At 41.3% G+C, this 72,089-nt stretch overlaps 1 pseudogene; it reads left to right on the forward strand.

The window, feature by feature from the left end:
• The first annotated feature begins 334 nt into the window (after positions 1-334).
• Positions 335-29,578, forward strand: LOC136330209 (DNA damage-induced apoptosis suppressor protein-like; annotated as a pseudogene).
• Positions 29,579-72,089: the final 42,511 nt, after the last annotated feature.

Genomic DNA, 72,089 nt, shown 5'->3' on the forward strand with positions numbered 1-72,089 from the left:
CATCCGGCCACTGAGACTATTTCAATGTACACATGTACAGGCCAGAGCAGCCAATGAAGGAATTAGGAGCCACATGGTTAGTTCCCTATAATGATCCTTCACCTCTAGTGATTTGCACTGACAACTGGGCTGTCTATCATGGACTGACCCTTTGAATTGCTATTTGGCACATTAACCAGTGGGTGGTAATGTACCGTCTGCTATGGGGTCAGGTCATGTGGCAGGACTTATGGGAAATAGGACACCAGAAGCAGGTGACAGTATATCATATCACAGGGCACGCCCCTCTAACCCATCCTGGGAATGATGAGGTGGACACCTTCACAAGGGTGTGATGTTTGGAGACTGCCTGCAGGTGACATGGCACAGTGACTCCACTGGCATCTGCTCTGTACGGGTCAGAAAACTATGTGGGCTACAGTTAAGGCATGGAACTTGCCTGCATCCTATGGAGATCCTTGCAGCTTGCAATCAATGTGCAGTGTGTTCTAAGAAGCACCCTCGGAGACAACTGGCATCACCTGGACAGATCCAGAGAGATCGTGTTCCACTAACATGGTTGCAGATAGACATCATTGGACCCTTACCAAAGTCGGACTGGTACCAGGATGTAGTCACTTGTGTAGATACTGCCACCGGTCTGCATGCTGTTTACCCCACCCATATCCCAGACCAGAAGGCAGTCATACAGCCTCTGAACTGCCCGAGTGCTGCGTACAAGCAGCTGCTGGTCCTTGAAAGTGACAATAGTACCCATTTCACAGGTTCTATGGTAAAACAATGAGCTCAAGACCTGGGGGTGGACTGGAAGTACCATGTCCCCTACCACCCACAGGCTGCTGATATCATTGAGTGGTATAATCGACTCTTAAAGCAGGGACTGTGACAACAGCGGGGGTGGGGCACCAGCTCCCTTGCTGGATGGACATGCCGCTTGTGGGTGGTAGTCCAGGTTTTAAATAAGACCTTGTAGGGGGGTGCAGCTCTGGTGGAGGCCCTCCTGCACCAAACAGCTGCTCCCATTCAGTTGCAGAGATGCACCAAGGACACTTTCCTCAAGCCAGGCTTTGGACAGCAGGGCAACACGCTCCTGCCTGCCCCAACAGCCCTCCTTAAAGGCCCATGGCTTCAGTGGACATGGCCCTGGACTGTACAGTCCCCCACCTATGCTGGGTGGCCTTGTTGGCACCGTGTGGTAGGGGCGATAGAGGTGGACCTCCACTTAACTCCCTGGGCAACCAGCACCTGGCTGCCCAAGACAGAAGGCTATTATCCCCTGAGTGCTCTGGGAGACAGCATCATGAAGGGCACCTTTATAATCTCCTTATGTCCCATAATGAGTTCTCCCGTTTTGTTATACATTGAACCAGCAGGTCCTGGTGTGCAGGCCGATAGGGTTTGGTGTGCCCATTCGGGGCGGCCTCTGGTATCAGGTGCTGTGATGATGCCTGCGGACAAAATGCTGGCCTGAATTCTGCCAGAAGGGAATGATTTGCCTCTCTTGGCGCCACTTAAAATTCTCTCATTTCCCCCATAGCTTGTGGTTTTGTAACTCTTTTTGCTGTAGTTTGTACTGTTTCTGTTTATATAATGTACCTCACTCCTTGCACAGGGACCATTGTGAGAGATACCTGTTGCATAGATTGTGAGGTGAGCAACCTTAAAGTGGTGGAATGTGGGGGAAACAGCTGTGTTAGGCTTGCTTGCTGGTTTCCCAGCTGCAAGCATTTTGCGTGATTAGTGCATAAGCCCATGGCAGAAAGCCACATGTGTACTCTTCTATGAAAAGCTTTGAGTGTTTCAATCAGTGGCAATTTTCCCAGATCTCTCTCCCGCCACTGTGAGGGGCAGCTTTCCTGATCCCTTGCCATGCACTGCAAACATGGTTTTCCTTTGTTTATTCACTCACCTTTCTCTGTGAGCCTCCAATAAACAAGTATGGCCTGATGCTTTCTGGCTGTGCAGTTTGTCTACCAACTGCCTGAATTCAATGTGAACCTGCCTGGTCTCAACCATCAGCATTACATATCCAAAAGAAAATATGGGACTAAACTGTGTCCCTTTTCTGTGATGATAATTTTCCATAGTAAATTACTGAATTTTTACTATTGTTTAGTTTCCCATATGTCTTCACTAGAAAGAGAAACAGCAAGCGTTTCATACTATTCTCTGTTAAATTTAAAATACTTTGGTGTGTCCACCTAGACCCCACGTAAATAAAAGTCTACCAGAGTCTTCCTTCTTGAGCATTGACTGGGCCATCTCTGGGTCTTCAGAACAATAGCTACTGAGGCCCTAATTAGTCCCCATCAACCTACCCTAAGGTTTCCACTCCTGCATCCCGTCTCCCATCTTAGCCTCTTTGTCTCCACTTGTATGTGTGAGAGGTTGGGGGGACCCAAGGGGTTTTTTGTATGTTATTGCTAATTTATTTACCTAGTATTTTTACTATATATATTTTACTTCTCTAATAATAAAATTCATTTAGGAAACATTTTAAATATATAAGAGAAATAAAAATTACCTTTAATATGACCACTCTGAGAGAAAATATTTTTTTTAAGTGACATTTTTCTATCTTTCTCTATGTCTCTCATCCTCCCAAGCTGGGACTATAGATCAGTCCTTCTGTTAAACTTCTCATGGTATTATGTTCATTTCCTTTATAGAATTCACCATGATTTTGGTTAAATTTTTTACACCAAACAAAGGATAGAAGAAACTTGCCTCCAGTCTTTCCCAGGAACATGGAGGGTAGTGTAAATAATCCAACACCACAGTTTAACAGTGTTTTGCAACCTAATCAGGCAAGTAAGGTGGGAGGTTGGGCAGACTGTCAGCTTACAGCCACACCTTTGTCCCCCAAAATCTAAACTCCAAAAACCCTGTTGGTTTTTTGTCCCCAAAAGGCACATATTTCTCTGGAATACCATAGGGTGCACCTGGAAATCTTCTAGGGCACACCAGTGCACCCTGGTGCACACTTTGAGAATCACTGTCCTAGAGGAAGAGGGGGTAGGGAAGGAAGAGTGGATGGAGAGAGCTCCATTCTCATCCCTGTGTTAGTGTTCAAAGACTTCATATGAAAAGTTTTCATGATGTATATAAAGATGTAGACACACAGACATGCAAATACAAAAAACATAATATAGAAAGTTTTTGATTATTCATAACTGTGTATATACTTATATCAATATATGTGAACATGGTAATTTTTTTTCATATGAAGGACCAAATTTACTTAATTTTTATGTGTGTACTCTTCCAAAAATTATGAGTAAGGGAGTGGACTTATTTATCCAGAGAAGCTATCTACGCAGCCCAAACAGAACTTGTTCTACTAGGTTACTTAATGGGACATAGTTTCCTTAGTGTAGAAATCTGTCTCTGATACTAAGAACTTTTTTTCCTGTCTTAGAATGTGAAGCAGAGCTCAGAGACTACCTATCTTTCTTCTGTCCTATCCCTTCCCCCCCTTTCTGATCACTCAAAAAGTTTGTCTCATTTACTTAAGCCAAATTGAACCTCATACACACACACATTGATCATAGTTTTCTCCTTTTGGGGGGAGGTGACATGTAAAGCCTTAAAGATTTCTTAAATTTTATTTTTAATTACAGTTTATACTCAGTATTATTTTGTATTTGTTTCAAAGTTTCAGGTGTACAGCACAGTGGTTAGATAATCTTATATATTGTGTCCGTAAAGTCATGGTACACTTTTGACCAGTCACAGGAAAGCAACAAAAGACGATAAAAATGTGAAATCTGCACCAAATAAAAAGAAAACCCTCCCAGTTGCTGTAGGATGATGTGGCAGCATGTGCACATGCGCAGATGATGACGTAACACCGTATGTACAGCGTAGCAGCCCACGGCCATGCCAGTTGAGATGTGGACGGTACAGAGGAAAGTTCAGTGTGTTCTGTGGCTCGCTAAATTCAAATCCATGACCAAAGTGCAACGTGAATGTCGGCGTGTTTATAACGAAGCACCACCACATAGGAATAACATTACTCGGTGGGATAAGCAGCTGAAGGAAACCGGCAGTTTGGTGGAGAAACCCTGTTCTGGTAGGCCATCAATCAGTGAAGAGTCTGTAGAGGCTATACAGGATAGCTACCTAAGGAACCCTAAAAAATCTGTGCATGAGCCCACATCAAACTGCACTGAATAAATATGAAACTGGGAGAGTATTCCTTTTATTGAATATTTGGTGCAGATTTCACATTTCTATCATCTTTTATTGCTTTCCTGTGACCATTCAAAAGTGCACCATGACTTTATGGACACACTGTACTTCATAAAGCGTCCCTGATACTTCCGTGCCCATCCAGCACTGCACAGTTGTTACAGTACCATTGACTATGTGCCCTGTGCTGCACTTTACAGCCCTGTGACTATTTGTAACTACCAATCTTTGCTTCTTCTTGTGAGAATGAGATGGCACTCCAACATCTGATGTGCAGGCTTTATTAGAGGAGAAAGACCTGCCAGGCACTTCTCTGGGAAAAACGCACCAGTACAAGCTGGGGAACTAATTTATAGGGTAAAAGGAGAGTCTTGAGCAAGTGGGTGTTGAATCAAAAGTCCTGGTATGTCCGGAATGCTTCTCCTAGGGACAGCTTGCCAGCTTCTTGGAATTCCTTTGTCTCAGGGGTGATAGTCCAGTAAGGGTGAGGTCTGACAGATAAGTAGAACATCAAGAGGGCAGTTTGGAATTCACGTATCTATTATTTCTAAACTCTGTGGTTACATATAAAAGAAAGGCAGCTATTAATTTTATAATATATGGTGAGGGGTGATGAAGAGAAAGGAGAAAAAATTGGAAAATTATTGCTTCTTCTGGAGAGAACTCAAGAAGAGAACCTTGCCAAGCCCAGTCCCTCATCCAGCTAAGGAGGTCATCAATTTCCATGCTGTGAGGTCTGAACCAGGAGATGTCTTTGAAAACCTGAGTGAGGAAGTAAAAAAAATCTTGCGAGGTAATAATTGTTAGTTGCTTGTTGTGAGTGTCAATTGAACAGGGTGACATGGTGACACATGGTCTCCTGGATGAGCCTCATGAGACGTGCTGGTCTGGTTCCTCTTGGATAGGAGGACATGTAGAGATTTTTAGAGACAGGGAACCTGTTGGTATAAGTTTTTAGAAGGACTGAGTATGTGTGGTTTAAAAGGAAGGGGGTTTGGAGAACATTCAGGAGGGAACTTCTCGGGCTGAGGGGCGGCTTCTTCCTGCTGTCATCCCTACCTATTTGATATTTCCCTCATGAAGTTCTCCTTGGGGTACTGGGGAATAGGAGTGTAGGAGCATTTGATTGTAGGTAATCCTAGAGATTTCTCTCATCCAGGCCTGTAGGAACTTGATAAAGAAGGAGGCAAATATTTGGAGATCAGTAATGCAGAGCTAAGGAGGGTTGTATAGTGGGGATGAAAGTTCTTCCATGGTAAAGTTAGAGGTATTCTTTCCTGGCAGCCCTGGAGAGAGCAGTTAGCTTGAGCTAAAATAAATGTTTCATGTCTGTTTGTAGGCTCTTCTTCAGCCAAGAAAACCCAACAATCTTGTCCCCTTACTATGTGAAGGGTAAAAAGACTGAGAAGTATTAAGAGGTGGATGCTATTCATTTTCCTAGTTCTCCAGGGATACGGGAGAGCTTTAGGGTTAGGGGACCTGTAGGGGTTGAAAGATAGTATTTAGGAAGTTTGCTGATACAAATATTGATCAACTTACAACCTATGCAACTTACGACCATTCGACTTTACAACCACAATCGCTAGCCATGACTGCTCCATATCTGGCAGTGCAAGCATTGCCCAGCTGGGCATATGACAGTGTGAACCAGCTTCCGGCAGCACTACCATCTATGTGTGCACCATTTTAACTGTTATCCCAGACTCAGGACAGCAATTTGTGTTTTGTGTCTTGGATATTTTTCATCAAACCCCTCCCAGGATGTCTACCAAGAGGAAATTGTCTTTGCAAATATTAAACCAGTTGTACTGGTAATGCAGTGTTTTACTGAAACCTGAAAAATGTAAAAATAAGAAACAAAGTGGTGTAGAGATGATACAAATGACATAAAATGAACAAAGAAAATTATGATATATAACAATAATACAAGAAAATTATGATAAAATATGACATAAAGATTTTTACAACATCATTTCACAGTACTGTACATATAGCCTACTCAACTTATGACCAGTCTGTCAAAACTAATCATGGTCATAAATTGAGCACTAGGAGTGACGTCACAGAAATGGCACCGTGAGCAGCGCGTCCGACAGATCTCCCCAAAATCTCAACAAATTTATCAACTAGAAACAGAAAAATTTATCCTCGGAGCATTCCGGAGTTCCACACACACACTGAAAGCAAAAGGACTGTTGCCGAGGAGGGAGTACACCTGTGCCAAAACAGGCTACCAAGTGTGGAAAGCCTGGGTTGAGTGGTCCAACTGAATGATAGGCGCTGAACAGTCACCTTGACAACAATTGACTCCCAGCCCCACCTGATTACGCTGGAGGCTCTGACTGCCAGATCCTTACCCAGAGCCTTGTGCTGAGTGAGGATAGAGTGGGGATTTCCCAGCTCTTTGAGCCTCTTACTCCCCAGACAGAAGCAGTGGCAGCCTCATAGCTGGATCACCAGGCTGCTAATTCAGGAAGGGGAGACTAGGAAAGAGACTCCAGGAAAGCAAACTCTCTCATTGTTGGACTCTGCAAACGCCAACAAGCCTTGACTACCAGCAAGACTAAAGCCAATTATATGACATTGCCATAGAATCCCATCAACTGCAAATTCCTACCTAAGAGTGACACAGGGGCAGAACCTGGGGTACAGAGTCACCGACCAGGAAGAGGGAGAGAAAAGAAAAAAGGAAGAAGTTAACCTCTCAAAATCAAGAAAATCCACAGACTTTATAACTTGTTCCACTAATTCTTTGTTGTTGTTGTTTCTTTCTTCTATCTTATTGCCTTTATTATTATTTCTATTTCTTCCACCTCAGTCCTTTTACTCTCTGCCCATCTTATGCTACCCTTTTCTTGAACTACACTACCCATGAGTGTTACATTTTATTTCTTTTCTTCATCCTAACTCTCCTTTAGGGTTACACTCCAAAACCCTTAACTCTCACTCTCTCCCCTTTTGTTTTTTTTTTCCTTTCCTTTTTTTCTTCCTTCGTTTCTCTCTTACTCTTATTTTTTCCTTTCTATTCATTTCTTCTTTTCTCCTTTTACTTTTCCTGCCATTTAAGCCTCAATCACGAACAAATTATTTAATTTGGGACTCAAGTTTTTGTGGGGGTTTTTTTTTTGTTGTTCTTTTTTTTCTTCTTCTGCTTTTGTTCTTGGTTTTCCTTTATTTGTTTGTTTTTGTGGCATTTTGGGCACTTTTTACATTGCTTTTTAACTCACTAGCATTCCTCCCAACCCAAAGTCTCCATTGTATTTAGTCTTCGCTCCACTTAATACAACAGATTTTTTCTTATTATTTTTATTTTTATTTTTTTCTTCTTTAATTATTGTTTTTTCTCTCCTTTTTTCTGTTTCCCTCTCATCCCTCTCATTATATCTCTTAGTCAACCATCACTTACAAGCAAATCATTTTATGCTTGTCTAAGATTTTCTCCCTTTTTTTTTTTGTATTTAGGAGGTCCCTACTCCCTTTTTTGCCCCTTGAACTCTTCACCCCAAATCAGGCCCTCCATTATAGGCAGTTTTTGTTCCATTTAGCATAATATAATTCACAGGTCATCACGATATTTCCCTAAGGAGGTGAGAGGAGGGGAAGAGAAGAAAGAAAAAAGGGGGAAATAATAAATTATTACTTTTTTTGTGTGGAGTGTTTTCCTTTTTTCTTTTTTTTTCTTTTCCTTTTTATTTTTTATTAATTCTAATTAACACTATCATCAAGACCACCTTCAGATGCCAATAAGAAAAAGGAAATCGAACATTATGAATACAAAAGACAGAGAGGTAACACAAATAGATGTGGAAAAATCTATGGAGAAAAGATTTAACATATTGGAAGCCTTGGAGCCAAATTACAGAGAATTTAAAATAGAAATCTTAAAAATACTCAGAGATATACAAGAAAACACAGAAAGGCAATTTAGGGAAATCAGAAAACAACTCAATGATCACAAAGAATATATTACCAAGGAAATTGAAACTATAAAAACAAATCAAACAGAAATGAAAAACTCAATTCAAGAGCTGAAAAATGAGGTAACAAGCTTAGCTAATAGGACAGCCCAGATAGAAGACAGGATCAGTGAAATAGAAGACAAGCAACTTGAGGCACAACAGAGAGAAGAAGAAAGAGACTCAAAAATAATAAAAAACGAGAAAGCCCTACAGGAATTGTCTGACTCCATCAGAAAGAATAACATAAGAATAATAGGTATATCAGAGGGAGAAGAGAAAGAAAGTGGAATGGAGAATATACTCAAACAAATAATAGATGAGAACTTCCCAAGCCTGTGGAAAGAATTAAAGCCTCAAATTCAAGAAGCAAACAGAACACCGAGTTTTCTTAACCACAACAAACCCACTCCAAGGCACATCATAATGAAGATGACACAAACCAATGACAAAGAAAAAATTCTCAAGGCAGCCAGGGAAAAGAAGAATATAACATATAAAGGAAGGCCTATTAGATTATCATCAGATTTCTCAGCAGAAACTCTACAAGCTAGAAGAGAGTGGACCCCAATATTTAAAGCCCTGAAAGAGAGGAACTTTCAGCCAAGAATACTATACCCATCAAAGCTATCCTTCAAGTATGAAGGAGATATAAAAATATTCACAAATACAGAAAAGATGAGAGAATTTATCATCAGAAAGCCCCCACTCCAGGAAATACTAAAGGGGGTTTTCCAACCAGATTCAAAGAACAAAAGAAAACATAACCACAAGTAACAGCTCCACCAAGAAAACAATAAAACCAAACTTAAACTGTGACAACAAAAGAAAAAAAAAAGGGGAGAAAGGATGAAGATTAACAGTAGCAAAGGACGATGAAGCGCAGAAATACTCACAAGAAAGGGTACTACAATGAATATGGTAGGTACCCTTTTCATTACTTAATGGTAACCACCCTTGAAAAAACCACCACAAAAACACTTGACTTAAAAAAGGTAGCAACAGAGGAAAGAAGTATGGAATACAAACAAACAAAAACAAACAATAGAAAAACAAAAGAGAAGAATCAAACAAGATACAAAACTAACAGAAAGCAATTTATAAAATGGCAATAGGGAACCCACAAGTGTCAATAATGACACTAAATGTAAATGGATTAAACTTACCAATAAAAAGACACAGAGTAGCAGAATGGATTAAAAAAGAAAATCCAACTATATGCTGCCTACAAGAAACACATCTAAGCAACAAGGATAAAAACAAATTCAAAGTGAAAGGCTGGAAAACAATACTCCAAGCAAACAACACCCAAAAAAAAGCACGTGTAGCAATACTCATATCTAATAATGCTGACTACAAGACAGAAAAAGTACTCAGAGACAAAAATGGTCATTTCATAATGATTAAGGGGAAGTTGAATCAAGAAGACATAACAATCCTTAATATATATGCACCAAACCAAGGAGCACCAAAATATATAAGACAGCTACTTCTTGACCTTAAAACAAAAACTGACAAAAATACAATCATACTTGGAGACCTCAATACACCGCTGAAGGCTCTAGATCGGTCATCCAAACAGAGAATCAATAAAGATATAGTGGCCTTAAATGAAATACTAGAACAACTGGATATGATAGATATCTACAGGACACTTCATCCCAAAGCAACAGAGTATACATTTTTCTCTAGTGTACATGGAACATTCTCAAGAATTGACCATATGTTGGGCCACAAAGACAGTATCAGCAAATTTAAAAAAATTGAAATTGTGCCAAGCATATTCTCTGATCATAAGCCTTGAAACTAGAATTCAACTGTAAAAAAGAGGGAAAAAAACCCAAAAAATTGTGGAAACTAAACAACATACTTCTAAAAAATGAATGGGTCAAAGAAGAAATAAGCGCAGAGATCAAAAGATATATACAGACAAATGAAAATGAAAATACAACATATCAGAATCTCTGGGATGCAGCAAAAGCAGTAATAAGAGGAAAGTTCATATCACTTCAGGCCTATATGAACAAACAAGAGAGAGCCGAAGTAAACCACTTAACTTCACACCTTAAGGAACTAGAAAAAGAAGAACAAAGACAACCCAAAACCAGCCGAAGAAAGGAGATAATAAAAATCAGAGCAGAAATAAACGAAATAGAGAACAGAAAAGCTATAGAAAAAATCAATAAAACAAGGAGCTGGTTGTTTGAAAAGATCAACAAAATCGACAAACCCTTGGCAAGACTCACCAAGAAAAAAAGACACAGGACTCAAATAAATAAAATCCAAAATGAAAGAGGAGAGATCACCACAGACATCATAGATATACAAAGAATTATTGTAGAATACTATGAAAAACTATATGCCTCCAAATACAACAATCTAGAAGAAATGGATAAATTCCTAGAACAATACAACATTCCTAAACTGAGTCATGAAGAAGCAGAAAGCCTAAACAGACCAATCAGCAGGGAGGAAATAGAAAAAACTATTAAAAACCTCCCCAAAAATAAAAGTCCAGGTCCAGATGGTTATACTAGTGAATTCTATCAAACATTCAAAGAAGACTTGGTTCCTATTCTACTCAAAGTCTTCCAAAAAATTGAAGAAGAAGCAATACTTCCAAACACATTTTATGAGGCCAACATAACCCTCATACCAAAACCTGGCAAGGAAGGCACAAAAAAAGAAAACTACAGACCAATATCTCTAATGAATACAGATACTAAAATACTAAACAAAATACTGGCAAATCGAATACAATGACATATTAAAAAAATAATACATCATGATCAAGTGGGATTCATCCCAGAATCTCAAGGATGGTTCAACATACGTAAAACAGTTAACGTAATACACCATATCAACAAAACAAAGAACAAAAACCACATGATCTTATCAATAGATGCAGAAAAGGCTTTCGATAAAATACAACACAATTTTATGTTTAAGACTCTCAACAAAATGGGTATAGAAGGAAAATATCTCAACATGATAAAGGCCATATATGATAAACCATCAGCCAACATCATATTAAACGGCATAAAACTGAGGACTTTCCACCTTAAATCAGGAACACGACAGGGGTGTCCACTCTCTCCACTCTTATTTAACGTGGTGCTAGAAGTTCTGGCCAGAGCAATCAGACAAGACAAAGAAATAAAAGGCATCCATATCGGAAAAGAAGAAGTAAAGGTATCACTTTTTGCTGATGATATGATCCTATACATCGAAAACCCAAAGGACTCCACAAAAAGATTACTAGAAACAATAAACCAATACAGAAAGGTCGCAGGATACAAAATTAACATACAGAAGTCCATAGCCTTTCTATATGCCAACAATAAAATATTAGAAAATGAACTCAAAAAAATAATCCCCTTCACGATTGCAACAAAAAAAATAAAATACCTAGGAATAAACATAACAAAGAATGTAAAGGACCTATATAAAGAAAACTAAAAGGCATTGCTAAGAGAAATAGAAAAAGACACAATGAGATGGAAAAATATTCCTTGTTCTTGGATAGGAAGAATAAATATAATTAAAATGGCCATATTACCCAAAGTAATATATAAATTTAATGCAATTCCCATCAAAATTCCTATGACATTTTTTAAAGAAATGGAACAAAAAATCAGATTTATATGGAACTATAAAAAACCCTGAATAGCCAAAGCAATCCTAAGGAAAAAGAATGAAGCTGGGGGCATTACAATACCTGACTTTAAACTATATTATAGGGCCACAATAATCAAAACTGCATGGTATTGGCAGAAAAATAGACACTCAGACCAATGGAACAGAATAGAAAGCCCAGAAATAAAACCACATATATATGGTCAAATAATCTTTGATAAAGGGGCCAACAACACAAAATGGAGAAAAGAAAGCCTCTTTAACAAATGGTGTTGGGAAAACTGGAAAGCCACATGCAAAAGAATGAAACTCGACTACAGCCTGTCCCCGTGTACTAAAATTAATTCAAAATGGATCAAAGACCTAAATATAAGATCTGAAACAATAAAGTCCATAGAAGAAGACATAGGTACTAAACTCATGGATCTGGGTTTTAAAGAACATTTTATGAACTTGACTCCAATGGCAAGAGAAGTGAAGGCAAAGATAAATGAATGGGACTACATCAGAATTAAAAGTTTTTACTCAGCAAGAGAAACTGATATCAAAATAAACAGACAGCCAACTAAATGGGAACTGATATTTTCAAACGACAGCTCAGATAAGGGCCTAATATCCAAAATTTACAAAGAACTCATAAAACTCAACAACAAACAAACAAACAATCCAATAAAAAAAATGGGAAGAGGACATGAACAGACACTTCTCCCAGGAAGAAATACAAATGGCCAACAGATATATGAAAAGATGCTCAGCTTCATTAGTTATTAGAGAAATGCAAATCAAAACTACAATGAGATACCACCTCACCCCTGTTAGATTAGCTATTATCAACAAGACGGGTAATAACAAATGTTGGAGAGGCTGTGGAGAAAAAGGAACCCTCATACACTGTTGGTGGGAATGTAAAGTAGTACAACCACTATGGAGGAAAGTATGGTGGTTCCTCAAAAAACTGAAAATAGAACTACCTTATGACCCAGCAATCCCTCTACTGGGTATATACCCCAAAACCTCAGAATCATTGATACGTAAAGACACATGTAGCCCCATGTTCATAGCAGCACTGTTCACAGTGGCCAAGACATGGAAACAACCAAAAAGCCCTTCAATAGAAGATTGGATAAAGAAGATGTGGCACATATACACTATGGAATACTACTCAGCCATAAGAAATGATGACAGTAGATCATTTATAGCAAAATGGTGGGATCTTGATAACATTATACGGAGTGAAATAAGTAAATTAGAAAAAAACAAGAACTACATGATTCCATACATTGGTGGAACATAAAAACAAGACTAAGAGACATGGACAAGAGTGTGGTGGTTACCAGGGGTGGGGGGAGGGAGGATGCAGGAGGGAGGGAGGGAGAGATTTAGGGGGAGGAGGAGGGGCACAGAGAAAACTAGATAGAGGGTGACGGAGGACAATCTGACTCTGGGCAAGGGGTATGCAACATAATTTAATGACAAGATAACCTAGACATGTTTTCTTTGAATATATGTACCCTGAATTATTAATGTCATCCCATTAACATTAATAAAAATTAAAAAAAAAAAAGAATATGTAAAAAAAAATTGAGCACTAGCTGTATAGGGGTTCAGATTTTTTTGTTTCACGAGGACAGGTTTCAGGGTAGGTGTGTAGGGTTAGGTAGATTTTTCCAATTTTCTGACTGGCAAAGGTCTGCATGCGGTTCTGTAAGAAACTAGTGAACAAACATAAGAGTTAGAGTCCAAAAGTTAGAAAAATGAATAGGAGAGTGAAAGACTAATGAAAGGCAATAGTCAAGACACCCAGTTTGTGAAAAATCACTGATTCCATGTTTACGAATTCGCTGGGCTTCAGAGAGAGAGAGAGAGAGAGTAGGAATAAGATAGGGCAGTGGTCAGTCCCCCTGCCCCTAGACCTATTTTTGTAGAGATTCCTAAAGCAACAAGAAGAGGGATTACCTGTACAGCTCATTTGGTCCTTAGATTGACAGGTAGTTTACTAGGAACTGGAAGAGGTTCATGGGGTGGAATTAGGTTGATATTTGGGGTGAGGTAGATTAGGGTACAGGTTTCTGTCCAATTAGTAGGGAGACACATAGGTGTTGGTCCCACACAAGTAGAAAGCCCCTGATTGGATGAGGCAGGCTGAGAGGTAAATAGAGAACAAAAGGACAAGGAGTTGGTTTTGTTTCTCTGTTTCTGAGCTCTTAGATGGTCAGGGTGGAGGAAAGAGCCACCCAGAGCAGCAGTGGGAGCTGTCAGGATCACAGTCTGTGGACCTGTCCACGTGAAAGTCAGTCCTTGGGTGATGTAATGCTGGAAGCGCCTCTTGGACGGTCTTTGAACAGTTTTCTAAGTCACCTGTAAATCCTGCAAGTGCTTAGGGAAAGGGTGGTTACATTTCTACACTTTGCAGTTAGAGTTTAAATCCTAGTGACCACTGATTCTAGCTGGAATTAGCAGCAGGTCCCAGCCTACAATAGGCATGGGGCATTGAGAAAAGAGGAATAAAGGAGATGCTATACATTAAATAAAGTAACAAACTCAGACTGTCAATACCTACAGTAGAGATTTTTGAGAGATAAATAAAACTCAAATATTCAAGCAAGGTATAGTAGATGGTTCTTGTGTTTACAAGAAATGAGATTAGCTTATCTGCTACTTGGAAGAAATACCTTAGGCTCATGAACAATGTCCTTGGGCCTTCAGTGGCAATGCCCAGCATGCTGGGCAAGGTCAGGTCATAGGTAGCTGGAGCAGGGCTAGAAGAAACTGAACCCTCCCTCCATGGAGCAAGGGGGTAGCTTACATTCTTGTGTTCCTCTTTCCACAACACAGGTGTGTCAACCGGTGGGGCCGGGAAGCCTCACAGGCTTCAGTTCAATGACCTTTCTTTCCACTCTGGAGCAGGGCCCTGATGGAATCCTATGAAGCCCTTTAGGGTACTGGAGCCCTTAAGAGCTGTAAAGCCAGTAGCCAGGGCCACTATCACAGCAGCCGGGCCCAAGCAGGTTTGCACTGGATTCAGACAGTCGGTAAAGAAACGAAGGAGCCAAAAACTGACAGGCCATCATATTTAATCCTAGCTTGCACCCGGCGGGCAAGTAAAAACACACACTGGGCTCCAAAACCCACTCACATTCAGTGCTTACAAAGCTATTGACTTATCCGAGTTTTCTAGAATCAAAGGTTTCCCATCTCCTTCCTTCTCCCTGCACAAACTCTGCACAAACTGACTTCTCACTCAACACTCCGCCATCTTGGCTGCTTCTCCTGGCCTCCTCCACACGGCCTTTCTCTGCTCTCCTCTCTGCTCTACTCTCTAATGCTAATTTCAGGAACCAAGAGAGCAAGGTCTCATTCTGCCTCACTTTATAGTGCAGAAATCAAAACCTTTAAGCCAATATACAAAATAGGGAAGTCTCTAATACAAAGTCACTTATCTGGGGCATGATAGGATTGTACCACCCCACATCAAAAAGGGTGGGAAAGGCTTAGTCCTAAAACCAAGCCCCAGGCTACAAGGATCCTGCCTGCCCACAGCCCACCCCCAACACACATTAATATCACCTGGGCAATGGGCCTCCACGTGGGCAGCGCCATCTTTAACAAAGTGAGTATAATATATTTTATCTGCCCAACAAGAGCATATGCCAAAAGCTGTTATTTCTTTACTTCTTTTGGGCCTTATTTGCCTTTTCTGTTACTTCCCTGGCCATTATAGACCTTAAAAGCCATGCTCAGAAAATCTCACTGAGGGGCTTGACTAAGAGAGCAAAATTGAGAATTAACTGTTTAAAGAAGCCTATTAGAAAGAGGAGAGAAAGGATTTGATCTGTAGTGGTAGGTGGTTGGAGACTGTGGAGGGTCTGAGTTAGATTTAGGGTGTGACTTCAGGTGGTGGGGGTTAAGGCAATGCCTAGATAGACTACGGACTGAGAATAAAGTAGAGCCTTAGCAGAAAAAACATGATATCCCTTTACAGCGAAGAAGTTAAGAAGGGTGGTGGGGTGTCTCCTTGAGGCAGGCAGGGAGGGGCTACAGAGGAGCAGGTTATCTACATATTGTAAGAGAGTACTAGTTTTGAGATTGCATGCTGCTAAATCCTGAGCTAGTGCCTGCCCAAACAGGTGTGGGCTGTTTTTGATCCCCTAGGGTAAGACAGTCCACGTAAAGGTAAACAGAAAGTCAGAGTCAGAGTGTAGAAGAATTGTAAAGAAGGCATTTTTGAGGTCTAGAACCTGTAGAGATTAGGGACTATTAAATGGAGGGGAACTATCACCTCATTGATAAGATGTAAGGCTTGTACAAGGCAATAAGCCCCTGAAGTTTTTTGAACAGAAAAGATGGCGGTATTGCAGGGAGAGTCCATGGGGATGAGTAAACCTTGATTTAAGAGGTGGGTAATTATTGGTTTAAGGCCTTAGAAACAGACACAGTTACACATTAAACAAAGATTCTACAAATTATGAATTAAGGAATTTAAATGAGCATGCTGTACTTCTTTCAATTCAAATTATACTAGAGATATTTTATGACAAAGAGACAAGACGTATTACTTACTCACATAGCTTAATATGCAATTATGTTTTTTTAAGTTTTTTGAGATGGTAGAGAGTTGCCAGCATAGAGGGGAGGAAGAGAGAAAGCAGATGGATGGACAGCGTGAATAGCTGGATGGAAAGAAGGAGGGTCAGAATCTGCAAGAGGAGGGGGAGGAGGGTATAGCTGTAGTTGAAGCTGGTGGGAGGGGTCAAAGAAGAGAGACAGGCACTGCAGCTGGAGCCACAGCTTTTTTTTTTTTCATTTTAGAGAGGCGAGAGAGAGAGAAAGAGAGAGAGAGAGAGAGAGAGAGAAAGGGGGGTGGAGCAGGAAGCATAAACTCCCATATGTGCCTTGACCAGACAAGTGCAGGTTTCGAACCGGCAACCTCAGCATTCCAGGTCGACGCTTTATCCACTGTGCCACCACAGGTCAGGCTGGAGCCACAGCTTTTAAGGAGGGAGGAGGAATTCAAAAACACAGTGGGAGAAGGGAGGGGCCCCTGGCCAGCAGGGGAGGAGAAAGAGAAACTGGTATTTGCAGGTGAATGAGAAACAGGATCCTGTGAAGAGAGGGGGCTTTCTGGAGGGAAGAGACTCAAGCAAAAGAGATTTGCAAAGAAACCAAAGAGGGGTCTGAGAGAGAGGTGCCCCGGGGGTCAGGCAGGAAGGGAAGAGAGTTGGGAGTCCACGGAGAAGGAAAGATTAGGAGCGAAGTTTTTAGGCAAGGTTTCTTTGGCCAAAAACAGCCTGCGTGAAGAACAAGCAGCACAGAAATTAAGGACAGGAGTGAAAGTAAAAGGAAGCCCACTTGTAAGGAATTTCAGAAGCCTTTGCCATCCGGTAGCAAAGATTGTCAAGATTTCTTAGAATATTGTAATCGAATGTCCCATTTTCAGGCCAATGGGAGTCGTCTGATTTGTATTGGGGCCATGCCGTGTTACAGAAGAAAATGGAGTTTTTTTTGGCTTTAGATCAGAGAGGCCCAACTTAGTGAGGTTTTTTTGTTGTTGTTGTTGTTGTTGTTATTTTTTAATTTTTTTTTATGAGACATCCTAGAGGGGTCTGGTCGGAAGGCATAGACTCTGAAGAGTCCATAGTGGAGACAGGTGATCAAGAAGGGGTGTCCCCGCCTTTTGTCACTGTCCCAAGAGGAGAGAATCTCCATGTGAGGGAGTTATCCCTGATAGAGATCGTCACCACCTGTCAGAAAGCTCCGAGGATGAGAAGTCCAAGAGAGTGGAGAGGTTTGGCTAGGTGCCTAGTCTTCCGTGCAGTCCACTGAGACTGAAAGTCAAACTCCTCAAAACGTGAGGCATGTCAGAAAAAAACATCCGACCAGAGAAAATTTTGTGGAAAAAAGAAGCCGACCGGGGAGGGGGAAGGGAGAAACTCCTTACCTTTCTGACCTGGCAGGGGTTCAGGACAGGGTTAGACTGCCAGCCAGTCAACCTACAATTGTTTGTTCAGGCTTCGTTTGGACAGCAAAGAGGGATCGTCCAGGCAGTTAGTCCCCTGTCCCGGGTTTCGGCACCAGATGTAAGAATGAGACAGCACTTGAACATCCGATGTGCAGGCTTTATTAGAGGAGAAAGACCTGCCAGGGCACTTCTCCAGGAAGAAGGGCACCAGTAAAGGTGGGGGACTAATTTATAGGGTAAAAGGAGAGTCTCGTGCAAGTGGGTGTTGAATCAAAAATCCTGGTATGTCCAGAATGCTTCTCCTAGGGACGGCTTGCCAGCTTTTTGGAATTTCTCTGTCTCAAGGGTGATAGTTCAGTAAGGGTGAGGTCTGACAGATAAGCAGAACATCAAAGGGCAGTTTGAATTCACGTATCTATCACTTGTGTGTGTGTGTGTGTGTGTGTGTGTGTGTGTGTGTGTTTCTGAAGTGAGAAGTGAGGAGGCAGAGGGACAGACTCCTGCATTTGCCCGATCGGGATCCACCTGGCATGCCCACTATAGGGCGATGCTCTGCCCACCTGGGGTATTGCTCCATTGCCACTGGAGCCATTCTAGCACCTAAGGTGGAGGCCATGAAGCCATCCTCAGTGCCTGGGCCAACTTTGTGCCAATAGAGCCTTAGCTGCAGGAGGAGAAGAGAGAGACAGAGACAAAGGAGAGGGGGAAGGGTGGCTCTTCTCCTGAGAGCCCTGGCCGGGAATTGAACCCGAGACTTCCACATGCTGGGCTGACACTCTACTGCTGAGCTAGCCAGCCAGGGCCTACCAATCTTTGCTTCTTAATCCTTTCACCTTTTTCACCCAGTCTCCCAATCCTTCTCCCCTCTGGCTACCATCAGTCTGTTCACTGTATCTATTTTGTTTGTTCATTTCTATTGTTCTTCAGATTCCACGTGTAAGTGTAATCACATGGTATTTGTCTTTCTCTATCTTCTTTCACTTAGTATAATGCCATCTAGGTCCATTCATGCTGTCACAAATGGTAAGAGTTCATTCTTTTTTATGGTCAAGTGGTATTCCATACAGGGTGGGCAAAAGTAGGTTTCTAGTTGTGAGTACACAAAAAAGTTTATTCTTGTACTATTATTTGTTAATTATTATATTATTTATTTGTATTACAACTGGAAACCTACTATTTCACACCCCATATATATGCATCACAGCTTTTTATCCACTTGTCTATTGATGGACTCTAGGGTTACATCCATTAAATATGCATTTATTAAAGTATCTTTTTTATTACATTATATAAATTCAATTTAATATGGGACTATACATTTGAAAGGACATTATGTAATCATCTATTTTAGCCTGGGATTTATGGATAGGCTATAGCTGTATATGAGTCTTCCAGTGCCTGGAATATATAAAGCATTGAGTGTTCTGTTCTGTGTGCATTTTTTCCGGGAGAGACTCTGTTGCTCTCATCAGATTTTCAAAGAGTTTCCGCGGACGCTAAAAATCATCACTTCTTTCAGTTCAGTTTTGGAATATATATATTCCAAAAAAATAAAAAAATGAAATTTGCTGTTTTAACTGGAATAAGAAAGGTAGCAAATTTCAGGTACTATTTTAGACAGATTTTTCAGAGGCTTTTTGAGATCAAACTATTTTTATAATCCTAAGACGTTACTTTCCTTTTCACTCTCATCTCTTACAAGTGCATAGTGAAGTTTTTGAGAGACTATGTGATATGTGATAGAATAACAGTGAGCAGAAAAGGAGATAGGAGACTTCAACTGTCTATTACACCAAACATTAGAGAGATTTGCAAGATGTAAGACATTGCCACTCTTCTCACTCATCTTTTTTAATACAGTTATTTTTCATAAAGCTATGCCTTTTTTGTCAACCATGCAATGGGTTATTTTTAATGAATTAATAAATACTTTTAGATTTATTAATTTTAATTTCTCTTTTACTTAATTTCTCATAATCAGTTACAATATAAATACATATTACTCACATAAAGCTCTTTGGTTTCCTCAATAATTTTTAAGCATATAAAGTCTGAAAACTGCTGTTCCATAACAAATGACATTTTAGAAATAGGAGTATTTGTAGAAGTTAATCAGGGGATTATAATTTGAACGTGTTGTCTCTACCCTGGCTCCCAGAGCGTGGTCAGGCACACAGCTGCAGGGGAACTCCTGTGAGCTTGTGAAAAATGCCGGATCTTGGGCCTTGACCCAGACTTACTGCATCAGAATCTTCATTTTAATAAGATCCCCAGGTGGTTGTGTGCATATTAAAGTTTAAGCTCTGATATATGTTACTCCATTTTAACAGTCATTGATTTCAACCCATTCCCACAGGAATGAAGAAAATCAAGTACACAAGTATCTTCATTATGCATATATTACATGAAACTATAATTTAGTGTTTATATGTGTTCATATTAGTAAACCTAGTTTTTGTTAGGCTATCATGGATTATCTATTTGTAAGATAGTTCATTATTAATCATATTGTTCTCATATTTATTATAAGACATTACACAAGACAAAGCTCCTGACTAGAAATCCAAGGCCTTGGATTTGGGTCATGAAATTCACTAACTTTATCACCTTAAACAAAAATTCACTTCAATTGCCCTGGCCTGATAACTAGGTTGGTTAGAGTGTTGTCCCAAAGCACAGAGGTTGCAGGTTTGATTCCCGGTTAGGGCACATACAGGAAAAGATGTTTCTGTCTCTCTCTTGCTCTCCCCCTTCCTCTCTCTAAAGTCAATAAAATAAACATTTAAAAAAGAATTCACACCATTTGCCCCATATGTAAATGAAACTAACTGGCCTTGTTTATCTATCAAAATGAAATAAGGTATGTCACAAACATTTATAAACCATAAAATGTTTATACCTATTAACTTTTCTAAGGCTTGGTAAGAAATTTTACATGAGACTTGAATGCATTATTAATATACAACTTTTAAAGACGCTATATTCATGGCCAAACTACAGCACAAATTCCAGCATATTTAGGTAAGATTATATAAATACATTGGCACTGATTCATCATCAGTGTAGCAAAAGATAATAATAGTAATTATCACAGCTCTAATGATGAATCAATAACTTCTTAGATGACGGGTTAACCTTTGTTCAAAATAGTCACGTTTGTAGCTCTGGAGTTTAGGCTCCCCCTAGTGGCTAACTGGCAGCAATCAGATTTTCAATTCTTTTCTATTTGCATTTTGCCACTCTTTTTAAAGCTAGATCAGCAATTTTCAATCGGTGTGACATAAGAACTTTTAAAATATGTTAATACCTGACTATTTAGTCAAGGGTACTGACCTCTTTTTCCTTAGCCTTTTAAGTAAAAAAAAAAAAAAGTGACCACAGACCACACAATAGCAGTTCCATGTGAATGAATCAAAATTATACTTATTTTTTGTCAGATCAGCAAAAAAAATATATACTTTTTGGTGTGCTGCAGAATTTTGGTAAATAGTTTATGGATGCCAGGAGATGAAAACGGTTACGTATTGCTGAGCTAGATTGTGAGCATCACAAAGGAAAAACAAAGTTCTAAGGTTGATTATTACCGTAAGGTGTTGTATTTAGTCAGTTTACTAATCTAAGAAGGTAAGTTATAAGACATTATTGCAAAACAACTAGAAAGGAGAAACAGTAGATAATAATTATTATAAAATTTAATATAATTATAAGAGAGAAGCAGACTAACACTTATTAATTGGCAAGATCTGCAAAGATTTTTTCTTTTACTTTGTCCCCTTTTATCCTCAAACCCTGAATTTTACTGATGAAGAAATCAAGGTATAAGAGATTTAGTAACTATCCCAAGACTACATTTAGTACAGTAGAGTTACACTTGATACATAGTTTTTGACCAGAAAGACATTAGCTGTAATTACACACTGCCTTCAAAACAAGTTAAATAAGATGTTTTGTACCTAAATTTTTATAATCTGATAAATTCTTAGCATATTCCAATTAATTAAAGAAAGTAAAGTTACAATGGTGAGAAAAGTATGACTGGGTTACTCTCTATACAATACTTATTAACTGTTTCAAGATTATTCATTATTTTAAATTTTTTTCCATTGATTTTATAGAGGGAGAGGAAGTGAGGGAGAGAGAGAGAGAAAGAGAGAAGCATCAACTTGTTCAACTTAGTTGTTCTATGTAGTTGTGCACTCAGTGCTTCTCATATGTGCCCTGACCAGGGGTCAAACCCACAACCTCTGGTGCTCTGGCTAGAGGCTTTATCCATTGAGCAACCAGGCCAAGGCCTCTTTACTTTTTTAATAGAAGATAGACATTAGTTTTTAGGTCTTCTGTTGGTGTGGTGTTTACTTCATTCTATTTAGTTTGCACCCTCACCCAAACCCACACTAACTAACGATGTGCCTCATGTTGTGCGCAATGATTTAGCTACCCGACAAGAACATAAGAACATCTCGCTCCCTCCATCATATCCCCCGCCCCCACACACAGCCTTTCCTTCCCTGTTCTGTCAGTTTGGTGCTACTCAATTTAAACCAGTAAAGCAGCTGTTATAAACATAGAACTTCAAAAAAGATTGATCTGAAATAGTTTAAGAAGATGTAAGTTTTATGGAAACATTTGTACACAAAATATTATTTTTAATTTTTACTTTCCCAGATTTGTTTTTCATCATATGGAAAAAAAATTATTGAACATTTCTATATTTTTTTCTTCCACTTTTCCAGGTCTCATTGGCCAAAATGTGGTTCTACTGGTGAAGCTGAAAATGCCAGTTACAAATACAAACTTTCCATAAAAGTTGCAGAATCAAACAAATTATTTGGCATGACTGTTTTTGGACCCTGCTTAGATGCTTTCTTTGGTCTTATAGTAACCGATTTGCACAGGTAAGATTATTTAAAGAATTCTTTTTCCGGCCCTGGCCGGTTGGCTCAGCGGTAGAGCATTGGCCTGGCGTGCGGGGGACCCGGGTTCGATTTCCGGCCACGGCACATAGGAGAGGCGCCCATTTGCTTCTCTACCCCCGCTCCCCCCCTCCTTCCTCTCTGTCTGTCTCTTACCCTCCTGCAGCCAAGGCTCCATTGGAGCAAAGATGGCCTGGGCGCTGGGGATGGCTCCTTGGCCTCTGCCCCAGGCGCTAGAGTGGCTCTGGTAGCGGCAGAGCGATGCCCCGGAGGGGCAGAGCATCGCCCCCTGGTGGGCAGAGCATCGCCCCTGGTGGGCGTGCCGGGCGGATCCCAGTCGGGCCCATGCAGGAGTCTGTCTCTCCCCGTTTCCAGCTTCAGAAAAATACAAAAAAAACAAAAGAATTCTTTTTCCTAGCTACTTTTTTGGTATAGTAATAGAGTTTGAAGAAGAGGCATTTAGTGAAAAGACCACTCAAACCCCGATCATCAGTTCTTTTAACAGATAATCAAGAAATAGATGTTTATTTCCTGAATACATAGTGTGATAATATTAAACCAGAATCTTTTTATTGAAACCAACTAAACTGTAATTAGAATGTTAATTTGCCAAAACCCTAATCCAAGTTAGAGAACATAAAATAAGAAAATAAAATTGTTTTATATTGAAGGATTATCCAAATTGCGGTTATCACTCAAGGGTCAATGGTGGGATTCAAATAATTTAACAACTGGTTCTCTACTGTAATGACCATTTTAAGTATAAAAAAATTACATTCCAAAAGGTAGTTTATTATTTCATGCATTTAATACTTAAATAAAAACAATAAAAGAAGTACACAAAACTAAATTACCATGTGTTATAAGAAAGTTTTAAAATATTAATGAAAAAAATATTAAATAATACCTGACAAAAAAACAATGAAACTGTTATTAAAGAAATTTTTATATTGCTTCTTGATTGGCATCCTCACTTGCATTTTTTTTCACCTATGGATGAAATGAACATTTCTATAGGCACTTAGAATACACTGTTGGGCAGGTGAATGTTAAAAAAGAGTAAGAAATGTAAATTTGTGATTTCCACATTGGGCAGCTGCCCAGGCGCCCACCTTAGGGAGAAACCTGGTTACAAGTGCCATTCTAACAACCAGTTCACCAAACTCAACAAAAAATTAGGTATTGGTTCTGCCGAACAGGTGAAAACTGGCTGAATCCCACCACTGGCTAAAGTCCCTTAAGGCAGAAGAAGCCATTTGTAGGAATATCTGCCTATCAGAAGTTGAAAGTTTGTCATTTCTCTCACCTGCATTACAACTTCACCTGCATAGTCTGACCTATTATGACATTGTCCTGAGAATGCAAGGACATATATAAATAATTGAAGCTTATTCTCCCCCTCAGTCTTCTACCCTCCTCTCCTAGTCCCTTCACAGAAGAAATGTCTGTCTCCTTACTGTTGAGAGCAAACCCATTTGAAGAAAGAACCAGCAGAGGGCCCAGCGCCAGCACTGCCAGGGGAGAGGAAAGCCTGCCCCTGCTCGGAGGGGCAGGGCTAGACACCCCACCACTACTTCCCCTGCTGCTCTTAGAGAAATTGCTGGGCCTGATGACTAGGCAGGCATCTACTTTATTCACAATCGATCAATTGTTTTTGTCTTTCTGGTTGTGGGGAACTAGAGGGAACAAAATGCCTAGCTCTTAAAGTCACTTTTTATATATGGAACACAAAAGATTCATACTGCATTTTCAAACTGTTGTATCTTCTGACTTTATGGCAAGTTAACAGTTTCAAAGGTTATCTTCTTACATTTTTAATTTTCTTTCCAATCAAGATACATTCAGGATTCTAATGAAATTCCAGCAACACTGGATAGTGATACCACTCTGAACCCTATTAACTAAAGCAGTGGAAACTTGCTTTGTTGGACAGAGCTTCATTTTTGGAGTGATGGTAATTGAGACTAACTTTCTTTTTCTGTACTCTGTTAGCATTCCCATTGTAATGGAATGATTTGAATTCTCTAGTGTTTAGGAGTCATAAATGTGAGAACCTGTAGAACCACTTCAGACTGTACAAAAATAGGCTATAGGTGATTTGTTAAAACACCATGTGTGACAGCTTCCTCTTTCAGAAGTCAGAAGAGCCTAGTTTAAATGCCTACAGAGCTTTAAAACTCTAACTTTATATAAATTTGGAAGTGTTAGTTATTTGTTTTTCTGTGTATTGCTAATTCTAAGCATAGGTTAAAAAGGACGGCCTTAAATAATTTAAAAAGTGACTTATATAAAATTACAAAGAATATACTGACTCCGAGGGAGTAATCATTTTCTGTCTCCATCTATGCTGAAGGGAACACATGGACATTTTATTCACATTGGAGTCAGATTTTTTTTAATTGATTTTAATTTATTGTGTTTACATAGATTCTAGTGTTGCCCCGAATGGATCCCTCCCTCTCCCGTATTCCCCTCAACATCTCCCTTGCCCCCTTCCCATAGCGCCCTCCCCCCTTCCCTTCAGGTTTATCCCATCCTATCATCCCCTTTCCCTCTGGTCCCCTTTCCCTCTGGTCCCTTTAATCCCTCTTCTGTCTCAATTCCATTCCTCAGTTCACACTGTTTATTGAATTCCTCAAATGAGTGAGGTGATATAATATTTTTCTTTTTCTGCCTGGCTTATTTCACTTAACATAAGGGGCTAATAACCAAAATTTATAAAGAACTTGTAAAACTCAACACCAGGAAGATAAAAAATCCAATCTAAAAATGGGCAAAAGAAATGAATAGACACTTCTCCAAAGAGGACATACAGATGGCCAATAGGCATATGAAAAAATGCTCAACATCACTAATCATTAGAGAAATGCAAATTAAAAACACAATGAGCCCTGGCCGGTTGGCTCAGTGGTAGAGCGTCAGCCTGGCATGCGGAAGTCCCGGGTTCGATTCCCGGCCAGGGCACACAGGAGAGGCCCCCATCTGCTTCTCCACCCCTCCCCGTCTCCTTCCTCTCTGTCTCTCTCTTCCCCTCCCACAGCTGAGGCTCCATTGGAGCAAAGATGGCCTGGGCACTGGGGATGGCTCCTTGGCCTCTGCCCCCAGGCGCTAGAGTGGCTCTGGCCATGACAGAGCGATGCCCCGGATGGGCAGAGCATCGCCCCCTGGTGGGCAGAGCGTCGCCCCCTGGTGGGCATGCCGGGTGGATCCTGGTCGGGCACATGCGGGAGTCTGTCTGACTGCCTCCCCATTTCCAGCTTCAGAAAAATACAAAAAAAAAAAAAAAAAAGCACAATGAGATACCACCTTACACCAGCCAGAATGGCGCTCATCAACAAAACAACACAGAATAAGTGCTGGTGAGGATGTGGAGAAAAGAGAACCCTAGTGCACTGCTGGTGGGAATGCAGACTGGTGCAGCCACTGTGGAAAACAGTATGGAGATTCCTCAAAAATGAAAAATGGAACTGCCTTTTGACCCAGCTATCCCACTGTTAGGAATATACCCCAAGAACACCATATTACCGTTTCAAAAGAAGAAATGCACCCCCATGTTTATGACAGCATTGTTTACAATAGCCAAGATCTGGAAACAGCCCAAGTGTCCATCAGTGGGTGAGTGGATTAAAAAGCGGTGGTACATATACACAATGGAATACTATGGGGCCATGAAAAAGAAAGAAATCTTACCTTTTGCAACAACATGGATGGAATCAGGGTTTTAAAAACTGGATGAGAGCACTCCATAACTGAACAGTGAGAAAGGCCCAAAGAGAAGGTGAAGTCAGAAGCTATAGAGATTTTCTTTGTTAAAACCTTAGCGAATTCTTTATCTTTTTTTTCTTATTTTTCTTAAGTAAGAGGAGGGGAGATAGAAAGACAGACTCCCACATGTGCCTGGACCAGGATCCACCTGGCAACCTCCATCTAGCACTGATGCTTGAATCAACCTACCTGTTCTCGGTCCCTGAGGCTGGCGCTTGGACCAAGTGAGAGAAGAGGAGAGGGAAACACGGGGGAGGGGGAGGAAGCAGATGGTCACTTCTGTGTGCCCTGACCAGGAATTTAACCTGGGACATTTTCACACTGGGCTAAAGCTCTATCCACTGAGCAAACTGGCCAGGGTATCTTTTATTTATTTATTTAAACAGGTGAGAGCATTTCCCATAAGCATTCAAAGTTTATGGAATCTAATGAGAAATAAAATAGCTGCCATTTATTGAGAAACTACTATTTGTTAAACACCGCAGGTTTCCATATGTTATTTATTGCAAATACAATAATTTTGCATTTTAAATCTTTATTTTATAAATGAGAAAACTAAGGCTCAGAAAGAAATTGTCCAAAATTATAACATTAGTAAATGTTAGAACCAGGGTTTGAATATAAGTCTCTTTACTTTAAGGTTTAGTTCTCTTATTTATACTTCTGTGCCTATGATACTAGAGGAACTGAAATAATTTTAAGTATCTGTTTCACATTCTAGTCAAAGGAAGACAATTTATTCTCATTTAAATTTACTTACTCCTTTTACAGAATTTTGAAAACCACTGTGGTCAAGTTTTGGGTCTCTGTAACTACATACTTAGAACAGTGCCCTGGAGGCAGGGGACGGGTTAAAGCACTGGTGGCATGCCAGATGTTGCCTGCTTCTCTGTCATTGACTATTTCTGGCAGCTTTGTGGCTTTGTAATTTCAGGAAATGCTGGGGCTGCTCCCAGACACCTAATAGCCACTTAGCTTTAGAGCACTCAGGTGGTGATCTCAGCAGCATAGGCGGCCTTAACAGCAGTTCTTTCTCTGAGTCCCACGGCAGGGATGATGTTTTAATATTCTGGCAGCCATCACTTGAACTTACTTCCATTGTGTCACAACTGACAGGTGATGATCATTTCCCAGCTTCAGAACAAAGCCAGGCCACCAATGCTCTTCCACCAAACAGAAAGCACATTTCCATGGTGGAGGCCACTGGTTTCAGCAGTTGCCGTGGGGCCAGTCAGTGTCCATGGAGCCTTGTTTCATGTATGGACCGAGAGAGGACAGCACAGAGGTTGGGTAAAGAACTTGCCTTACAAGCTAAGCAGCCAAGTGCAGTCCACAGCAGTCCTCATGATCCTGGAGTTACTGGTTCCAATGTACTCCCTTTGAAAGTGTGAGAGCACCATGAGCCAAGTAATACAGAATCCTTCCACAGTGCAGTGGCAATTCAAATAGGTATTCCAACATGAGCTAGCATGTCACCAGCATCGTGATGTCAGTACCCTCCCACCCCCCTGAGTTTTCAGGAAATAACTATGTATTGTCACCTTGGTCACTCAGACTTGAAGAGATAGCTGGTGGTTCCCAGGATTATGACCCCAAGATATGGGATGATATACCATTCTCCGAAAGCTTAAACAAGTTTCTAGAAGTTATACAAAATGAGGTTGCTATAACCCAGAGAGATGCCAGCAGTGGGAAGTGTCATCTAGATAATGGCATCAATAAATTGCACGCAGGCCATGGCAGTTTCTCTGTGACTCCCCAGGAAACCACTGGAGCCCTGTGCACAACACCCATAGCTTTAAGATCATCACGAGCAGCAGTCAAAGCAAACTCTTGCAAAGATAACTCCCTTTCCAAACTGTGAAGCAAATCCAAATCCTAGTATTCAAAAAGAGTCGTAACCACATAATGCAGCAGAGGCTGTCTCTATAAGTAGAAATGAAAGAGATAGTTCTGAACATTGTCTGCTGAACAATTATCCGTCAGCTCTGTTTCCATCTTCAGAAGGTTTAGGAACAATTTCTACTCTTGGGAAGTCTACCAGAATTTCACCACATAGGACTGCAATTTCACTTAAGCACAGTATTTTGGAGAGTGACAATTCCTGTCTCAGTATCAAATATTTTAATGAATGTGGAGAAAAATCACTTTTGTAAATGAGTGAAAACTTGACAGCTTTGTGTTCCAAAGTGATAATGATGTTTCTGATCTTTGCAACTTAGAAAATAAACCATATAATTGGTGACTAAAGAACCAAGGTGACAGTCTTACAATTTGCAGGAAACTCACATATCCCTTAGAAGCTCTGTGCAGTAGTCCAAAGAGAAATACAAATACATTGAAAAGAATGCCTTATGGACATATTGATAATTATTTAACACAACGATTTCACTGGTCCTGAACATAGCTAAAATGCTTCTGCTGATCTCTTTGATGATAGTTCTAAAGAAATGGACATTGCAACAGAAATGACCAAAAATATCACAGGATGTTTTGTTACAGTGGGGAAAGTCTTTGGAAGAAAGTCATTGTACAGAATCTGATTTCTCACTGAGATCAGCTTCTGAAAACTCCAGCCAGTCTTCACAAAAATTATCTTTGCAAAACATGTCTGCTTCCATGTATCCAAAAACACACTGTTCACCACATTTTCCATCAGATTCAGAAGGTGAGTTTAAAGATAGCCAAGATTTTGTTCCATGTTCACAGTCAATTTCTGTTGCAGAATTCCACCAAATAAGAATTCATGGAGTGAAAGAAGCTTTCAAGAAATTACCTGCCTTTTATTCAGATCTTTATGCTAACTATAGAATACAAGGATTTCCTCTGAAAATGAGGCACAGCAAGCCACTCCCAGAGGCCCAAAAACTATAAAAACACCCAGCCAGAAATCCAGAAGCCGTGTTATATCTGGTATTACACAACCAGAGGTTTTCAACAATGGTCCTACTGCTGAGTGCCTTGACGCTGACATTGATGAATGGGTCCCTCCTACCACCAAACAAGCATTTCTTTCAGATATGCTTGGCTTCCAAGCCACGAGTCTAGGGAAATGCCCCACTGCCTGTAATTCTCCTGATCAAAACGTGTTACTGACAAAGAAACTGAAATATGTCAAACAAAGAAAAAGAACCAATGAACATTTGTATGGCCAGTAGCCGCAGCCACCACCACAGCACCTGGCCAGTGCATGTTCACATTTAATCCAGACAGATCATAAAGAAACAGTGGAGCCAAAAACTGGTGAGTCATTTTCCTTTATTCTAGACTTGTACTGGCCAATGAGTGAAAAACAAACACAGGGAGCGCCAAAACCCACTCACATGTTCCTCTGTTTCCACAACCAGAAAAATCCTTTTAGTTTTCCTAGAATCAAAGGCCCACCAGCCTTATTCACCTCTGTTCCCCATCTCCTTCTCCTCCATGAACTGGCTTCTCCTTCAGCATTCCGCCATTTTGGCTGCCTCCTCCACATGGCCTCCCTGCCCTGCTCCAACATGGGCTCTTCTCCCTACCACAGCGTGACCTGCTCTGCGAAATGTCCTCCTAGCTCCTCCTTTTAAAACTTTTCAGCACAAAAGCCGTCCCCAACACATTAGCATAACCAAGCCCCTTTCCAAGCATGAAAGGCAGTTAGCTGTATCACATGAGAGCATCACCACCTGACAGCAGTGGCCATCTTTAACAATAAGAGTGAGAAAAAACAGAAAATACAGATTTTACCACTCATTCGCCCAACAACATTTAACTAAGAACGACTTAAGTTTAAAGAATACACTTACAGCAGTAGTTACAAACCAGGAAACTCCTCATTATATCAGTCAGTGCACAATCATGCTGGATTTCAAAAGAGTCAGTTTGGGAACTCAGTTCTTGTTCAGAGTCACATGTTGCCTTTCATTTTCAGAAGATTGGCCACCGCCAGTGCCTGAAACTAAAAGCGCTTGGTCTTCTAAATTGTTTTTTATGAAAAGTCAACTAAACCCAGTTTCTAAACTTCTAAAAGTAAATCTGTTTGGAAACTTTTGCCTCCACTGGCTTGGAAAGCAGTCTTGCCATTTTGAACAGTTGGAAGAGACACAATAGGAAAGAGGTGGTGTTGTGCCTTTACAGATGTTTGTAAAGCAATTGTTCTTCTGTGTTTTATCTAGAGTGGTGTTTCCCAACGTGGGGCCCACACCCCACAGGGGGGCAATTCGATAGTTAATGGGGGCAATTTGAAAATGGACTCGACACGACTTTAACTCTTTCGCCCCGGGCCATTTAAATGCAATGCTAGATATCGGTGCTAAATTTAACAAAAAATGCAATTCTTAAATAATTGCGGTAAATAATTATTAAGTATAATTTCGTTTGACGAGACCAAAATATCAACTGGGTGATTGGCGTCGTCAAACTTCGTTCTGGGTTCACCGCGGAGTATGCCGTCTGCCGCAGGGAACCCCGGACGTTTTAAAAACTCGCTAAACAACGCAGTTATTCTCACCTAATTGGCCCATTGCAACTTCTGTAGTGTTTCACATCATTCAGTTGGTGTTAATTTGAAATAAGTGTCAGTCAAAACTGTTGTAAAAGCTCGTTGATTTAATAAATATACATATATATATATTGTATAGATATAATTGGTAAGTATTTGATTTTATTTTTATCAATATTAAACTCTTTATTAAGTACTTCTTGCATCGGGGCTAGAAAGCAATAATATTTTATAAATATTATTGGGGCTATAATAGTGCATGCATGACAATTTTAATTTTAGAGCATAACTTTCCAGAAAATTTTGTCAAGTGGAAAAAATATAGATACCTTTTGATTTGCGGTGGTAGTATAGTAAATGTGTTATATACATTTAAGTAAATATGAATTTTTAGTATACGTTTACCCTATGTCACATTGAATATATTTTAACACATATTTTAATATTAGTTTTTAATTGATCTTATTTTTATTATAGCCCATAGTAAAATGAGTGGTGCAAGCAAGAAAAAAACTCGTCAATATTCAGAGGAATATTTAAAATTTGGGTTCATACCCGCTATTCACGATGAGCAGATTCCTTTTTGTCTTTTATGCCAGCAATGCTTGACCAACGAATCAATGAAACGAGGTTGTCTTGAGGCGCATTTGAAGGCAAAACATGGTGCTCATATTAATTCAGATTTGAGTTACTTTAAAACTTTAAAGAAAAATTTTGAAAAAAGAACATTAAAGTCTCTATTTACTGCTCATATTTCAACTAATAATCGTGTTCTTGAGGCTAGTTATCAAATTTCTTTATTCATCGCTAAAACTGGAGAAAATCACACTATAGGAGAGAATTTAATAAAACTGTCAATATCAGCATTTCTTAAAATGGTTCTTGAAAAAGATGACAAAGATGTAAAAGCTATGCCACTCAGTAACAATTCTGTTAGCAGAAGAATAGATGAAATGAGTGAGGATATTGAAAAACAACTTATTGAAAAGCTGAAAACAAGAAAATTCTCCTTGCAAATGGATGAATCAACTTTGAGAGACAGTGAGGCAGTATTGATAACTTACGTAAGATATATTGATGAAGAACATTTTGCTGAAGAAATATTGTTCTGGAAAAGATTATAAAGCACCACTACCTCCAAAGATATATATAATAAACTGAAAAACTACTTAGATGTCAATGATATACCAATGAAAAATATAACATTTTGTGCTGCAGATGGTGCTCCCAATATGATGGGCAAGAAAAATGGCTGCTTAAAATTGATGAAAGATGCGAATCCAGAAATGATTCTTGTGTGTTGTGTTATTCATAGGAAAAACTTGGTAGCTAAAAACATCTCGCCTGTTCTGAATGAAGTATTACATACAGTAATAAAGTGTGTTAATGCTATTAAAGCTAGTGCCAAATGTGAGCATCTTTTCAAGCTATTTTGTGAAGAACAAAATGAAGACCATGTGAGACTTTTACTTCATACTGAAGTAAGATGGCTATCTAAAGGAAACTGTTTGAAAAGATTTATGGAACTGTTTGATACTCTTAGTGATTTTTTAAGCGACAAACCTGAAATGAAGTATCTGTTAACAATAGATGATAAAGCATTTGTGAGTTATTTAGCCAATATCTTTGAAAAACTAAATATATTAAATAAGCAACTTCAAGGAACAAATAAAACTCTTGTCGCTGCAAAAGCAAAGATATTTGGTTTCATTACCAATATTGAGTTATGTCAGAAACATATTAACAACAAAAACTTTAAACAGTTTCATTGGCTCCAAAAATGTGAAGTAACTGATACCACTTTACTTGTTATTGTCAATCATTTGAATATTCTATCGGCTGATTTAAAAGGAAGATTTTCTGATTTAAAACAAATTGATTTCCCAACATGGATGATGCAGCCAATTTTAGTGAATTTGTCTGATATATCAAATATGCAGTATCAAGAAGAACTCACAGAATTGCAAAATGATGAGTCAGTTAAAGCTTTATTTAATATCAAAGGAGCGATGGCATGGCTTTATGAGGAAACAGAAATCAAATACCCAAATTTAACCAAATGTGCAAGAAAACTATTGCTACCATTTCCATCTTCATTTTTAGCTGAATGTGGATTTAGTGCTGTAAATGATTTACTGGTAAAAAAAGGAAATCGGCTGGATATAACACAACGTGGAGACTTGAGACTAAAGCTAACCAAATTGGAACCTAATATAAAATCTCTGTGCAGCAAGCATCAAGTGCAAGGATCACACTAAATTAAAATAATAAATTAATATAGAAAAACCTGTATTAAAATTATTTGGAATTTAAATTTCTGTTTTTCATTATATGTTTTGAAATTTTACTTACTGTGTTTTCTTAACAATTTCATAGTGATTTCTTCCTAGAACCTATCATTTATGTTTATTAAGTGAACAAATCAATTTTTTAATGTTAAAAATTATGTATGTTTCATAGGGGGGACATAAAAATTTTAGAAAGGTTAAGGTGGGGCATGGCACAAAAAAAGGTTGGGGAGATGACGTCAGAGTAATGGCGGAGTAGGAAGCGATACCGATAAATCTCCCCCAAAACTCAACAAGATCTTCAACCAGAAACAGAAAAACCTATACTTGCAGCCTCCAGATGCTTCACAATACACCCAAAGGTATGGTCGAGTGAAAAATTGGCTAAATATATAACCAAATCCTGAAGGAAATAGGGAGTAAGAAATGCTCCGCCTTCCTCACTAACCTAAACAGAGCGGCTTTCTCTGGTAACTGTGAATATAGAAACTGAGGCGGGCAAAGGGGGTGAATACATCCAGGCCATGCACAAAAGGCCGAACCAGGCTGTGGCACGGAGATCCTAGCGGAGGAAAAACTGTTCCTGTGGCAAGCCGGGCAATACAAGCTAACACTCGCGCCAAACCCAAACAAAGAAAGACAAGCGGGGCAGCCATTTTACCCGTTCTCCTGGTTGGTGCGCAGTTAGTGGGCGAGAGATCTCTTCCTAAGCCCCAGAAGTGGGTGTCCGTGTTGCCCCACAGAGAGGCAGGGTCAGAGGCCTTTCTGTGGGCCGAAAGCAGAATCTCTGGGCAGCCCCAGTGCCCTGGGAAAGCCGCGCACGGGAGGGAGCGAGAACTAATTCCAACGGTGGAAATTTTCCGTGCTGGTGAGAGTTTCACTCAGGGAAACGCGGCCGGCCTCATATCCTGGTGTGCGCGCGCAGATAGGTAGTGAGCGATTCCTCCGAGTGCCTCGGCAGGGCGCGCCCGTGTTATCGCACAGAGTGGCAGAGTCAGGGGCCTTTGTGTGGGCAAAAGCGGAATCTCGGGCCGCCCCAGCGCCTTGCAAAAGCCGCGCACGGGGACAGAGCGAGAGCGAATTCCAGCGCTGCAAATTTCCATGCGGTTGGGGGTTTCACTCAGAGAGTGAGACTACTGGCCGGATATCCTGGTCTGCGCGCGCAGATAGTGAATGAGAGTTTCCTCCAAGCACCCCGGAAGTGGGTGCCTGCCTGTGTTACCGGACAGAGTGGCAGAGCCAGAGGTCTTTGAGTGGGCGGAAAGCCCGCCTGATTATGCTAGCAGCTCTGACTGACTGAGCCTTACCCAGAGCCCTGTGCTGAGTGGAAATAGAGTGGGGAGTTGCCAGCTCTTTGAACCTCTTACTATCCAGGCAGAGGCAGCAACAACCCCATAGCTGGATTATCAGGCTACTAATTGAGGAAGGAAAGACTAGGAGAAAGGCTCCAGGAACACGGACTCTCTCACTGTTGGAGCCTATGAAAGCTAATGAGCCTTGACTCCCAATGAGACTAAAGCACAATACATGACATTGCCATAGAGACTTATCAACTGCAAACCTCTACCTGAGCGTGCCAAAGGGGCAGAACCTGGGGTACAGAGTCACCGACCAGGAAGAGGGAGAGAAAAGAAAAAACAAGAAGATAACCTCTCAAAATCAAGAATAATCTGCAGACTTTATAACCTATCCCATTTTATTATATTTGTTCATTTGTTTCTCTTATCTTCATTCTTGATACTTTTTTTCCTCCTCCAATTTGGCCGATTAACTCTCTGCCGGTCTTACTCTCTCCTCTCCTTGAACTACACTACCCATAAGTGTTACATCTCCCATTATCTTTTCTCTTCTCTTCCTTTCTCTCTATGAGGGTTGCACTCCAAAACCCTTAACTCTCTCTCTCTCTCCTTTCTTTTTTCTTCTTTTACTGGTTCCCTCTTTTTTCTCTCTCTCTCTCTTTCTTTTCTCCCTCTATATTAGTTTCTTCCTTTCTCCTTTACATCTCCTCTCATTCAAACCTCAATAACAAACAAATTATCTTATCTGGGACTCAAACTTATGTTTGTGGCATTTTGGGGGTTTTTTACTTCACCTTTTTAACTCACTAGCAGTGCTCCCATCCCTGGCTCTCCATTTTATCTAGTTCTTGTTCCACTAAATACAATAGTATTTTTTTAATTTGTCCCCCCAATTTTCTGTTCTCTTATTCCTCTCATCATAACTCTTAGACAACACCAACACCTAAAAGCAAATCATTTTATTTTTGACCCAAATTTTTTCCTTATTTGCTTTTTGTGGGTCCATACCGCCCCCCCTTTTTTTTTTTCCTTTTCTTTTTCTTTTTTTGCCCCTTTATTACTTTTCCCCAATTCAGGACCTCCATCACAGGCATTGTTTGTTATAATTCACAGTTCACCACAAGATTTTCTCAAGAAAAAGGGGAGAGGAGAGGAAAAAAGGAGGGGGGGAATAATGTCCTTTTCTTAAAAATTATTATTCTTTTTCTTTATTTCATTATTAATTTTAAAAAAAAAACAACTCTTTTTGATTTTTTATTTCTTTTAACTTTTTATTCTTTATTAAATCTCATTAATACTATCAACAAAACCACCCTCAGATGCCATTAAGGAAGAGAAAATCAAATATCATGGATACAAAAGAAAGAGAGGTAACACAGCTAGATGAGGAAAAATCTATGGAGAAAAAATTTAATATATTGGAAACCTTGGAGCTAAATGAAAGAGAATTCAAGATAGAAATCCTAAAAATCCTCCGAGATATACAAGAAAACACAGAAAGGCAATTTAGGGAGCTCAGAAAACAACTCAATGAACACAAAGAATATATGTCCAAAGAAATTGAAACTATAAAAACAAATCAAACAGAGATGAAAAACTCAATTCACGAGCTGAAAAACGAAGTAACAAGCTTAGCTAATAGAACAGGTCAGATAGAAGAGATGATTAGTGAAATAGAAGACAAGCAACTTGAGGCACAACAGAGAGAAGAAGAAAGAGACTCAAAAATTTTAAAAAATGAGATAGCCCTACAAGAATTATCTGACTCCATCAAAAAGAATAACATAAGAATAACAGGTATATCAGAGGGAGAAGAGAGAGAAAATGGAATGGAGAACATACTCAAACAAATAATAGATGAGAACTTCCCAAGCCTGTGGAAAGAACTAAAGCCTCAAATTCAAGAAGCAAACAGAACACCGAGTTTTCTTAACCCCAAGAAACCTACTCCAAGGCATATCATAATGAAATTGACACAAACCAACAGCAAAGAAAAAATTCTCAAGGCAGCCAGGGAAAAGAAGAATACAACATATAAAGGAAGGCCCATTAGATTATCATCAGATTTCTCAGCAGAAACTCTACAAGCTAGAAGAGAGTGGACCCCAATATTTAAAGTCCTGAAAGAGAGGAACTTTCAGCCACGAATACTATACCCATCAAAGCTATCCTTCAAATATGAAGGAGAAATAAAAACATTCACAGATACAGAAAAGATGAGGGAATTTATCATCAGAAAACCCCCACTCCAGGAATTACTAAAGGGGGTTCTCCAATCAGATACAAAGAACAAAAAAAAGACAGAGCCACAAGTAAAAGCTCCAAGAAGAACACAATAAAACCAAATTTAAACTGTGACAACAACAAAAAGAAAGAGGGGGAGAAGATGGAGATTAACAGTAGCAAAGGACGATGGAGTGCAAAAGTACTCACAAAATAGTTCGCTACAATGAACAGGGTAGGGACCCTTTTCATTACTCAAAGGTAACCACCATTGAAAAAACCACCACAGAAGCACATGAGATAAAAAAGATAGCAACAGAGGAAAGATGTATGGAATACAACCAAATAAAAACAAAAGATAGAAAAACGAAAGAGAAGGATCAAACAAGACACAAAACTAACAGAAAGCAAGATATAAAATGGCAATAGGGAACTCACAAGTATCAATAATTACACTAAATGTAAACGGATTACACTCACCAATAAAAAGGCACAGAGTAGCAGAATGAATTAAAAAAGAAAATCCAACTATATGCTGCCTACAGGAAACTCATCTAAGTAACAAGGATAAAAACAAATTCAAAGTGAAAGGCTGGAAAACAATACTCCAAGCAAATAACATCCAAAAAAAAGCAGATGTAGCAATACTCATATCGGATAATGCTGACTACAAGACAGGAAAAGTACTCAGAGATAAAAATGGCCATTTCATAATGGCTAAGGGGACACTGAATCAAGAAGACATAACAATTCTTATTATATATGCACCAAACCAAGGAGCACCAAAATATATAAGACAGCTACTTCTTGACCTTAAAACAAAAACTGACAAAAATACAATCATACTTAGAGACCTCAATACACCGCTGACGGCTCTAGATCGGTCATCCAAACAGAGAATCAACAAAGACATAGTGGCCTTAAACAAAACACTAGAGCACCTGGATATGATAGACATCTACAGGACATTTCATCCCAAAGTGACTGAGTATACATTTTTCTCCAGTGTACATGGATCATTCTCAAGAATTGACCATATGTTGGGCCACAAAAACAACATCAGCAAATTCAGAAAAATTGAAGTTGTACCAAGCATATTTTCTGATCATAAAGCCTTGAAACTAGAATTCAACTGCAAAAAAGAGGAAAAAAATCCCACAAAAATGTGGAAACTAAACAACATACTTTTAAAAAATGAATGGGTCAAAAAAGAAATAAGTGCAGAGATCAAAAGATTTATACAGACTAATGAAAATGACAATACGACATATCAGAATCTATGGGATGCAGCAAAAGCAGTGATAAGAGGGAAGTTCATATCACTTCAGGCATATATGAACAAACAAGAGAGAGCCCAAGTGAACCACTTAACTTCCCACCTTAAGGAACTAGAAAAAGAAGAACAAAGACAACCCAAAAGCAGCTGAAGAAAGGAGATAATAAAAATCAGAGCAGAAATAAATGAATTAGAGAACAGAAAAACTATAGAAAAAATTAATAGAACAAGAAGCTGGTTCTTTGAAAAGATCAATAAAATTGACAAACCCTTGGCAAGACTTACCAAGGAAAAAAGAGAAAGAACTCATATAAACAAAATCCAAAATGAAAGAGGAGAAATCACCACGGACACCGTAGATATACAAAGAATTATTGTAGAATACTATGAAAAACTTTATGCCACTAAATTCATCAACCTAGAAGAAATGGATAAATTCCTAGAACAATACAACCTTCCTAGACTGAGTCAAGAAGAAGCAGAAAGCCTAAACAGACCTATCAGTAGAGAAGAAATAGAAAAAACCATTAAAAACCTCCCCAAAAATAAAAGTCCAGGCCCTGACGGCTATACCAGCGAATTTTATCAAACATTCAAAGAAGACTTGGTTCCTATTCTACTCAAAGTCTTCCAAAAAATTGAAGAAGAAGCAATACTTCCAAACACATTTTATGAGGCCAACATAACCCTCATACCAAAATCAGGCAAGGATGGCACAAAAAAAGAAAACTACAGACCAATATCTCTAATGAATACAGATGCTAAAATATTAAACAAAATACTAGCAAATCGAATACAACAACATATTAAAAAAATAATACATCATGATCAAGTGGGATTCATCCCAGAATCTCAAGGATGGTTCAACATACGTAAAACGGTTAATGTAATACACCATATCAACAAAACAAAGAACAAAAACCACATGATCTTATCAATAGATGCAGAAAAGGCTTTCAATAAAATACAACACAATTTTATGTTTAAGACTCTCAACAAAATGGGTATAGAAGGAAAATATCTCAACATGATAAAGGCCATATATGATAAACCATCAGCTAACATCATATTAAATGGCACTAAACTGAAGGCTTTCCCCCTTAAATCAGGAACAAGACAGGGTTGTCCACTCTCTCCACTCTTATTTAATGTGGTACTAGAGGTTCTCGCCACAGCAATCAGACAAGACAAAGAAATAAAAGGCATCCATATCGGAAAAGAAGAAGTAAAGGTATCACTTTTTGCAGATGATATGATCCTATACATCGAAAACCCCAAAGAATCCACAAAAAGACTACTAGAAACAATAAGCCAATACAGTAAGGTTGCAGGATACAAAATTAACATTCAGAAGTCAATAGCCTTTCTATATGCCAACAATGAAACAACTGAGAAGGAACTCAAAAGAATAATCCCCTTCACGATTGCAACAAAAAAAATAAAATACTTAGGAATAAACATAACAAAGAATGTAAAGGACTTATATAGTGAAAACTATAAACCATTGTTAAGCGAAATTGAAAAAGATATAATGAGATGGAAGAATATACCTTGTACTTGGCTAGGAAGAATAAATATAATCAAGATGGCTATATTACCCAAAGCAATATACAAATTAAATGCAATTCCCATCAAACTTCCAATGACGTTTTTTAAAGAAATAGAGCAAAAAATCATCAGATTTATATGGAACTATAAAAAACCCCGAATAGCCAAAGCAATCCTAAAGAAAAAGAATGAAGCTGGGGGCATTACAATACCTGACTTCAAACTCTATTATAGGGCCACGACAATCAAAACAGCATGGTATTGGCAGAAAAATAGACACTCAGACCAATGGAACAGAATAGAAAGTCCAGAAATAAAACCACATATATATAGTCAAATAATTTTTGATAAAGGGGCCAACAACACACAATGGAGAAAAGAAAGCCTCTTCAATAAATGGTGCTGGGAAAACTGGAAAGCCACATGCAAAAGAATGAAACTGGACTACAGTTTGTCCCCCTGTACTAAAATTAACTCAAAATGGATCAAAGATCTAAACATAAGACCTGAAACAATTAAGTACATAGAAGAAGACATAGGTACTCAACTCATGGACCTGGGTTTTAAAGAACATTTTATGAATTTGACTCCACAGGCAAGAGAAGTGAAGGCAAAAATTAATGAATGGGACTACATCAGACTAAGAAGTTTTTGCTCAGCAAGAGAAAGTGATAACAAAATAAACAGAAAGCCAACTAAATGGGAAATGATATTTTCAAACAACAGCTCAGATAAGGGCCTAATATCCAAAATATACAAAGAACTCATAAAACTCAACAACAAACAAACAATCCCATAAAAAAATGGGAAGAGGATATGAACAGACACTTCTCCCAGGAAGAAATACAAATGGCCAACAGATATATGAAAAGATGCTCATCTTCTTTAGCTATTAGAGAAATGCAAATCAAAACAGCAATGAGATACCACCTCACACCTGTTCGATTAGCTATTATTAGCAAGACAGGTAATAGCAAATTTTGGAGAGGCTGTGGAGAAAAAGGAACCCTCATACACTGTTGGTGGGAATGTAAAGTAGTACAACCATTATGGAAGAAAGTATGGTGATTCCTCAAAAAACTGAAAATAGAACTACCTTATGACCCAGCAATCCCTCTACTGGGTATATACCCCAAAAACTCAGAAACATTGATACGTAAAGACACATGCAGCCCCATGTTTATTGCAGCATTGTTCACAGTGGCCAGGACATGGAAACAACCAAAAATCCCGTCAATAGATGACTGGATAAAGAAGATGTGGCACATATACACTATGGAATACTACTCAGCCATAAGAAATGATGACATCGGAACATTTACAGCAAAATGGTGGGATCTAGATAACATGATACGAAGCGAAATAAGTAAATCAGGAAAAACCAGGAACTGCATTATTCCATACGTAGGTGGGACATAAAATGAAACTAAGAGACATTGATAAGAGTGTGGTGGTTATGGGGGGGAGGGGGGAATGGGAGAGGGAAAGGGGGAGGGGGAGGGGCACAAAGAAAACAAGATAGAAGGTGATAGAGGACAATCTGACTTTGGGTGACGGGTATGCATCATAATTGAACGACAAGATACCCTGGTCTTGTTATCTTTGAATATATGTATCCTGATTTATTGATGTCACCCCATTAAAAAAATAAAATTATTTAATAAAAAAAAAAAAAAGGTTGGGAAACACTGATCTAGAGTGTTCTGACTCAGATAACTTGGCACTGTATATTATTGATTGTACTTTAGTAATATTGCTATTTTTGCTTGTTAATGAAAGATATATGAATTTACCAGAAATTTCAACTGCCCTTTGGTTGTTCCACCCAACTGCCTGATCTCACCCTTACTTACTGGACAATCGCCCCTGAGGCAGAAAAGTTCCAAGAAGCTGGTCAACCTGCCCCAAGGAGGAGCATTCCAGGAAACTGAAACCATAAAACCATAAAAGAGAACATACCAGAACCTCTGAGTCAGTATCTCCTCCAAACCCCCAAAATTCACTCATCTTATAATCTGTAACTGGTGCCCTTCTCCCCGGAGAAGTGCCTGGCAGGGTTCCTTTCTTCCTCTCAATAAAGCCTGTTACTCTGGTCTTTTCAGACTCCCATGGATTCCAACATTTGGTGCCAAAACACAGGACAGGGTACTAACTGCCTGGACAATCCCTTTTTGCTGTCCAAACTTACAACCAGGGAAGCAATGGGCAGCAGCAGCTCATCCCAGGCTTACTCCCTGATTCTGTTTGGACATGTAATTGTAGGTTGATTGGCTGGCAATCTGACCCTGTCCTGAACCCCTGCTGGATCAGAAAGGTAAGGAGTTTTCTCCCTTCTCCCTCCCTGGTCAGCTTCTCTTTCCCACAAAATTTTCTCTGGTCAGATGGTTTTCTCTGACACACCTCAGCTTTTGAGGGTTTTGACTTTCAATCTCAGTGGACTGCACAGAAAGACTAGGTGCCTAGCCAAATCTCTCCACTCTCTCTCTCTCTCTCTCTCTCTCTCTCTCTCTGAGCTCCCTGACAGGTGGTGACAACCTCTATCAGGGGTGACTCCCCCACATGGAGATTTTCTCCTCTTGGGACAGTGACAAAAGGCGAGGATGCCCCCTCTTGCTCACCTGTCTCCACTATGGACTCTTCAGAGTCTAAGCCTTCTGACCAGACCCCTCTAGGATGTCTCATAAAAAAAATAAAAATAAAAAAAAAACCTCACTAAGTTGGGCCTCTCTGACCTCAAGCCAAAAAAACTCATTTTCTTCTGTAACATGGCATGGCCCCAGTACAAATTAGATAATGACTCCCATTGGCCTGAAAATGGGACATTCGATTACAATATCCTAAGAAATCTTGACAATCTTTGCCACCGGATGGGAAAGGCTTCTGAAATTTCCTACAAGTAGGCTTCCTTTTACTTTTGCTCCTGTCCTTAATTTCTGTGCCACTTGTTCTACACGCAGGCTGTTTTCGGCCAAAGAAACCGCGCCTAAAACCTCCACTTCGAATTTTTCCTTCTCCGTGGACTCTCAACTCTCTTCCCCTCCTGCTTGACGTTTGGGGCACCCCTCTCTTGGGACCCCTCTTTGTCCCTCTGCAAATCTCTTTCTCTCAAGTCTCTTCCCTCCAGAAAGCCCCCTCCATTTGCAAAATTCTGTTTTTCATTCACTTACAAATACCAGTCTCTCTTTCTCCTCCCCTGCTGGCCAGGGGCCCCTCCCTTCTCCACTGTGTTATTAAACCCCCCCTCCCTCCTTACAGATGGGTGGCTCTGTCTCTTTCTTCTTTGACCCATTCCTCCCAGCCCACTGGCTTCAGCTCTATCTTACCCATTCCCCCTCCCCACCGGCTTTGGCTACAACTATGCCTTTCTTCCCCTCGTCCTCTCCCCTCTCCTCAGAACTCTAAATCTTTTTGACTCCTCTGACCATATGGCACCACCACCAGCACTTTATTTCCCTCCCCCTCCTCCTGCAGATTCTCACCCTCCTTCTTTCCATCCAGCTGCTCACACTGTCCATCCATTTGCTTTCTCTCTTCCTCCCCTCCATGCTGACAACTCCCTGCCATCTCAAAAAGCTTAAAAAATCAGAGTTGTTTATTGAGCTGTGTGAGTCAGTAAACTGTTTTGTCTCTTTGTTTATCAGAAAATATCTCCAGTATAATTTTAATTGAAACAAGTGTGCTCATTTAAATTCGTTAATTTATACTTTGTATATGAAGTCTTTGTTTAATGTGTAACTGTGTCTGTTTCTAAGGCCTTAAATCAATAATTACTCGCCTCTTCAACCAGGCTTACTCATCCCCACAGAGACTCCCTGCAATATGCCCATCCTTCCTGTTTGAAAACCTTTAGGGGCCTATCACCTCATACAAGCTTTATACCTAATCAATAAGGCAGTAATTCCCCTCCATCCAGTAGATTAAGGAATCTCTACAAGTAACTGTCACACATTCTCTCAAAAACCACTCACTTCACAGTCCTAGACCTCAAGAATGCCTTCTTTACCATTCCTCTATGCCCTGATTTTACTTTCTGTTTGCCTTAACCTGGATACTAATGCAGCCCAGCAACTTACATGGACTGTCTTACCCCAGGGGTTCAGAAACAGCCCACACCTATTTGGGCAGGTACTAGCTCAGGACTTAGCAGCATGCAATCTCAAAACTAGTACTCTCTTAAAATATGTAAATAACCTACTCCTCTGAAGCCCCTCCCTGCCTGCCTCAAGGAGACACACCACCACCCTTCTTAACTTCCTCACCATGAAGGGATATCATGTCTTCTCTGCTAAGGCTCAAGTTCACTCTAGTCCAGGGGTCCCCAAACTACGGCCCACGGGCCACATGCATCCCCCTGAGGCCATTTATCCGGCCCCTGCTGCACTTCTGGAAGGGGCACCTCTTTCATTGGTGGTCAGTAAGAGGAGCATAGTTCCCATTGAAATACTGGTCAGTTTGTTGATTTAAATTTACTTGTTCTTTATTTTAAATATTGTATTTGTTCCCGTTTTATTTTTTTACTTTAAAATAAGATATTTTAAATAAGATATTTATGCAGTGTGCATAGGGATTTGTTCATAGTTTTTTTTATAGTACGGCCCTCCAACAGTCTGAGGGACAGTGAAATGGCCCCCTGTGTAAAAAGTTTGGGGACCCCTGCTCTAGTCCATAGTCTATTTGGGCATCACTTTAACCCCCACCACCTGAGGTCTCACCCTAGATCGAACTCAGACCCTCCACAGTCTTCAACCACCTATCACCACAAATCAAATTCTTTCTTTCCTCAGTCTAATAGACTTCTTTAGACACTGGATTCCCAATTTTGCTCTCTTATTCAAGCCCCTCGGTGAGATCTTCTGAGCATGGCTTTTAAGGTCTATAATGGCCAAAGGAGTAACAGAAAAGGCAAATAAGTTCCAAAAGAAGTCAGGAAATACCAGCTTTTGGCATACACTCTTAAAGGCTCCAGTGCCCTAAAGGGCTTTATAGGATTTCATCAGGGTCCTGATTCAAGAGTGGAAAGAAAGGTTATTGAACTGAAGCCTGCCAGGCTTCCCGGCCCTACCAGTTGACACATCTGTGCTGTGGAAGAGGGACACGAGAAGGTAAGCTGCCCCCTTGCTCCATGGAGGGAGGGATCAGTCTCTTCTAGTCCTGCTCCAGCTCCCTGTGACCTGACTTTGCCCAGCATGCTGGGAATTGCCACTGAAGGCCCAAGGACAAGTTTACAAGCCTAAGGTATTTCTTCCAAGTAACAGATCTCATTTCTTGTAAACAAAAGGGCCATCTACTATGACTTGCCTGAATATTTGAGTTTTATTTATCCCTCGAAGATCTCTACTGTGGGTATTGACAGTCTGATTTTGCTGCTTTATTTAATGTATAGCATCTTCTTTATTCCTCTTGTCTCAGTTCCCCATGCCGATTGTAGGCTGGGACCTGCTGCTAATTCCAGCTAGAAGCAGTGGTCACTAGAACTTAAACTCTAACTGCAAAGTGTAGAAATGTAACCACCCTTTCCCTAAGCACTTGCAGGATTTACAGGTGACTCAGCAAACTGTTCAAAGACTGTCCAAGAGGCGCTTCCAGCATTACATCACCCAAGGACTGACTTTCACATGGACAGGTCCACACACCGTGATCCTGACAACTCCCATTACTGCTCTGAGTGGCTTTCTTCCACCCTGACCATCTAGAGCTCAGAAACAGAGAAACAAAACTAACTTCTTGTCCTTCTGTTCTCTATTTACCTCTCAGCCTGCCTCACTCAATCAGGGGCTTTCTACTTGTTTCGGACCATCACCTATATGTATCTCCCTACTAATTGGACAGAAACCTTTACCCTAATCTATCTCACCCCAAATATCAACCTAATCTTACCCCATGAGCCTCTTCCAGTTCCTAGTACACTACCTATCAATCTAAGGACCCGAGGAGCTGTACAGGTAATCCCTCTTCTTGTTGCTTTAGGAATCTCTACAGAAATAGGTCTAGGGGCAGGGGACTGGCCACTGCCTCATCTTATTCCTACTCTCTCTCTCTCTCTCTCTCTCTCTCCCTCTCTCAAGCCTGGCGAATTCATAAGCATGGAATCAGTGGTTTCTCACAAACTGGGTGTCTTGACTATTGCCTCTCATTGGTCCACTCACCCTCCTATTTATTTTTCTAAACTTTTGGACCTTGCCTCTTAAATTTTTTCACCAGTTTCTTACAGACCTTTGCCAATCAGAAAATTGGAAAACTCTATCTAATCCATACACCAGCCCTGAATCCTGCCCTCACGAAACAGAAGAATCTGGAACCCTATAAATACACCCCTACTCCGAACAATGGTGGAAAAACCTATTGTTCTCAATGCTAGCACCAATTATAGGATCAATCCTGATTTCATGCCTAATTTTAATGCTTGCCCCTTTCTTTATCAAGTTCCTGCAGGCCCAAATGAGAGAAATCTCCAGAATTACCTACAATCAAATGCTTTTACAACCCCTACTCCAACTACCCCAGGGAGGGGTTCATGAAGGAGGCCCCCAATAGGGATAACAGCAGGAAGTAGCTACAGAAGATAGTCGGTCTGAGACAAACCTCCTTCCTGATCCTCATACCCTCTTCTTCTCCCCACCTCTTTTCCTTTCTTATCATACCACAGAGTTAAGGAATGATAGATATATGAATTTACCAGGACTTCCAACTGCCCTTTGGTTGTTCCACCTGACCTCACCCTTACTTACTGGAAATTGCCCCTGAGGCAGAAAAGTTCCAAGAAGCTGGTCAACCTGCCCCAAGGGAAGTGTTCCAGGAAGCCAAAACTGTAAAACCGTAAAAGGGAACATAGCAGAACTTCTGACTCAGTATCTCCTCAGGCTCTCCCAAAACCCATAAAATTCACCTCATAGTCTGTAACCAGTGCCCTTCTCCCTGGATAAGTGCCTGGCAGGGTTCCTTTCTTCCTTTCAATAAAGCCTGTTACTCTGGTCTTTCAGACTCCCATGTATTCCAACAGTTAAAATTATTTATTAAACTCACATGTACATTAAAAATAAAGCCTTTGCAAAGCAAAATCTAAAGTCTTTATTGATTGTTCAGCTCAGCTCAGAAAAAGTCTGTAGTGTTTTAGGACAACTGCTGTGTCAAGCTTGTGGCGCCAAGCTACACAATCACTAATCTTAAGTGATTTTGGTCTACTGGGCGAGACAGACGTATTACAGACAATTTCACTACAATGCAGGAAGTGCAATAAAAGGGGTTTTCAATGGGCACTGCAAACATTTACCTTGCTATGGGATCATGATAGAGAAGCAACTAACCCAGCAGAATTTTGTTTGAGGATAAGAAGAAAGGTCAATAAAAACTTACTATTTAGAGTTAAATGTGGAACTGCCATTATTGAATAAATATTCATTATACTGCTTACAATATTTGAGGTGCTGGGAACACAAAGATGAAAGCCAAGCCCCTTCCCCCAAGAAATGCATGCTATTGTAAACAATTAGCATCTGATCAGTTCTGTGATTGGAGATAAGCTTGAAGTGCTTATAAGAGCAAAAATCAGGAGCAGTTTCTAGACACTCAAGTCCTTAGCGGCACCTCAGCCAAACCTTTTAGCTATGAAGCCTTTACTCTCTGTCCAGCTCCCTCTGTAGTAAGGTACCAAAAAGCTACAAAATTAATATTAATATTTTATGGAAAGAAATGTGAAAGTTTCTTGGCTTGCAGAAACATACGGTGTAGGAGGCTCCCTTCTACTAGGAAGCTTAAAGATCATTTTATTACTTTGGGCTAGGTGTGCAGAGAAATTTTGTAAAAATGACTTTTATCCTTGTGTGATTTGCTCCAGCTCAGGATAGCCGATAGCATTGTATTGTAAATGAAGAGGAGAAGGAGATTTGGATTTCCTCCCTTCCCCCCCCCACACACACACTTGTAAGGAAGCAGATAAATAGCCAGCCAGGTGCAGGAAGAGAGAAATTGAAAAAAAACCTTTTCTTATTTGATAAGCCATTTGCAGGCATTTATTCCCTAGTGCCATGGAAACTACCCCTCCCCTCCTGTAAAATGTATAATTAATGTATATATCTCTAAACAAAAGAATGGCAAATGAACACTGGAATTTAGGAATATCTTTTTATATAAAATAACATTTTTGCTGTTGTGTTACCTTATAAGTTTTGATGTGTAGAAATGTTTTTTAAAGGTCCTATAAACTAATATTGTAAGCTTGCTAATGAATTGTGTCCCATCCCCCTCCTCCTTTTCCCACCAACCTATGTGTGTGAGAACAAAGGTTTATAACCTGCCGCAGGGGCTGTGCCAGACACACACAATTTGGGTCTGCGAATGCCCCATGTTAGTCATATGCAACCGGCATGTTTAATAAATCTCCTTTCATAAAACTCTTTAAAATTCATCTGGACTTGGTATCTCTATGTAAACCCATGGAATTGAAGTACGGTTACTTTACAACACCTCTGCGGTTCCCTACTGCAACTATTCCAAATCTTCATTCTCCTCATGCCACCAACCTGCTGCTACTCTTTTTGCCTCCTCCTCCATGGAAAAGATGGAGATCACCTGGCAGTTTCTCAACTTTGCACACCCATACCTACACACTTGTCTCTATTGCTACTCACAGCTTCTTTCCTCTAATCTCAGAAAATGATGCACACCTTCTATTTAGTGCTCATCTTTCTAGTATTTAGCTGTTAACCATTTCACCCATCTTTCCCTTCTCCCTCTATTTATTTTCTCCCTCTCTCCAGCTTGGAATTGTGAAAAGTTACAAACACAAAAGAGTTGAAAGAAAGAACAGGACAGTAAAGTGATACAGGATCTATACTTAACACTTAGTTCATTCACATTTTGCCTTTAATTGGGGCCAGACATAGCTTCAATGGCAATGCAAATGTATTGTTTCCATCTTCTATTCAATGACATCAATACACTTCCTAAATCAGCAGGGGTCAAGGAGAGGCTTCTCCCACAGCCTCCAGAGGGTGCATGACTTGCAGAAGCCTTGATTTGTATCCAGGGAATGCAGCCATGGGAAACCTACAAATGCCAGTAACACATGATAAAGTATGTGTTTCTAAACATTTTGCATTCAGACAAATTGCTCAAGTTTTTTTTACAGCAGGCACAGAAAATTTTTTTTTTAACAATATGGCCTGAGCTATATTGTTTAAAAGACTGAGGCAGGGATGTGGGCTGGGGGTTTCAGACCAATGCAAAGGAAGTGTATTCTGTGATAAACTGTCAGTGCCACAAGGGGGCGCTCAGGGCCTTCAGCACAAATGAAAGTTTATGGAGTACCTGCAAGGGCAGTTGTGGAAAGAGAATGGATTGCAGGTGATGGGAGGTGGAGCAGCCTGTAGAGGGTGGGGTTGTCCACAGTGGAGAGAGCTGGAGATAAAAATAAACACAGCCCTCAGGGCACAGAGTTCTCCAGTGAAGAGGGGGCACCAGACTAATAGATAAGGACAGGGCCAAAGGAGACAGAATGAAGTGGGGACTAGGAGTCTAGAGTGCAGAGGGGTTCTGGGTGGTGGGACAGGCAGAGGCGAACGGTGGTGTCCAAAGCTTGATGTGCTGTCTCCAGCAAAGAAGGGACTATGAAGGAGGGCTCAGGCCAGGAATGTTCAGGGACACCAGTGGGCATGGGGTTGGGACCAAGGTGTAGGACCACAGGTGGGGAGGAAAGGCAGGGTTCCCAGTGTCCAAGTCAGGCCTGGTGAGCAGGCTGGTGGATCTTAAAGCCTGGTCATTTGTTGGAAGAGCAGCTGTGTTAGGCTTGCTCGCTGGTTTACCAGCTGCAAGCACTTTGCCTGATTAGTGCATGAACACAAGGAGGCACCATGTGTGTATAGTCTATATAGGCTGCAGCTGATTGCCATTGCTGCGAATGGTGGATTGCTGGTTGCATCCCCACCATTGTGAGGGGACATTTTCCTGTTTGCTTGCTGCTGTGAGGTTGTCCCCTGCCTATTTGCTCATCAGCATTGGAAAACTCTATTAAATGGAATGGCCCAATGCTTTCTGGCTCCGCAATACCTCTGCCATCTCCCTGAATCCAATGTAGACCTGCCTAGTCTCAGACACTGGCATTACATCAGGCATAGTGGGCAGGCTTCAGACCAGATCAGCGTGGAGCCACCAACACTGTTGAAGGTTGGAATAGAGGAGTGGCTCTTCCCTGTGGCTGTCCTTTTGGGGGCTGTAATGGTGATGGTTGAAACCAGGCAGGTTCACATTGAATTCGGGCAGATGCTAGACAAACTGCGAAGCTAGAAACATAGGGCCATACCTGTTTATTGTAGGCTTACAAAGACAGGCAAGCAAATAAAGAAAAAAGGAAAAGAGTGAGTAAACAAAGGAAAACTTGCTTTTCACAGTGGAGGGCAAAGGAGCAGGAAAACCACACCTCGCAGGGGCAGGAGAGTGATCTGGGAGAATCACTCCTGAGAGCAAGCATCTGTAACCTTATATAGACTATACAGACCGAGTGTTGACAGCAGCAGAAAATGCAATGGTCACGGAGAAGGCGGAGAAGGAGGCTGACCGCTTTTGTGAGCTCCAGTTTGCCTTGATAGCTGAACATTGGCAGCAACAGTTGTTAGAGAAACAACCATAAGTTTAAGAGCTTGAGCTTCAGCTTCAGGCCAAGAGCTGGCAGCCACGAGAGCGGAAGCAGGCGCTGAAGATAGAGCTGCATCTATGATGGCGGAGTGGCTCTGAGTCAACAGTTGTAGTCATTTCCGATTCCTCTGAGGAGGAGGTTTGGGTGAAACTGCCATCTGCAGATTCAGAGTTCAGCCAGTGGTCACCCAGAAAGTGAAAACCCAGCAGCCAAGAGTGCCTCAGGGGCAGGCACAACCCCCTCCACAGGTAGTGGAGCACTTTGTGGTCGGGCCCTACACCCAAGCAGAGGTGATGGAGTTGGGGGCGCAATTCAGGCAGATACTCACCAAGCCCCTGGCAGCCTGGTTGCTGCAGTTGTGGGACACAGATGGTGGATGGCATCATGCTCTTCAGAACAGAGATAGAGAAATTGGCCATCATTACCATGCACTCCTCCTTAAGGCAGCATCTTCAGAACTGCCATGACAACCCAGGAAACCATACCCAATTAGAGTGGGTGATGGCTGCCATTCATACAGTCTGGCAGAATGCTGGAGACTTGTGAAAGGCAATTTTCAGTGGCAGTCCTCAGGTCCTTTGGGAACTAGATATAAAGAACACTGCTGTCATCCTGAGGTCCTGTGAGCCAGATGAGGAAGTGTTTATAGCAGGGATAAGGAATATTATTTTCTGTAGGGCCCCATCAGCCCCTTTTTTTTAAATTTTGTTTTTGGTAGTAGTCTTTTTTTTTTTTTTTTAAGAGACAGAGAGAGAGTCAGAAAAAGGGATAGACAGGGATAGACAGACAGGAATGGAGAGAGATGAGAAGCATCAGTCATTAGTTTTTCATTGATTGCAACTCCTTAGTTGTTCATTGACTGCTTTCTCATATGTGCCTTGACTGAGGGCCTTCAGCAGACCGAGTAATCCCTTGCTCGAGCCAGCGACCTTGGATCTAAGCTGGTGAGCTTTGCTCAAACCAGATGAGCCCGCGCTCAAACTGGCGACCTCAGGGTCTCGAACCGGGATCTTCCTCATCCCAGTCTGACACTCTATCCACTGTGCCACCACCTGGTCAGGCCCCATCAGCCCTTTTTGGGTCACTAGTGGCTATCTTGGGCTGGGGACTTTTGTGGGGCAGTCCATCAACATAGTTGATGGATTTAAGGGAACTGGAGACAGCACAGGACCATAAGGCTCTGAGGGCTGCTGCTCAGTTTAAATAGGGGGAAGGCCGAGAAACCTGTCAAACAGGGATGGGTAAGGAGTGGGGGCTGGAGTGCCCATGTAAAGTTTCAATCCACTGATCACCTTCTAATGCACAGCTTGTGTTCGCCTTAACAATAATCGGTACTCTTTTGCAGTAGCAGCAGCAGCAGCAGCAGCAACAGCAGCAGCTAAGAGAACTATCAAGACAGCACAGGCGTTGAATGTGTTTGATCTTGCCTGGGCCTGTAAGCTTGCTTAGGGGTTTGTATGGGGCTTGTGGGAATGAACAGAGTGCTTATGGAAAGGGGCTGAGGTTCCTTAATAAATAGCTGTATGACTAGGTGTCTGTAATGGACCTTTACCTTGGTGATTTGCACAGAAAACTGGGCTGTCTATTGTGGACTGGTCATTGAGCAGTGTAATGGACTCTTGGACTATAACCAGAGGAGGGCACTGTTTCCCTTACTGGATGGACACACGGCTTGTGGGCAGTACTATAAGAGACCTTGATGGGGGTGGGCGGCAGCACCTGTGGAGGCCCTCCTGCACAAGAAATGTGTTCCCATCCAGTTGCAGAGATGCGCCAAGGACACATTTTTCAATGAGCATAGCCCTGAGCTATACAGGCCCTCCTACCTGCCATGGGGCAAGGGGCTAGAGGTGGGCTCCAGTTAACTCCCTGGGCAGAGTGCTCAGGAAGACATGGCAAAGGGACCTTTGGAACTATTGTACAAAGTGTGCTGTTGCTGTAGTCTGTTTGTTTCTGTAATATACCACACTCCTTGCATGGGGACCATTGCAGAAGATACTTGTCCTGTAGCTTGTGAGGTGAGCATCCCTAAAGGGGTGGAGTGGTGGGAAAATGGCTGTTAGGCATGCTCACTGGTTTCCGGGCTGCAAGCACCTTTTCTGATTAGTGCGTGAGCATGTGGAGGCACCACATGTGTACAGTCTATGTAAGGCTGGAGCTGCTTGCCCTCGCAGTGGATAGTGGATTGCAGATTGCCTGTCCGCTTGCCATTATGAGTGGCCAGCTTGCTGTTCATTTGCTTGCTGCTGTGAGAAGAGGTTTCCCCTGCCATTATGCTCATCTGCCGCTGTGAGAGTCTGTTAAATGGGAATGGCCCAACACTTTCTGGATCTGCAGATTTTCTGCCATCTGCCTGAGTCCAGTGTGGACCCGCCTGACCTAGGCCACTGGCGTTACACCATCAACTATTGAAGTGTTGCTCTGCCGTGTGAGAGCAGCAAACTGTCCACCATTATCTCCTGCTGGTCCTGTGGCTGCGATTTGCAGTTTACAAGAGACCTGGGTGGGGCGTGAGTTGGAGAAATGATGGAGGCCCCAGGAGCCAGAGAAGAGGAGCTTGGGTGCTGGGAGGGGGAGAGGGATGGAGGGAGGCTCAGAGCCCGATGACAGTGAGTGGAGCTCCATAAACTGAACACAGGAGCAACATTCCAGGGAACTGGGGATAAACTCCCAGGGAGGGCATCGTTTCACCCTGAGAGCTATTTACACAGTTTTTCTTCTTTCGACATTAAATTCTTTTTATATGGTATCTGCTGATCCAAACATGAATCTAAACTTGACCATGTACGGCATAACTTTTCCACCACCAGATGTTTAACCTGCTAAGATTCAGAAATAGTGTATGAAGTCATCCTGCCCCAATCTGTGAGTTCTAAAGGCTTGGTTTTCCCCTCAGGAGTTTATAGCATACTCTGCTTACAAACATGACAAGTTGCTGATATCTGACCAGAGGCTCCAAGGCAGCAGAAGTGTAGAGCTGATTATAACAGCCCACAGCCAAATAAAGAAATCCATTCTGACAATGGTGCACCACCAGAGAATTAGGAGCTCCTGCCCGTGCATGGGGGGGGGGGGGGGTCCTGAAGGCAGCCATGGCCACCACATGGTGTTGTACTTAGTACCCTGATGTTACCCATTTTTAGGAAAACATAACTCTGTTCTTAGTTCCTTAATATTAGCCTATTTAGGACAAAGTCAGACCTATTTGACTTCCTCAAGAATGTCGGCTGCTTTTAGGACAAAGTCAGCCCCAATGCTCTTAGTCCAAAAATCTCAGCCACTTTTAGGACAAAAAGTCAGCCCTCCTTGTCTTAGTACTCAAATGCAGGCTCCTGTCAGGAGGCTTTTAGTGCACCAAGTCCAGCTGATGTTCGGAGGAAGTGCCGCTGCTTTCAGTCCTGGAATGTCAGCCACTTTCAGGTGCGATTCAGCCCCACTGGTTTCAGTCCGCGGATCGAGCCACACCAGCTTCAGCTCACTGTCAACAGTACATTGAGGACAAAATCAGCTCGTTTGGTCTCAGTCCAATCATGTCCTCCACATTTAGGTCGAAGTCAGCCTTTCTGGTTAGTCCACTAATATGAGAGCTTTTAGGACAGAGTCAGCCCCCTGGTCTTAATTACAAATTTTAGCTGCTGTTTGGAGGTGGTGAGTCCCTGGTTTCTGTCTCTTACTTTCAGTGGATTGTAGGAAGAAGGCAGCCCCACTGCTCTCCATGCACTACTGTCAGCTGCAGTGAGGACAAATCAGCTTTCCTTTCCTTAGGCCACTAGTGGAAGCTGCCTTTCGGACAGGGCAGGCCCCACTCGTCTTAGTCCTCTAATGTCAGCCTCTTTTAGGGCAGTGTCGCCCCGTGCACAGGTTATAGATTCAGTGGAACTGGAGGCAGGTACGCAGAAAAGTGAGAGTCATTCTTACAAACATGGTTGTCATCTTGATAGGCAGGATGGCTTTTTAAAAATTTATTTGATAAATTTAAAATTTTTTATTTAATAATATTTGAAAAAAAGTGGGAAGGAGACTGACCAGGTAGTGATGCAGGGCATAGAGAGTTGACCAGGGACACTGAAGACCCAGGTTCGAAAGCTTCAGTTTGCTGGTTTGAGCACAGGGTCGCCAGCTTGAATGTGGGAACATACACATGGCCCCACGGTCACTGGTTGAGCCCAAGGTCGCCGGCTGGAGCAAGGGGTCACTGGCTTGACTTAAGACTCCTCCTGGTCAAAGCATGTATAAGAATGAGTGTTTTATTCACTGTGCCACCACAGTTCAGCTTATTTATTAATTTTAGCAAGAGAGGAAGAGAGAGAGAGAGAGGAACATTGATCTGATCCTGTTTGTACACTGACCAGGGAACCAACCAGGAACCTCCACACTTCACGACAATGCTCTACTCAACCGAGCTATCCAGCCAGGGAGACTAAGGCATTTTTAAATTGAAGATAGTTTATTAAAAAATAAAGATACTCAAAGACTCAGATGAGTGTTCTTGAGACTGAGACCAAATTCTTGATTTGGGGAGTACACGGTGGGGCATGCACACATATAGATGGCAAAAATAATAATAAAAAAAAAAAACATTTAAAAAGGTAGAGCATAAAAAGAGAGTATAGTGGAGAAAGTGAGGGAGGGAGATCTGGGTGGCAGAGGGTGAGAACGCATCCCTAAATAGAAGTAGCTTGAGAAACACTCAGCTCCAGTAATGGGTTTAGCAGAGCTCAGTTTAGGACTTGGTGGCCCCAAAGGAAAAGGCAATGCAACACTAAAAGAGGGGTGAGAAGGAAGCTAGAGGCCACAGAGAGATCAGGAGTCCTGAGAGCAAGGAGAGGTGGGAGGGGGTGGGGACTGCACAGGCCAGCTTGAGAGGGGAGGAGCCAGAAGAATGCAGGAGAAGGAGCCGCCGGAATGACTGACTCGGCCAGTTACAGGTTATCCACATCCTATAGAACTCTACCTGACCTCCTGTAGACTGATGCAACACTCACAGAAAAAACAGCATCTGTAAATGGATAGGCACAGAGGTCTGGAAACCCCTTCCTCCTTGCTGCCCCACTGAAACTCCCCTCCCCACCTTGAGTCATGAGGCTTACGCAGGACCTCAGACAAAGGAATCACACGCACCTCGCGTGGACACTGGAAAAGGTATATGACATGTATGAAATCTAATTTCGGGGAACTTGTGCTTTGGTGCTACTAGTCCCACATGCTTTGCTGGCTACTAATAAATACTCCTTCCTCTATTAAGCTGTCTGAACATCTACCATCCTCTGTCAGTGTCATTTTCTGGAACAGATTTCTGGTGCATTGGCAGGATGGCAAGGAGGAATGATGCCCACGTTTGGTGGACTTTAGGTACCCCTCTGGGAAGCCCCTGAACTGCTCTGTGGATGTGCATGCTGAGTGTGCACTGGGAACTTCCCCATGTAAATGCCTCACAGGATGGAAGGGGAAACCCCATCTGCTGGTCTCAGTAGAATCAGACAGTGAAGAATGAGAAAATGAGGGCACATCAGAGCAACAGTAAGGAAATCGGGCAAGGTTAGCTAGCTGAAGTCCTGCCCCACTGGGCAGAAAGGAGGCCTAATCACCCTCTGGAGAGTGAGTGACTGCCCTCCATAGGGTAGGAGTGGTGACAGCTCTCTCCACAGGACAGATTAGGTGTGGCGGGAGGTTGGGTAAAAGAGTGAGTGCGGAGTGAATGAGGCGGACGTCAGGGAGGAGTTTCAACTCCTTCCCACAGGGCCGAAGTGAGTGTTAAGTCCTGAACCATGGTTTTAAAGGGCACCTTGTACAGGTGAGAAGCAAAAGTATGTGCTGATAATTTATATCAGCCTGCCATAAGCCAAGAGGGTCCACTATTTTGTAAGTGACGGACGATGTGAGTGGCGTCCCCTTCACGTTTCACATAACCTCTCCCAATTCCTTATTTTAGTGTGACTGGTGTTTGTCATGGCAGGAATGGGTGGTTCACAGGGAAAACCTATTCTTCTGGCCACAATGATCAGAAACTTCAGGAAATGGTTCCCAGGGGACTACAGGGTTACCATGTCCCCAGGGAAATTGAGGACCTTGTGTGAACTACAATGGTCTGTTTTGGGGTGGGGTGCCCAGCAGAAGGCAGCTTGGACAGGTCCATTGTGCAGAAGGTATGGCACATGGTCACTAGGGATCCAGGCCACCCTGTCCAGTTTCCCTACATAGACACCTGGCTCATGCTGGTATTGCACCCTCCCCCTTGGCTTAGAGGCAGGCTTCCACTGTGATGACAGCAAAGGCAGGGAAGTGTCTCACCTAACCTGGAGAGACGCTGCTGCCACCAGTGTCAGAAACTCTAACCCCTAGTGAGACACAAAAAGCAAAAATTGATGCCCCCACTGTGCATACTGGCAAGGCTTTACCCTTTCATACCTGGCTCCCTGTCCACCCCAGAGATGGATACTGATTCAGGACTTTCATCCTGGGATCTATCAAGTTTCAGCATAAGCTCACCCCAGCAGGAGGTGCCTCTCACTGCCCTACTGGAACCAGGTCCAGGCTGTCCTCCCCTAGCTGAGAGTTTGTGCTAAAAGACAGTGCCTGGAGTACAGATGCTTCTGAGAGAATCAAGGAACACAGTGATTGATAAATGAATAAGGACAGATGGTAGAATGACAGGTGCTGGTGCACCAACCCTTCACCACCACTGACCTCCTCAATCAGAAGCACCACACTCTGTCTTATACAGAAAAGCCTCAGGCCTTAATAGATCTCATGCAATCCATATTTCTGACCCACAATCCCACGTGGGCAGATTTCCATCAATTGCTCCTCTCTCTGTTCAACATGGAGGAAAAATGCCAAATAATACAGGAGGTGACTAAAAGGCTAGAGAATACCCTTGAGGAATCCCAGAACCCCCAGGAATATGTGAGGGTTCAGATGCCAGGAGAAGATCCTAAATGGGACCTGAAGATAGCAGAGGGCCTGAGACGGCTCAGGAGATAGAGAGAGGCTCTCCTCCAAGGCTTCTGGAAGGGAAGGCAGAAGACCACCAATATCAGCAAAATGGCAGAGACTTTGCAAAAGACGGACACAAGTCTGAATAACTTTTATAAAAGGTTATGTGAGGCCTACCGGATATATACTTCTTTTGATCCAGAAAGCCTATTTAACCAAAGAATGGTTAATATGGCCTTTGTCAGCCAGAGAGCAGGAGATAAAAAAGGAAGCTCCAGAAATTATTAGAAGTCTTCACACGGATGAACATTTCCCATCTCCTGGAAGGAGCTCTATGCCAACAGACAGCTTGCAAGCAGGCAGGAGGATGAGTGCGGAATAAAGAAGGCTGAGCTCATAGCTGCTGCCCTTCAACACAAGGGCAAAGAAAATTCTGCTCCATTTGAAAATGGAAACAAAACAGGCAAGGAAAAGAAAGAACAGTCAAGCAGGACCCCCTTGTGGCGTGATCAGTGTGCCATCTGCCAGGGAACCAGTCATTGGAAAAATGAAATGTCCCAGTCAGGAAAAGGGGGAGGTGTGCTTGCCAGCCGCCTCCAAAGGGTAGACACACTGATCAATGTAGCTGGGAAATCCCTCGAGGACTGAGGGCAACCAGACTCAGAGGCCCCTGAGGGGTCTATGATCCATATGACAGTAAGGGGCTAACATATAAACTTCCTGATTGATATAGGGGCTGACCACTCAGTGGTGACCTGCCCAGTAGTGCCACTCTCCACCTATAAGGTGGACATTGTAGGAGCCACAAGGAAACAAGCATAACAGGCATTCTGCCTGCTCCATAACTGTACCATAAAAGGTCATGAGGTTATGCATCAGTTTTTGTACGTGCCTGACTGTCCCGTGCCCTTTTAATGGCATGATCTGCTAAGCAAACAAAGGGCTACTCTATCTTTTCTGAAAATGGCCAGCTAGACTTACAGGTGCCAAAGCCTAAGCTTGTTCTAACTGTAACTGTCCCCACAGAGAAGGAATGAAGGATTTTTGCTACCAAGCCTGGGAAGCCGCCCAGTCACAGGTTACCCCACAAATGGTCTGAGGACAATCCTCCCAGGCTAGCAATAAATCAGGTGCCAGTATGGATAGAGTTAAAGCCTGGGACACAGCCTAATAGCCAAAGAAAATATCTGATTCCTAGAGAAGCCTTGGAAGGAATCCGGGTGCATATCCAGAGGCTCAAGAAACATGGCATCATTATCTCATGCTAGTCAACCTGGAATATCCTTTCTCCCCATCAGAAAACCAGGAACCAATGATTTCCAGCCAGTACAGGACTTGAGAGTAATAAATAAGGCAGCAGTGACTATACACCAACAGTACCAAAGCCCTACAATCTCCTAAGCCTTCTCATTGCCCAAGTCTTCTGGTCTACTTGTTTGGACTTGAAAGATGCCTTTAGTATAAGACTGGCTCCTGACTCCAAGCCAACGATGGAGTAGGCAGATGTTCCAACTGCCACTCCCCAAGAACAAATTGGATTACAACAATTTAAGAATAATCATGTTGAAAAACTGACTTTGGAATAAACAAAGAAGAGTCTATAACCAAGGATCACAGAAGAAGCCACACATTTTCAGTTTTTATTCAATCCCAGAGATTTCCCTGCATTGCTTTCTCCCACCTCCCCAATCAATCCCCAGCTAAATTCATGTAAACCCCTTCTGTCTTCTCCTTTGGTTCTAATGTGTAAAGTCAGTGGTGAAACTGCCATTTTTCAAAGCATTTTCTCAATCCATGGAGACTCTGCCTCCCAGCAGTTGTTGACAGTTGGCTCAAATAAACTCATAAAACATTCTTACAGTTTTGGCAGTTTCTTACATTGACACTGCACAAACCTTTGTAACTTTAACAAACTTTCTTCCCTCTTCAGAAATAACTGGCTCTCATAACAACTTACTTTCTTCCCTTTTCTTTAAAACATGTTTCTAGGGCCCTGGCCGGTTGGCTTAGTGGTAGAGTGTCGGCCCAGTGTGTGGAAGTTCCAGGTTCGATTCCTGATCAATGTACACAGGAGAAATACTCGTCTGTTTCTCCACCTTTTCCCCTCTCCTTCCTCTCTATCTCTCTCTTCCCCTTCTGCAGCCAAGGCTCCATTGGAGCAAAGTTAGCCCGGGCACTGAGGATGGATCCATGGCCTCTGCCTCAGGCACTAGAATGGCTCCGACCATAACAGAGCAATGCCCCAAACGGGCACAGCATCGTCCCCTGGTGGCCATGCCATTTGGATCCCAGTCGGGTGCATGTGGCAGGAGTCTGTCTGACTGCCTGCCCAATTCTAACTTCGGAAAATACCACAAACAAACAGTATTTTTAAAATTATACAATTTCTTTTTAGTTAATCAGAACTCTCAATTTCCAGAAACCATAACTTTCAGTGACAACTAAAAGTCAATAATCAGTGACTTTAGACTGATACTTATACAAAAGCATTTTATGACCTTTAGAAATAGGCTCTCTTATAGGCAAACACACTCATATATTCAAAAGACATAACAGAGATAACATGAATCTTTTGTAAACTCAGGGAAAACAAACATATTTTTGGTTAAAAACTTTAAAAGACATTAAGTAAATGTGAATCAGAAGTAATATCAAATGATTTTCTAGACCACCTGATGTAAAAAAAGAGACATTTGAATTAGTTTTACATTTTACTATAGACATATACAATATTACTAATATTTGCAGAAAAGGCAAGACTCCTTATTTGATCTTGGCAGCCTTCTGAGCAGGCCTAAGTGAAGGATGGGAATAGGCAATTGAGCCACTTGGATTTTAAAACTGCCATATGCACTCCCCCCCTTTTTTTACTCTCTATATTGAAGTCTGGGCATGACCTCTCCCACTTTGACAGCCTGCACATGGTCCAGAAAGGTGTTGGTTCTCCTATTGTTCTCAGAACTACAACAGCTCTCAGATCTCCAGAAGGAGGCTTTAAGATACTTACAGAACATGTCTGTCTGTTTCCTTTTTTCTGAGTATTACTCTCTGAAATGAAGGGTGAGATCTTTTCCCCACTGTGAATTATTAACTTATTTTTTCTCAATAGAACCTTTAATAAGAAAAACACGAAAGCTAGTGCATAACAAAATAACCAAATTCTAAGTACAGACAAAGTTCAAACAAAAGGTATCTATAAACCAAATTCTCTAGAAAGTGGGACTGAGACACTAGTCTTTAAACCTGATTTCACTTTAACCAGTTCAGTAAATGACCTCTAGAACGTCCCGATGGGACAAAGCCCAAACAGCGGAAGCAGAGGATTCCCGGTGCACATAGAATAGTAAGAATTTCAGGCAGAAAAATGAAGAGTGTTTAAGCAAATGAGAGCTCTGAAACTGAAATCGATTGCTCCTGTTTCACAGACCTGTGTACTGTTTTACATACAACAAGACAAATACAGTACAAAGACACAAGCATGACACAGAAATGAAACTGGATTAAACCAAATAGCAGAGTTGCTATTGGGCCCTTAACTATAAAGTCAATGAACACAAGAGCACAGCAATTAGTATGGCAAGACCTTACAGAGTACAAAACAAAGAAACAAGTTCAGGATTAAAATTCCATTCTATTTAATAAGGTGACCAATTTTCTAAAATGAAAAGGAGGACAAAAATAAATGGAAGAAAACAATATTGTAAATAAAAGAGACATTTTATTCATTGCAACAATAATATACTATAATATGATAAATGCATAATAAAAACATTTGTGCTATTTTATATTATAATTATGCTTACAGGCCTATTAATTTTTAATAATAATTGTAAGAAAAAAGTACTCATTTAGTAAAACTAAATATCAAACAAAACCACTATTTTGGAGTGATATAAAGATGTATTTATCATTTTCTAATTTAAAAAATGTCTGTTTTATGCAACTATTTAATCAAAATTAATAGATATGGCTTGAGATTAGATTTCCACTTTAGAACTCAAATTTCAGGAAAATACTTGCATATAAAATTATACATATTTGGAAATTATTAATAGATAATGAATTCATAAAATGTCAATTGTGCTTACTGTCTGATTGAATATTCACTGAGAAAGAAATAATCATGAGTCTACAATGTCATATGTGCCATGTCATGTTTCAGGAAGAAGTACAGAAAGCCATTTGTGCACTCGGTATATTGCACGCCCTCTCGAGGTCTCCTTTGCGCAGTGCAGGTGTCTCATAATCGTGTCTCACCACACTGTACTGATCCTTGACAAATCGTCATGTCAAATACAAATTCATCACATCACACACAATGGATCGACTCTGCATTGATCGAATACAGACATTTACAGATTAGTCTTCCAATATCAAAAATGAGGACATGTAAGAGGACACTTTTCGAGGGAGGACGGAACTTACAAAAGAAGAACTATCTTCCCTAAAAGAAGATGATTGGTCATCTTATATTTAAGTTTAAATGAGTGCTCCTTGTATATTTCCATTTTAAAGCAACAATGCCCAGGGCACTTATAAATATAGCAATGAGACTTGTATTTAGGTAAACATGACAGCCAGCACTTCCAATTTTGCATGCAAGAATTTAATTCAAGCCTCAAAGGAACCACATCTTGGCTGTCCTAAGTTAATAATATTTCATAGATTCATAAACATAGGTCAACCAACCAGTATGAATCCACCCCAAAGAACCTTAACCAGGAATGGAAGCAGTGCCACCCATTCTACCAGACCAAATGGAGCTCCTTAACCAGAAACCAGAATACCAGAATACCAGATATCCAGAAACTGACAGAACCAGAGAGGTACTACTAACAGTTTTTTACTCAAACAATTGCAACTGTAAAATATTATATTTACAACTGTTGCCACCAAAAAATGGGCACACAACTAGACCAAAGAGACACTCTACCAATCTCAATCTAAGGCGACTATGACTAGGGATGCCAAGAAACAAAATGAGGGACTCCCTTTAAATATACTTGGAGCTGCTAGGGAGATTCTAAAGTTGCCTCCCAGGTCCCCTAGTCCGAGCCACCCACGAGAGCCTTGCCAATATCTTACCAGAAGTAAGCTTGCCAGAGTAAGTTCCTACCAGAGTCCTCAGAATATGTTAGCAGAAAGAGCTGGGTTGGGGGCAGCTCATCACATTCAGCCAATTAAAGAGATGAACCAAATAGACTGCATAAGAGTATCTTTAATTGAGAAATACCAGTACCCAGAAAGGCAGGGGAGTCCTTTCCACAAAGTGGCCTTAACACTCTCCTGGTGCTGGCAGTTTTTATAGGGTTCAGGGGAAATTATTAAAAATGTAAATAGTCTGTGCAGTTAGTCAATAACAATGTAAATGAGTGGGAGGTCCGTCAGCTGCAGAAACACCTCTTCTGCAAGTTCTTGTGATGTAGCACAGGCCCAATCAGCACGGTCGTATCTGGTGTGCTTGGTAAATCTTCATGGCAGCCAGAGTCAGGTGTCTCCCAGGAACAGCCAGGACCTGCCGCCTCTGGAACCATCTGCCTTTGGGAATCATCTGTGCAAAAGAACCCCTGTCTTCTTAGGCTACAAAGAAAAGATTTAAGATTGGTGAACTAAGTTTTTAATTAATTTATGGGCCTTAACATTTCAGAGTAAATCCTGTGGCTAACCTTTTACAAAAAATCTGTAATGATTTAAACTCCTCTAATTGTCAGGCCCCTCCCAAATGTAAGCTTTCTCTAACATTCCTGCAAAGGTAAACTGTTTGCTACATTTCAAAATAAAAGCCAGGGAGCCACGAAGAGAGACTAGCAAGCTGATTCACTATTTTCTAACTCTTATATATCTCCTATTCATTACAACTAAAAGGCTACTTACTTATTGCTGAAGCCAAATATCTCACGTTTGGGCTCCACTAACACACTAGCGTGAAGGAATCCAGAGCCAGGAGCCTTGAGGGGCATGTGTTAGACAGTTAGACAAATTAGTAGAGCAGGGACGATAGGGCAGGCATGAAAGGCTGCCAGGAAATGGAGCTCAGAATGCCTAGCAATAGGCAAAACTAAAGAAAACAAAACCTGGACCCCAGGGTCACCCTAGCTCCACCAACATGTCGCTGGGCAAGCAGGTAAAGCCCTCACCAGAAAAATATACCAGAGAAATTAAAAATAGCACTAAGCACTAAGTCCTAAAAATGACATCAAGGTCTCAGTAACATTTCAGCTCAAAACCCAGGAAAGCAGCAAAATAATGCTTATCTATAACACTAATCTTAAAGATGTGAGATTGTTAAAACAGACAGTAGAGAAAATGATACGGATCCCCAAAATAAAAACTTTGGCCTCAGAAACAGTAGCTTGATAATTATAAAAAAAAAAAAAAACCCACAACATGTTAAGGACTAAAATAGTTCATCTCTCTTAAATGGCGCTCAGGCTTTTACTTTAAAATGCAAGTAAAATTTTTTATTTCCGGAATGAAAGGAAAAGCTTACACTAAGAAAAATAATAGAAAACGATTAAAGTTAAAAATTAGAAACCATGATTATGAACAATAGAGGATGATATAAAAAATATTAAGATAAAGAAATCTAGCTGTAAGAAATAAAATAAAATTATTGTAAGAAAAACTTCTGATCTCTGTCCTGTCCTTAGTTTTTAGAAGCAAGTAAGTACCCTAATTTATAATATCTTGCTTCATAAATTTTAGATTCTTCATGCCCAAACCTTGTCATTTCTACTCTGAGTACGTCGAAGGAATAGAGGGTATTACTTTACACATAGCTCCCAGACACACTCGAATGCTGAAGACCATGACAACCGGATTCTCTCTCCTCTGACCCACAGAACAGCCTGAGAGACACTCGTGCACCCCAGACTTCCCCGTTTCTAGCTCTCTACTACTGCCTAGCCATATTGAAAAGTCAATTCCTAACCTCCCTAAGATATATAACGGGAGGGCAAGTGAGATTGTTAAGGCAGTTTTTGCGATGAGAGTCCACTGTCTTCTCACATTGCTGCACTCTAAAACGTGTACCTACTGCGTTGCCGACTCATTTGAAATTGGCACAAAAAGGGTGACAGACAACTTGAATGCCGGCTTGATCTGGTAACAGATTCTTCTCTGTTCACTAGTTCTCATTTCACTGCAGAGGTCGCTTCCTCTTCAATCTGTTTGTGTGTCTATGTTTCTAAGGGCTTGTTGATTGAAAGACAACCTGTCCTGTGGTGTTGCACATACAAAGAGCCTTTTCTTTTATTGGTCTTAAAGTGTCTGAACTGTGTCAAAAGGGCCGGCTGCTCAGAAAGGAGCATCCAATCACTCTGTCTCTTTCAACTTCTCATAAGGTATACCAGTCCAATGCTTCTTCTTTAAAAAACAACAACAACAAAAAAGTCTTTAGAACACTTTACTAAGTCAACAGTCTAAAATTCATCTTCATTTTTTTTTACATATGGAGAAATGCAATGGTGTCATAGCTTTACTGAAATAGCATTCTCTCCTTATCTGACTCACACACCGAGCCACTATTTCCGCGGCTCTCAATCTTCCTTGTGTCAGGTCACAGGACTCTGGGGACCAGCCCTAGCCTCACACTCACCAAGGTTTCTCTAGAAACACCGTCAACCCAGTTGTTCAGTCCCATTTTCATGCCCAATGTTTCTTACTTTAAAAGAAAATCTTTAAAACACATTATTAATTCAGCAGTCCAAAATTCATCTTTTAGAACACTTGATTGAGTCAACCATCAAAAATTCATGTTTAGAACACTTCATATTGTCTGCAGTCTAAAATTCATGTTTACATCACTTCTCGAGTGGCAGTCTAAAATTCATATTTTAGAACACTTTAATCTGTCAAACTGTAACATTCAGGTTTTAGAACACTTTATTGTGTCAAACTCTAACATTCCATTTTTAGAACACTTTATCAACTCCAAAGTCTAGAATCATATTTTGAACACTTCATTGAATCAGCAGTCTAAAATTCATGTTTCAGAACACTTTCTTGAGTCAAAAGTCTCACATTCCTGTTTTAAAACATTTTATTGTGTCACAAGTCTAAAACTCATGTTTTAGAAAGCTTTATTGTGTCACAAGACTTAAACTCATGCTTTAGAACACTTTATGAAGTCACATTCTAAAGTTTGTGTTTTTAGAACACTTTATTTTGTCAAAAGTCTAAGATTCATATTTTAGAACACTTTATTGAGTCCAAAGTCTAACATTCATTTTTTGGAACACTTTATTGAGTCAAAGGTCTAACGTTCATGCTTTAGAACACTTTAATGACTGAAAAGTCTAAATTCAGCTTTTACAATATTTGATTGAGTCAGCAGTCTAAAATTTGTGTTTTGGAACACTTTATTGAGTAAAATGTCTCACATTCATGATTTAGAACTCGTTATTCTGTCAAAAGTCTAAAACTCATGTTTTAGAACACTTTATTAAGTTGCATTCTACAGTTTAAGTTTTAGAATACATTCCTGAGTCAGTCGTTTAAAATTCAAAATTTAGAACACTGTGTTAACCAAACGTTTTATATGTATGTTTCAGAACACTTTACTGTGTTCAGAGTCTCACATTCATTTTTAGAACACTTTATTGAGTCAACGGTCTAAAATTCATGCTCATTTTTGTTTACACATTGGTAAAAGAAACGCTGCCCTGGCTGTACTGAGAGAACACTATTTCCTCATCTGACTCACACACCGAGCCAGTATTTTTTGGTGTCCACTTTGTTGTTGTGAGTCGGGGGTGCAGAGAGAGAGATCAGCAGACGAAATCATCAAGGACTAGCAAAGGACCACCGCTCGCTCAAGCAAATGGCCCCGAGATTGCACTGTGTTTTATTTTTATTCACAAGACTTCAAAAACCCTGTGTACTGAGAAATTGGCATACCATCAAGTGTAACTTTTACTTTAAAGATACATGGAGTGCACCTGCAAGATAGCTGAGTAACAACATATTATCAGAAGGCATTAATTGCTATTGCTTCCATGGATCCTATCACATTGCTCTCCTTACCTTAAGGGATAACCTTGCAAAGTACAGAAATCTTATGAGAATGTTTTACTGAAAAAAGCCCAACAACTGCCTTCAGTCACATGGACCTGTCTCAGTGACCCGCCTTCAAACCACAACACAATTCTCTTAGCAAAACATTCTTTTCTTGTTGGCTGTGGGTTCCCATCCAAGGCCCTGCAGTGGGTTATTCCAGGATACACTTGTATTTGCTCGGTGGTCAAAATTTGTGAAATTGCAACTGCAATTTTTGTGCTATCAAAATCAACAATTCTCTTAGCAAAACATTCATTGCCTGTGGGCTGTGTTCCCATCCTAGGCACTGCAGTGGGTTATTCCAGGACACAGTTGTATTTGCTCGGTCGTCAAAATTTGTGAAATTGCAAATGCAATTTTTGTGCTATCAAAATCAACAATTCTCTTAGCAAAACATTCATTGCCTGTGGGCTGTGTTCCCATCCAAGGCCAAGCAATGGGTTATTCCAGGACACAGTTGTATTTGCTCGGTGGTCAAAATTTGTGAAATTGCAACTGCAATTTTTGTGCTATCAAAACCAAGAATTGTCTTAGCGAAACATGTACTTCCTGTGGGCTGTGTTCCCATCCAAGGCCCTGCAGTGGGTTATTCCAGGACACAGTTGTATTTGCTCGGTGGTCAAAATTTGTGAAATTGCAACTGCAATTTTTGTGCTATCAAAATCAACAATTCTCTTAGCAAAACATTCATTGCCTGTGGGCTGTGTTCCCATCCAAGGCCCTGCAGTGGGTTATTCCAGGACACAGTTGTATTTGCTCGGTAGTCAAAATTTGTGAAATTGCAACTGCAATTTTTGTGCTATCAAAATCAACAATTCTCTTAGCAAAACATTCATTGCCTGTGGGCTTTGTTCCCATTCAAGGTCCTGCAGTGGGTTTTTCCAGGACACAATTGTACTTGCTCGGTGTTCACTGTGACATTCAAATAATAGCCATAAAATACATTAATGGGCTTGGGAAAATAACTTAAAAGGAACTGGTCCAGTAAGTACAGCTCATTCCCAGAATAGATGAGACCAGACTCCCAGGATAATAAGACAGATGAGTCCTAGAGATAGGGAAGTCGTTAGACTCCCAGGATGACTAGGAGCTGATGAGTCCTTGAGATAAGGAAGTCGTAAAAACTCCTAAGATAGTTAATGTGACCACATCCTAGGGGATAGATAGGGACATTTCCAGCTGGGGGCTTTCAACTGTATGACTGGTTACTAAGGCACATGACTAAAAATTTAATTTGGGGGAGCCAATTGCTAAACACCAAGTTTGCTTCTGTATGAACTGCTTGCTTGCTACGCTATAAAAACCCCTAGACTGTAGGCGCTCGGGGTGGCTCTTGTGACTACCACTTGAGTTCACCCCTGCGTAGGTTTGTTTTGTTTTGTCTTGTTTTGTTTTTTTTCTTTTTCTCTTGGCCATAAAACTTTGTCTGAAACTCTCCAAACGTCTCCAGTGTTTGTTTTACCCGGCGAGTGCAACATTTATGGGGGCTCGTCCGGGATTCCCATTACGGGAATTTTGGCTGGGGACAGGCGGTGAGTATTTTGTTGTAGAATTTCTTGTTTTTGTAATCTGGCTCCGGAGCACTTACAGTCTGTGATGGCAGACAGGACGCTGTCAGTGACCCGCCCAGACACTCGGGCCAAAGGGCAGGACGCTGTCGGCCGAGGTTTCTGTTTCTGTCTGAAATTGAGGTTTCTGTTTCTGTCTGAAATCGATCGATCATTTCAAAGTAGTGAGCTCACTCGCGCCGCGCCACGCTGCTGTCTGGTTGTTTGTTTAGCCTGAATGACTGTGTGGGAAATTTTGTGTATTGCCCTCCTGGGATTTGCTGCATTGTTGTGTTTGGTGTTAATTTGTTTGCCAGTACAGTGTGATCAACGCTCATCTATTTGGATCACCCTGCTTATAGGGTGGGGAATCCTGTGTGTTGTCTTTGTAGGACTAGAAGCATACCTGGCTGAGAAGAACAAGCACCGTGAGATGGGACAGCAAGAATCTACTCTTAAATTCCCTCTTGATTGCATTTTAAGTAACTTCTTTGATTTTCAGAAGAGAGCTCAGGGTTATGGGGGACCTCCACCCAATCGAGAAACTCTCCGGACCTTAAGCCAAGTGGAGTGGCCATCTCTTAAGGTTGGATGGCCATCTGAAGGAACCTTTGATCTGCCCATAGTTTTTGCAGTAAGAGCCATTATATATCAGGTGCCTCACCCAGACCAATATGTGTATATAGATGTTTGGATAGATATAGCTACAGACAAACCTGGGTACATTAAGAGATGCATAAAAGCAAATCAAAAGGTTAAGAGAGCTATTTGTGTGAGTGCAGCGGACATTAAACCTCGCCCTCCCTCCGCTCCACCTGCACCTGAAAAAGAGCCTCCCAAATCGTATCCGGTCCTTTCTGATGTTACTGAGGATATAGTAGACCCTGTAAATTATCCTCCTCCTTATCAGAAGCCCAGGGAGCCAGATTCAACTGTGCCCGAGAATGTCCAGAGTCCTCCCCACACCCGGGGGGGAACCCCTTATGCTCAACCTTCCTTTGCTGGAGGTGCCCCAATGTTCAGAGAAACCTCAGGGGTTAATTTCTTTGCTTGAGACTGTTTTCAGGACCCATCAACCAACTTGGGATGATTGCCAGCAGCTTTTGCACACTCTGTTCACAACGGAAGAAAGAACCTGCATCAGCCAAGAAGCTGAAAAAGTATTTAGGGAAGAGGGGGGGCACTGAAAGGGAACTAGAGAGGACGCTCCCCAGGAGCCCCCCCCCCAGTTGGGATCCAAACAATGACAGGGATAGGGAATCGCTTACCCAATATTGCCAGGCTCTATTAAGGGGAATAAGGGCAGCTGCTAAGAAACCAACCAACTTTAGTAAGGTAGGTGAGGTAACTCAGGGGAAGGATGAGTCCCCTGCTGCATATTTAGAGCAGCTAATGGAGGCCTACCGGGTTTATACCCCTATTGATCTTGAGGCAGAGGAAAATCGGAGGCTAATAAACATAACCTTCGTCACTCAGGCAGCCCCAGACATTAGAAAGAAGCTCCAGAAATTAGAAGAATTTGAGGGAAAGAATAGGAGTAAATTATTAGAAATAGCACAGAGAGTCTATGTCAATCGTGATGACCCTGAGTTAGGGAGAGCAGCCGTAAAACTACTTTTGGCACAGCAATCAAAAGGACCAAAAGGGAAACAGCAGCCCTTTAAGGGAAAGAAGGGAACTTTCCCACAGAAGCAACTAGATAAAGCAGGAAATGTTTGCCTTTGAGTAGAATGATCCCGAGAATGGACTTTCAGGCCAATACACTTGGACCAGGCTCCCCCAGGGTTTTAAGAATTCACCAACCATATTTAATGAGGCTTTGTGCAAAGACTTACAGGAGTTTCGAGCCAGCCACTCTTCAATTGTGCTGCTGCAGTATGTGGACGATCTCCTTATTGCAGCCCCAAACCAGGAGAGTTACCAAGAAGCTACATTGGAACTACTCCAAGAACTGCAACGGATGGGCTATCAAATATCTGCTAAGAAGGCTCAAATTGTCACCCAAACCATGAGTTACTTAGGGTATGACTTGAGGGAGGAAAAACGTGGCTTGTCTAGCCAAAGAATTCAGACTATATTACAGATTCCTGAGCCTGTAAGTAAGAGGCAAGTACAAGAATTTTTAGGTGCCATGGGTTATTGCAGACTTTGGATACTGGGATTTGCAGAGCTGGCCAAACCTTTGCATGAGTTAACACGGGGAAAAGAGGAACAATTTGTATGGACAGAGGAGGCACGAGAGTCTTTTCAAAAAAACTCAAGGAGGCCCTAGTTGCAGCCCCGGCATTAACCCTGCCAGACTTGTCTAAGTCTTTTCAACTATTTGTGACTGAGAAGAAGGGCATTGCTCTAGGGGTCCTCTGTCAAGAACTGGGACCTTGGAAAAGACCAATAGCCTATCTTTCCAGAAGACTAGATCCTGTGTCATCAGGTTGGCCAAATTGTTTGAGAGCACTTGCTGCTACCTCCATCCTTGTTAAGGAGGCCAGTAAACTGACTTTGGGTCAAGACATTCAGGTCATTGGAGAGCACTATTTAGAACAAGTGCTGCAGGCCCCACCGGATAGGTGGATCTCGAATGCCTGACTAACACAGTATCAGGCACAGTTTCTGAACCCCCCCGCAATACAATTTTTGAAAACAACGGCCTTGAATCCTGCTACATTGCTCCCGTTGCCAGACTCATCGGTGATCCATGACTGTAGACAAATATTAGATACCATCACAGGAGCCAGACCAGATCTACGGGATCAGGCCTATGAGAAGGCAGATTTAACTCTGTTTACAGATAGAAGTAGCTATGTTCAGGATGGGCAAAGGTATGACAGACAGTAGATATGCCTTTGCCACTGCCCATGTACATGGCGCCATCTACCGGGAGCGTGGGTTGTTGACTACTGCAGGAAAAGAAATTAAAAATAAGAATGAAATTTTAGCTCTATTAGAAGCCATTTGGTTGCCTAAAAAGGTGGCAATAATACATTGCAAAGGACATCAAAAGGGGGATTCCCCTATAGTAAAAGGAAACCACTTTGCTGATCGAGCGGCACGGAATGCAGCAGAAGAGGAGGAACACACTAACCAACTGCTACTCATCCCACCCCCTACTTTAGAAATAGAACCGAGGTCAACTAGGGGGTAAGAAAAGTAAACAGGGATGGATAGAATTACCAGACAGCAGAATATATCTACCACAAGGAGTGTTAAGACAAATAATTCAAGAAATACATAGCAGCTCCCACTTAGGACAACAAAAACTAGAACATCTAGTAAGAAAATATTATGAGGGAGCGGAAATCAGAGATATCATACACTCTGTTGTGTCTAGGTGTCAGGCCTGCGCCAAAGTAAATGCTGTCAATAAGAAATTACCTCCTCTCATCAGGCACCGAGGAAAAGCTCCTGGAGAACTATGGGAAGTAGACTTTACCAAAATGACTCCAGGGAAATTAGGCTACAAATATTTGCTTGTTCTAATAGACACCTTTACTGGATGGACTGAGGCTTTTCCTACAAAAGGAGAAACTGCTTCAACAGTTTGTAAAATACTTTTAAGAGAAATCATTCCACGATATGGCATTCCCATTGCTGTAGGGTCAGATAATGGACCTGCTTTTGTGTCCAAGATATCACAGGAATTGGCAAAAAGATTAGGGATCAATTGGAAATTAAACTGCATTTATCGGCCTCAAAGTTCAGGGCAAGTCGAGAGGATGAATAGGACCCTTAAAGAGACTATAATTAAGTTAAGAGAGGAGACTGGCGAAAATTGGGTAGAGCTACTCCCTTTTGCATTATATAGGGTTTGAAATACACCTTATACAGGAAAATGGACTCCTTATGAGTTAATGTATGGGCAACCAACTCCTTTGGTTCCACAAATAACAAGGGAAGAAATTGAGGGTTCTAATCAAAGTTTTCTAAAGTCCTTACAGGCATTACAACTGATACGTGCAGAAGTACGGGCGACCAGCATGAAGACCAACTCAAAGGACTTCCACTGCCAACTCCACCGGAGCCAGGACAATGGGTATGGATTCTTAACCACCGTCGCGGGAACCTTGACGCTCGGTGGCAAGGACCGTTCCAGGTACTGTTCAGCACGCCCACGGCTGTGAGGATAGCTGAAAAACCTTACTGGATTCATCTATCGCATGTAAAGTTAGCTCAAGAACCGAGCTTGAAGGAAGCCAAATGGAGAGTCGAAGTGGATCCCCACAATCCCTTAAAAGTGCGGTTCTTACCCGAATAGTAGCAATGGTTTTCTTTTGTATGTTGTCCAGTATTAAACCAGTACCTGCTTTCCAGGAAACCCTGAATCATCCAGAGAATTTATGGGTGGCTTTAGCACGCACCCTAAATGTCTCATCGTTTTGCCTTGAACAGGAT

The sequence above is a fragment of the Saccopteryx bilineata genome, chromosome 3, assembly GCF_036850765.1.
Source record: "Saccopteryx bilineata isolate mSacBil1 chromosome 3, mSacBil1_pri_phased_curated, whole genome shotgun sequence".
NCBI lineage: Eukaryota > Metazoa > Chordata > Mammalia > Chiroptera > Emballonuridae > Saccopteryx > Saccopteryx bilineata.